The sequence below is a fragment of the Rutidosis leptorrhynchoides genome, chromosome 10 (assembly GCF_046630445.1).
Source record: "Rutidosis leptorrhynchoides isolate AG116_Rl617_1_P2 chromosome 10, CSIRO_AGI_Rlap_v1, whole genome shotgun sequence".
Taxonomy (NCBI): Eukaryota; Viridiplantae; Streptophyta; class Magnoliopsida; order Asterales; family Asteraceae; genus Rutidosis; species Rutidosis leptorrhynchoides.
The window spans coordinates 248696377-248768465 of NC_092342.1; the positions used below are offsets into that span (position 1 = coordinate 248696377).

General features: G+C 34.2%; 2 protein-coding genes across 2 annotated transcripts; both read right to left on the reverse strand.

The window, feature by feature from the left end:
- Positions 1-26815: 26815 nt before the first annotated feature.
- Positions 26816-28225, reverse strand: LOC139870943 (uncharacterized). Its single transcript, XM_071858702.1, has one exon. It carries the CDS (start codon positions 28223-28225, stop codon positions 26816-26818), a length of 1410 nt encoding a protein of 469 aa, XP_071714803.1.
- A 24-nt stretch (positions 28226-28249) lies between these two features.
- LOC139870944 (uncharacterized) lies at positions 28250-30287 on the reverse strand. The gene is made up of 5 exons (XM_071858704.1): positions 30200-30287; positions 30043-30101; positions 29848-29929; positions 28775-29294; positions 28250-28730 (listed from the first exon to the last, which is right to left on the reverse strand). Exons 1-5 carry the CDS (start codon positions 30285-30287, stop codon positions 28250-28252), a joined length of 1230 nt encoding a protein of 409 aa, XP_071714805.1.
- Positions 30288-72089: the final 41802 nt, after the last annotated feature.

Sequence of the window (72089 nt, forward strand, 5' to 3'; positions counted from 1 at the left end):
CTCCATGTGACCATTTTCCGCATTTGTGACATCTTTCTAGGTGTCGTGCTCTTCTTTTCGCTGCGGATTTTGATTTTCCTTTACCAAATTGTAACTTATTATCTTCGCATCTGGATTCTTTTCTAACTCCGTCCATTCTTTCTCTGATTACTGATACTATTTCACTCGGAAGTGTGTCATTATTACGTTTAGTGATCAAAGCGTGTAGCATTAGACCATGGTTTAGTTCACAGGCAGTCTTCATTTCCTAAAAAAAATAAAAATTCAGAATGGGGGGAGAAGACTAGTTCTTTAGGGTCTGCTAGGGAAAGACCATTCGGGTTCCATTTTCGAGAACTACACGAAAACAGACAATCTAACTCTAACAGAAATACATATTATCCTTTAAAGACTTGATTCTCCCCACACTTAGTTAGCTGTGGTGTCAAAATTGTGATTAACTTCGTTGTCGACTTCCATCGGACTATCTATGTAGTGTTTAACTCTGTGACCATTAACTTTAAATTCAATCCCATTTGAATTTATCAATTCTACTGTTCCGTATGGGAAAACTCTTTTGACTATGAATGGTCCAGACCATCTTGATTTCAATTTTCCAGGAAATAGTTTGAATCGTGAATTGAAAAGAAGAACTCTGTCTCCTTCCTTAAATTCTTTTGAACTTCTGATTCTTTTATCATGCCATTTCTTCGTTCTTTCTTTATAGATTAACGAATTTTCGTATGCTTCATGTCTTAATTCTTCTAATTCGTTTAGTTGACTTAATCGTAGACGTCCAGCTTCATATATATCAAGATTACATGTCTTCAAAGCCCAAAATGCTTTGTGTTTAATTTCTACTGGAAGATGACATGCTTTTCCATAAACAAGTCTAAAAGGTGTGGTTCCAATTGGAGTTTTGTAGGCTGTTCTAAAAGCCCAGAGTGCATCCTCCAATTTAATGGACCATTCCTTCGGATTTGATCCTACGATTTTCTCTAGAATACGTTTTAAAGCTCGGTTGGTATTTTCAACTTGTCCACTTGTTTGTGGATGATATGCGGTGGAGATTTTATGAGTTACTCCATATCTTTTAAGAACTTTCTCAAGTTGATTATTACAGAAATGAGTACCCCGATCACTTATTAAAACTTTCGATGTTCCAAACCTTGCAAAAAGATATTTTAAAAAGTTGACTACAACTCGTGCATCGTTAGTTGGGAGAGCTTGTGCTTCCGCCCATTTAGATACATAATCAATGGCTACGAGTATATATAGATTATTATGAGATTTTGGAAATGGACTCATAAAGTCAATACCCCAAATGTCAAATACTTCACATACTTGGATGACATTTTGTGGCATTTCATCACGTTGACTTATTTTTCCGGCCCTTTGACAAGCATCACAGGATTTGCAAAGAAGGTGCGCGTCTTTGTAAATTGTAGGCCAATAGAATCCAGCATCATAAACTTTTCTTGCTGTTAGTTGAGGCCCATAATGCCCTCCTGTTGGTCCTGTGTGACAATGGTTTAAAATTTTTCTAGCTTCATCTCCAAATACACATCGGCGTATTATTCCATCAGGACAACTTTTAAACAGATGTGGATCTTCCCAAAAATAGTGTTTTATGTCACTGAAGAATTTCTTTCGTCTTTGGTACGATAATCCTTTTTCAAGGAATCCACAAACTAAGTAGTTTGCATAGTCTGCAAACCATGGAATTTCTTTATAATCTATCTTCAATAGATATTCATCAGGAAAGTTGTCTTGTATGGCCGATTCATTTAGAACTTCTAATTCGGGATTTTCAAGACGATAAAGATGATCAGCGGCGAGATTTTCTGCTCCTCTTTTATCTCGGATTTCAATATCAAACTCTTGTAAGAGTAAGATCCAACGGATTAATCTTGGTTTAGCATCTTGTTTTGAAAATAGGTATCTAAGAGCAGAATGGTCGGTATAGACCACCGTTTTTGCTAGAACGATATATGATCGAAATTTTTCAAAAGCAAAGACAATAGCAAGGAGTTCTTTTTCAGTAGTTGTATAGTTCGTTTGTGCTCCTTGTAACGTCTTACTAGCATAATATATAGGTTGAAATCGTTTTTCAATCCTTTGTCCTAAAACGGCTCCCATTGCAAAATCACTTGCATCGCACATTAATTCAAATGGTAGATTCCAATTTGGTGTTATCATGATCGGCGCATTAGTGAGTTTTTCTTTAAGAATATTAAAAGATTTGATACACTCATCTGAAAAGATGAATGGAGCATCCTTTTCTAGGAGTTTATTCATAGGAGTGGCAATTTTAGAAAAATCTTTTATGAAACGTCGGTAAAAACCGGCATGCCCTAGAAAACTCCTAACTCCTCTAACATTGGTGGGATGTAGAAGTTTAGCAATTACATCTACTTTAGCTCTATCTACTTCAATTCCTTCTTTTGAAATTTTATGTCCAAGAACAATGCCTTCTTTAACCATGAAATGGCATTTCTCCCAATTAAGTACTAGATTTGATTGTTCGCATCTAATAAGCATTCGTTCCAGATTAACTAGACATGATTCAAATGTATCACCGAAGACTGAAAAGTCATCCATGAAAACTTCCATGCATTCTTCTATCATGTCATGAAAAATCGTCATCATACACCTTTGAAAGGTTGCAGGGGCATTACAAAGTCCAAATGGCATGCGTTTGTAAGCAAAAGTACCATAAGGGCACGTGAATGTGGTTTTCTCTTGATCTTCGGGTGCTATTGGAATTTGAAAATATCCGGAAAATCCATCTAGAAAACAATAGTAACTATTTTCGGCTAATCTTTCCAACATTTGATCAATGAAAGGTAAGGGAAAGTGATCTTTTCTGGTGGCGTCATTTAATTTTCTATAATCAATACATACACGCCATCCTGTTACAGTCCTAGTAGGAATAAGCTCATTTTTTTTTCATTTGTAATGACAGTCATGCCACCCTTCTTAGGCACGCATTGAACTGGGCTTACCCATGGACTATCAGAGATTGGATAAATTAAACCTGCATCTAGCAGTTTAATAATCTCTTTCTTAACTACATCTTGCATATTAGGATTTAGTCTTCGTTGGCGTTGCACATACGTTTTATGACCTTCTTCCATAAGGATTTTATGTGTGCAATACGAAGGACTTATTCCTTTAATATCATGAATCTTCCATGCAATGGCTGGTTTATGAGCTTTCAACACAGAAATGAGTTGTGATTTCTCATTTTCAGTAAGAGAAGACGATATTATTACAGGTAATTCAGATTCACCATGTAAATAAGCGTATTCCAAATGGTTTGGAAGTGGCTTTAACTCTAATTTCGGAGGTTCTTCTATCGATGATTTGTATCGATATCTGTCTTCTTCTTTTAACATTTGAATTTCTTCTGTTGTTGGTTCATATCCATTAGCTATAAGTGTAGCTAACATTTCAGCTTCATCAATTGGTTCATTACCTTCTCCTAAAGAACATTCTCCTGTTCCTTGTAATTCTGGAAATTCTTCTAATAATTCTGCATGTGCATCTATAGTTTGAATATAATAACATGTATCATCTGCAGATTGTGGTTGTTGCATTGCTCTATCAACTGAAAAGGTAACACTCTCATCCTCTATACTTAGGGTCAGTTTCTTACCGAACACGTCTATCATTGCTTTAGCCGTGTTTAAGAATGGTCTTCCTAATATGAGAGGAACTTGAGAATCTTCTTCCATGTCTAGAACAACAAAATCTACTGGAAATACTAAAGTACCAACTTTAACTAGCATGTTCTCCATTATCCCTCTAGGATATTTTATTGATCTATCGGCTAGTTGTATGCTTATTCTGGTTGGTTTCAATTCTCCAAGGTCTAGTTTAGCGTATAGTGAATATGGCATTAGATTTATACTAGCACCTAAGTCTGCCAATGCTTCTATTGAACTAAGACTACCCAGAAAACATGGAATTGTGAAACTTCCTGGATCAGATAATTTTTCTGGTATCTTATTCAACAGCACTGCTGAACAATTAGCATTCATGGTAACAGCCGAGAGTTCTTCCATTTTCTTTCTATTTGAGATTAGATCTTTCAAGAATTTAGCATATCTAGGCATTCCTGAAATCACATCAATGAAAGGAAGATTTACATTTATCAGTTTAAACATATCCAAAAATTTGGATTGCTCGGCTTCAAGTTTCTCTTTCTTCATTTTACTCGGGTAAGGAAGTGGTGGTTGGTATGGTTTAACATAAGGTTTAGCCTTAACTGTGTTATCTTCATTAACCTTTTCAACTACCGGTTCTTTTTTCTTATCTTGATCAGGTTGTGGTTCTTGTGGAGTAGGAATAGCTTCATCAGAAGTTACAGGTATTTCAGGTGGTTTAAGTGTTGTACCACTTCTTGTGGTAATGGCTTTAGCTGTTTCATTCCGGGGGTTAGCATTTGTATCACTAGGTAGACTTCCCGGTTTTCTTTCACCTATTAACCTTGCTAGGTTACTTACTTCTTGTTCCAGATTTTGAATAGAAGCTTGTTGATTTCTAAATGCTTGAGCATTTTGTTCATTGGTTTGTTTCTGAGATGTGAAAAACTGCGTTTGAGTTTCAACTAGCTTCGTCATCATATCTTCTAAATTCGGCTTTTTATCATCGGTTTGTTGTGGTGGTTTGTTTTGAAAATTAGGTCTTTGCTGATTGTAATTATTATTGGATACTTGTTGATTGCTAGGACCTTGTTGGTTGTTGTATGGAATATTTCGGTTATAATTCTGGTTTTGATTGTAAATCGGTCTTGGCGGTTGATAATTATTCTGATAATTATTTCCAGGCCTTTGGTTTATGTATGAAATATTCTCTCTTTGTTCCATTGTTAATTCAATACTGAGACAATCTTTTGTCAAATGTGGTCCTCCACACTGCTCACAACTAATTCGTATTGAGTGAATATCTTTAGTCATCTTTTCCATTCGTCTCTCTACAGCATCTATCTTTGCGGAAATGGAATCTAAGTTATGGCTAGAATCGGCTCTAGCTGCTTTAGATGATCTAACGATATCTTTTTCTTGGTGCCACTCATGTGAGTGGGAAGCAGTGTTATCAATAATTTTGTAAGCATCAGTTTCGGTTTTCTTCATAATAGAACCACCAGCTGCTATATCTATGTCTTTCCTTGTAGTGATGTCGCATCCTTGGTAGAATATTTGTACTATTTGACAGGTATCTAAACCATGTTGCGGACATCCTCTTAATAACTTTCCAAATCTTGTCCATGCCTCATATAGAGTTTCATTCGGTTTCTGTGTGAACGTAACAATTTCTGCTTGAAGTCTTACAGCTTTAGATGCCGGAAAGAATTGTTTAAGAAATTTTTCAACTAAAACGTCCCATGTATCGATCGCCCCTTCAGGTAACGATTCCAACCAATCTTTGGCTTCTCCCTTTAAAGTCCAGGGAAATAACATGAGATATATCTGTTCATCCTCCACTTCTCGGATTTTAAATAGTGTGCAGATCCTATTAAAGGTACGTACATGTTCATTTGGATCTTCCTTCGGCGCACCACTAAATTGGCATTGATTAGTCACCATGTGTAGAATTTGTCCTTTGATTTCATAATCTGGCGCATTAATGTCTGGTTGAGTAATTGCGTGACCTTGGCCAGTGCGTTTAGCTCTCATTCGGTCTTCCATACTTAAAGGTTCCAGATTCTCCATAATTGAATTTGTTGAATCGGAATCACTAGAGGATTCTGATTTAATGGTTCGTTCCTCAACAATCTCTGTTTGAATGATTGGTGGTTCCGGAGGAAAGTTTAGTGGTTCAGGATCTACGAATCGTTCCTGAATATTCTCCGGATTCTCAATTGTGAGGTCGGGTTCAAAAAATGGATTATCGGAAATTTGAACTGAAGTACTTGGTCGACTGGATGACGATTCTAAAGAGAAATCAACGGCAGTAATATTTGCTAAATGTCTTGATCTAGTTACAGGTGGTGAACGTCTTGCTCGGTGCATTCACTGAATATCCTATTAGTTTTAAAAAGGAAAGAAATATTATAATAAGTTATCCAATCAATAGACTTTTCTGATTTTGCCCACGTTTCGAATAGCCAAAAGATGCAGCAGAGGGGCAGGATTCGTTTGGTCTCAATATAATTGAGTACTGTTTGGCTCCAATAACCCGGTCCACGTACAAATCCAACTATTACTACGAACCAGAAAATTTTGATGTCTATCAATTTAACCACTTAAAATAAATTTTCGTAATTTTAAGAAATTTAGATAAAAAGTAGAATAAAAATCTATGTCCTAAAACTAGAATAGCGAGAAATAAGAAAGAAAAAGAGTTCGTCGAAAAAGGTCGAAAAAGGTCGAAAAAGAAAATTGGTTGAAAAATAAAAGGTGACGGAAAAATAAAAGAAACTTATAAAACTTAAAAATACTTGACTAACCTAACCTTATTACTACAACTAACTTAAAATTATAATCGCAAATTGAGATTACTAATTGGAATGATAATTGATACATAGGTAAAAGTCGTCTAAAAATATTAAAGCTTACAGGAAAAACTAAATCCCAAATGGAAATAACTTAAAAAGAAACTAAAACTTAAAAAGGCGTCGCAAAATTCTAAAGTACCTAAATCTTAGTCTAAAGAAAAAGCACTTAAGGGATTTTACGGCAAAGCCTACAAATCTAGAAGTAAAAATAACTATGGAAAAAACTAAGTTTAAAACTAAATATGAGCGAAAAATACAAATATTACGCTAAAACGATTAAAAAGGGACAAAATATAAAAATATACAAAAAGTTGTAAAAAGTACAATTTTTATAAAAATATTATTTTTATATTATTTATTTATTAAAACTATTAATTTTACAATTTAATTAAACTAATTAAACAAAATATTAATAAAAACTAAAATAAATATTTAATTAAAACCTAATTAGGGTTTTATAATAATAATTATAATAATTACTCGTAATTAATGTCTGATTAGGGTTCTGTCGGCGTGTCAGGTTAGCTCCGCGAGTTGCGGTATTCCAAGAAGAAAACTCCGCGAGTCGCGGGGATCCAGAATTCAACTCAGGTACAGTTTTTTATTTGACGCGTTTTTTTTTTTTTTTTGTTTTTATATTTTTTTGTTTTAAAATCTAAATATTTGTATATAAAAAAAAACTTATATTTAAAAACTAAAATAAAAATAGAATTACTTTATAATTTTATAAATAAAAATCTTAAAGCTAGATTTATATATATATATATATATATATATATATATATATATATATATATATATATATATATATATATATATATATATATATATATATATATATATATATATATTTTTTTTTCGGTTTTTTATATTTATAAAATATATTTATAAAATAAATTAAATAAAACTTATATTTTTACAAACTAAAGAAACTTTATAAAACTTAAATATTTATCAAACTCCTAAAAATATTTATATTTTTGTTTTTCTTTTTATATTTTCGAATATTTAAAACGTATTTTTATATAAACGAATTTTAATAAAAGTAAACTAAATTTTTTTTTTTTTATATTAGTGTTGCGCTTCCGGCTTTTAAGAGTTCCCCGGCAGCGGCGCCAAAAATATACTTGATGTCGTGCGAGGTGTATATAAAATAGCTATTAATTTTAGCAGGAAATACTATTAAATACGATACAATTTTACACAAGATATTTATTTATTTATAGAATGGATATACTTAAACCTTGCTACAACACTTATAGGCAGTGTACCTAATCGTACAGTAGTGTAGTTTTTAGTAAGTTCGGTTCGTTCCACAGGAAATCTTTTTAAACAAAGCTTAACGTTATATTAGTTTACTTTTATAAAAATACAAATATATATATAAGTAATATTATTATTATAAAAGGGGGGGTTTTTACCGTTTAATGACCGGTTTGTCGATTTTAAAACTTTAGTCACAGTTAAAACCAAATGTAAAATATTAAAAATAAATACAAGACTTAAATTAAAGCGTAAAGTAAATAACGATAATGAAATTGCGAATAATAAAAGTGCGATAAAATAAACTTGCGATAATTAAAAAGTACGATAATTAAAAGTGCAATTAAATAAAATAACAATAAAAATGCGATAATTAGAAGTGCAATTAAATATAAAATAAAGGAAATTAAATATGAAATAAAAGAATTATGCTTATTTAAACTTCCGTAATCATGATGTTTGACGTGTTGATTTTAGTTTTATGCCGATGGGTTAATTGTCCTTTGTCATGGATTATTTAATATGTCCGTCTGGTTTTTGTCCATAACAGTCCATCAGTAATAAATATAAAGTGCGAGTATCCTCGTCAAATTATCCTTATACCCGAAGTTAAATATTCCAACTAATTGGGGACTTAAACTGTAACAAGATTTTAATACTTTGTTTAATAATTACACCAGGATGTCGACTGAGTGTAATCCAAGGTTTTAATATTTTGTTATCAATTATACCAAGTGTCCTTGTACATAATTTCACCCCTGTTTTAATTATTCTAGTGGCTATTAATCCATTCCCGTGTCCGGTTAAATGATGATTATTCGTACATATAAATACCCCGCCCATCGTGTCCGATCGAGTGTATATGGTAATTTATAGGGACGCCCAATTGTAAATCTTTATATTAACATTAACAAACTATCATTTAGTTAAACAAATATAAAGCCCATTAATAGCCCATAGTCTAATTTCCACAAGTGTCGTTCTTTTGTCCAAACCTCAATTATGGTACAAAGCCCAATTACCCAATTTTAGTAATTAGCCCAACATCATGATTACTTCGGATTAAATAAGCATAATAATAACTTAGCTACGAGACATTAAATTAAAAAGGTTGAACATAACTTACAATGATTAAAAATAGCGTAGCGTTACACGGACAGAATTTCGACTTACACCCTTACAACATTCGCTAACATACCCTTATTATTATGATTAAAATTAAAATTAAAATTAAAATTAAAATATAAATATAAATATAAATATATACGATATAGATAGAGAGATGGATATATGAGTGAGTAAAAATGATCAGAATTCGGTTGGCTTTATAGGGAGTTTCAAACTTTGGGGCTCCGCGACTCGCGGCATTTTTTGCCTTCAAACTCCGCGAGTCGCGGAGTTTGAAATTACAGCTCACAAACTTTGGAGTCTTTCTTGCCGACGGTTTTTTTATTATTTATATAATATATAAATAATTATAAGAATTATTTAAATATTATATTATATTTATGTGCATAGTTGACTTGTAATTTTTAGTCCGTTGCGTCGAGCGTTGAGAGTTGACTCATGTCCCGGTTCCGGATTTTCGAACGTCCTTGCGTACAATTTAATATTTTGTACTTTGCGTTTTGAATCTTGTACTCTTGTAATTTCGAGACGTTTCTTATCAATAATTGGAACCTCTTTGATTGTCTTTTGTACTTTTGAGCTTTTTGGTCGTTTGCGTCTTCAATTCGTCGAATCTGTCTTTTGTCTTCACCTTTTATTATTTAAACGAATATCACTTGTAAATAGAACAATTGCAACTAAAAGCTTGTCTTTCTTGAGGAATAATGCTATGAAATATATGTTCATTTTTAGCATTATCAACCACATATATCGCATATAGGCACAAAACAATAATTCTCTAGAAGAGAATCCGACACGCACATCCCTTAATTGAGGAATCTCACCTTGCTCGTCAAACACGTCCATTATCTCTCAACGAGATTCACCACATTACCACCTCGGTGGTAATTTGAATCTTAAACCATAAGTTCACTTTCAAGTTTGTAACTTATTATTAGTTTTAAAGTTCATGTATGTATTAGATCTAAGACTTTGATGTAACTTTGGTTCATCAAAACACTTGCAACACTTAAGTGAGTTGTGCTTCATGTCTTAGACTTACACTTGGGTTATAATGGTCAAACCTTGGTGAAAATTATGCAAACATATCAACGAGTTGTACACTTGAAGCTATATGCATCAAGGATGAGAACCATGATAAGCATCGAGCACCAAGAACCACCGGAACCTACTGACCCTACTGTTCTACTGTTTCTGTGTCTGACCTGTACGACCTGGGCTACTTTAATTATGATTTTCAGATATATCTGTTCGAGTATATAACTTTTCATATAGGACTCGTCTTAATCCGAGTTACGGTTTAGGATTTATGGCCCTCCGATCGTCACTATGTCCATTTAACGTTGTGCTGAAAATTCTGACCTACTCGCACTTAGACCGTCGCCACGGTCAAACGAAGAAGAGTTTGATTCTGTAATTTTTACCACAACTAAAAGACTCATATACAGAGCCATGGCCACTGGTATCACCTTATTTCAGTAGGTGTAGAGGCCGTGGTGACTAACCGAACTCAGCCTTTGTTTTAAACTCCTTTCATGAACGAAACTTACTTTACACCTTTTGTTTAATGATGATTGATGATGACCTTTAAGACCTTTTTACATACTTTTAAACCTATTCGGACGATTTACTGACTTATTACTATTTGACTTAGGTTGAGGACCCGTTTGGACAACCTTCATTACTTGCTTACTTTCCGAGTCATACTTTACCGCTACTTTATCATTGTGAGTTATAGCATTCCCTTTTTACTTTAACTTATTTTGGGAACTGAGAATAATGCGGATTTTATGTTTTACATACTAGGCACGAGTACTTAAACTTATATATGTGTGGGTTATACAACGGCATAAACATTCCCTTTAGCTCGGTAACGTTTAGTCATTGGTTTTTGAACCGGTGAACGCGAATCTTAGATATGGATCCATAGGGTTTGACATCCCCACTCGGGCTAGTCGCACTAGCATTTAACGAGTGTTTAATACTTCGTAGACATACGCACTTGCCAAGTGTACTTTCAGGGGGTATAAACATTAAGTTAGTTACCAAGTGCCCACGGTTAACATATACTTTATCATACTGATTTGAAATGCTCTTTGTAGCACTGAAATCTCGTGGCCTACCTTACATACTGTTATACTTAAACTATAGGTCACCAACCTTTGTGTTGACGTTTTTAAGTATGTTTTTCTCTGGTGCTTAAGGTTATTTGCTTCCGCTGTCGTGCTAGTCTTGCCGTAGACACCCGCTGCTCTAGTGTATTCACCACATGAACTATTTATCTTGCATTCAAACTTTAATACATTTGAAACTATGTTTTGTAATGACCTAAGGGTTACATACATTTATTCATGCTTGCTATTCGTAGAAGCATATTGTTGGTGTAAAACATTTGATGTCAGTTATGACGTCACCTTTTTATCGTGAATGCAACTTCTTTTATTACAGCATGTAGTACTTAACCTTGTAATGATCCTGTTGTTGATGATTCGTATACGATGGTTTTGTACGGGGCATCACATTTGGTATCAGAGCATTGGTTGTAGGGAATTAGGTTGCATTAGTGAGTCTAAGACCGACCCGAGTAGGATTCACTAATAGGACTAATCTACAACTTGCTAGTTTACGTGTTTCTGCTGAACTTACTGCATGCTGCTGCTTACTTTTACTGCTATATGCCGTATGCTACTACATGATTTTACTACTGTATTATATCACTTGCTTTCGATTGCATGCTACTTCTGTACGATTCGTTATTATTGCCATGCTACTTATTGTTATACGTGATTTAAACTGTTGGCCTAATACATGCTTGCTTTATGACTTACTGACATGGAAAATTTATTTTTTCCTTGTTCAGATGTCGGATGTTCCACCTGCTATCGTTTTGGGTAGTTTAGACTCGTCAGCCACCCCACCTGCTGCTGATACCGACACACCGATCCCGCTACCCACGAGTGACCCCGGCGCTTCATCTTCCGGGACTAGTAGCCAGGCGCCTGCACCATTGGTTACATCTAGCAGAGCCCAGGACCCTTCGGAGATTCCAGCTCCATCTGCCCCCGGACCTTCAAGATCACAGCCCCGCTCCGGCGAGATTGTGATTCCCGCGGAGTTCGGGGAAGGTTTATTCCGTAACCGGTATCGCCATTGGTGCCGACGTGCCCCTGATGCACGCCTCATTCCAATCGGACCTGCTCGTTACCAACAGATGATGGCCGCTCAAGGACGGCCAGTTCAGCCACCCGTACAGCCACAACATGATTCGGACGATCCGTCATCCACTGATGCTTCATCTGACGACACCTCCTCAGACGACTCAAGTGATGATGAGGACCCTGCTGATGTACCTATTCAGCCACCCTCCACCCCGCCGAAGAAGCGGTATCACTTCGACGGTATCATCATTCCGGGGATCAACGGAGGACGAACCTTCACTGACGCATTTGGTCCACGTCGTAGGGTTACTGCTCGTAAGCGGCTTGTGCCGTACCCTGCCGACCCACAAGTGCGTAAGGCACCCCGTTACGTACTGACTATTTCTGGAGCTGGAACATCTGCACCCCGTTATGTAATGTCTGCACCACCGGCACCACCCGCACCACCCGCACCACCGGCACCCCCAGCACCACCTGCCCCACCATCTCCCACTGTCGAGGAATTGACAAGGGAGGTGGAGATCCTCCGAGCTCGAGTTGCTGAGCTAGAGGACCAGATGGCCCATGTTATGGACATCCTTCACCCACCTTCACCGTAGGACCTTTGTATTTAGATTTCGTTATGTAATCTAGTTGTAGTTTATTGTATTACTTATGTATTGTACGAACTTATTCATATGTATGCAACTTATTATTTTTAATGAATGGAACTTTGCATTATTTAATTCTTGCACGATGTTCTATTTACATTACTGTACGATGATTCTGTGGTATTTGTACCTAGATGCGTTATTTAATAACATGTGATGTGTTGATTCCATGTTGGTTGTCGTATACTGTATTATTACTATTTGAATACTGGATTTTGACTTGAGTCAAAATTTTTGTTTAGAACATCATGGCTAACGGTCGATCCACACCTACTGCTGCTCAAATTGAAGAGATGATCCAAGAACGTGTAGCCGCAGCCATTGCGGAAATGCAACCCCAAGCTCCACCGCCACCGCCACCGCCACCACCACCGGTTATTCAACCCATTCGAAATGGGTGTACTTACAAGGAATTCCAGAGCTGTAAACCACATAACTTCAATGGCACTGAGGGACCGGTTGGTCTCACCAGATAGTTCGAGAAACTTGAATCAGTATTTCGAGTTAGCAACTATTCGGAGGATAACAAAACCAAATTTGCTTCTTGCACGCTGTCTGACGGCGCGCTCACATGGTGGAACACAATGGCACAGGCACAAGGCATTGATGAGGCGTATGCTACGCCATGGGAAGAATTCAAGTATGCCATGATTGAGGAGTATTGTCCGAGAACCGAGATACAAAAGATGGAAATAGAGTTCATGCAGTTAAAGGCCGTTGGGAACGACCTTGATGGTTACAACAGGAGATTTTTGGAGTTAGCCCTGATGTGTCCGACAATGGTCACCCCAGAATTCAAGCGAATGGAAAGGTACTTCTGGGGACTCCCTAAGAGCATTAAGGGAAACGTCACCTCGTCCAAACCACCTAATGTCTCAGAAGCGATGCGCATGGCGCATACTTTAATGAATCAAATAACCATCGATGAACCGGAGAAAACTAAGACTGAAGCGGGTACTAGTGAGAAGCGCAAATGGGATAACCACAACAACAACAACAACAACAACAGGGGAAGAAACTATGAACAGAACCCGGCGAAACGACATGAGGGCTTCAGATGAAACAACAACGGTGGAAACCCCAATTCGAACACCAACACGAACCCGAACTACAAGGGAACCTTACCACAATGTAAGCGGTGCTATAAGCACCATACTGGATATTGTAATGTTATTTGTGAGAAGCGCCAACGGACTGGGCATGTTGGAAAAGACTGCAAGGTCACCACTTTGAATGGGAAGCCGAACCCCACAGGGCCAAGGAAGTGCTACGAATGCGGACAGACGGGCCATTTCAGAAATGCGTGTCCAAATAAGCGAAAAGATGGCGGACCACTGCGCGCTAGAGCTTTCAATGTTAATGCAAGGGATGCACGCGAAAACCCCCGACTTGGTGACAGGTATATTCAAAATCAACAATCTTTTAGCTTCTGTCTTGTTTGATACTGGTGCGGATAGAAGTTATGTATGTATACATTTTTGCGATAAGATTAATTGGTCTTTAGTCCCGTTAAAAGAGAGTATGCTTGTCGAGGTCGCCAATGGAAAACTTGAGAAAGTTGACCATATTAGTCGAGGAGCTATTATCAACATAGCTGGTGCAGATTTTGAAATTGATTTGATACCCATCAAATTGGGAAGTTTTGACGTGATCGTCGGTATGGATTGGTTGAGCAAGATAAAGGCTGATATTATTTGTGGAGATAAAGCTCTTCATATACCACAAGGAGACGGTGAGCCACTGATCATATACGGAGAGAGATGTACCTCGAAGTTGAACCTCATTAGTTGCGTGAAAGCGTAAAAGATTATGAAGAAGGGACGTCTTGCTGTCCTAGCGCATGTGAAAACTGTAGAAACTGAGGTGAAGAATGTGAACGACGTTCGAATTGTGAACGAATTTTCCGATGTCTTCCCTGAAGAATTGCCTGGATTACCGCCGCTGAGGGCAGTAGAGTTTCAGATCGACTTAGTACCAGGAGCTGCACCTGTAGCTCGCGCACCTTATAGACTCGCACCTTCCGAGATGCAAGAATTACAGAGTCAACTACAAGAGCTGTTAGACCGTGGATTTATCCAACCAAGTTTCTCGCCTTGGGGCGCACCTGTGTTGTTTGTGAAGAAGAAGGATGGATCCTTCCGTATGTGTATCGACTACCGTGAACTCAACAAATTGACTATCAAGAATCGGTATCCTCTTCCCAGAATTGACGATCTTTTTGACCAACTACAAGGATCGAGCATTTACTCAAAGATCGATTTACGATCCGGTTATCACCAGTTGAGGGTGAAGGAAAGTGACGTGATGAAAACTGCATTCAGAACCCATTATGGTCATTATGAGTTTCTCGTGATGCCATTTAGTTTGACAAACGTACCTGCCGTGTTCATGGATCTTATGAATCGTGTCTGCAAGCCGTACCTGGATAAGTTTGTTATCGTCTTCATAGATGATATCCTCATCTACTCTAAGAGCGAAGAAGAGCATGAGCAACACCTCCGGCTAGTACTTGAACTCTTGAGGCAAGAGCAACTTTACGCCAAATTCTCCAAGGGTGAATTTTGGTTGAAGGAAGTCCAATTTCTGGGTCATGTTGTGAGCGACCAGGGTATCAAAGTTGACCCCGCCAAGATTGAAGCTATCAGCAAGTGGGAAACCCCCACTACTCCAACTCACATTCACCAATTCCTAGGTCTCGCCGGTTACCACCGAAGGTTCATTGAAGGATTTTCTCTGATTACGCGTCCTTTGACTGCACTGACTCACAAGGGTAAGAAGTTCATTTGGGAACCCGCACACGAATCAGTATTTCAAACTTTGAAGAATAAGTTGACCACCGCACCTATCCTATCACTTCCTGAGGGCAGTGACGACTTTGTTGTTTATTGTGATGCATCGAAGAGCGGTTTTGGTTGTGTACTGATGCAACGATCAAAAGTTATTGCCTATGCCTCCCGCCAATTGAAGATTCACGAGCAGAACTACACTACTCACGATCTTGAACTTGGAGCCGTTGTCTTTGCGCTCAAATTGTAGAGACACTATTTGTATGGAACTAAGAGTACTATCTTCACCGATCACAAGAGTCTCCAGCACATCTTCGATCAGAAGCAACTGAATATGAGACAGCGTCGATGGATCGAGATGCTCAACGACTACGATTGTGAACTCCATTATCATCCTGGAAAGGCCAATGTTGTAGCTGACGCTTTGAGCCGAAAGGAGAGGACGGCACCCCTTCGTGTTAGGGCTCTGAATATCACCATCCATTTGAACCTCAACATCCAGATCAGAGTAGCCCAAGATGAGGCTCTCAAGGAAGAGAATATATCTCACGAACATTTGAACATACTTGTCTCTCGATTCGAGGTTAGGGAGTCTGGACTCCGATGTTATGCCGGAAGAATTTGGGTACCTTATTATGGAGATATACGGAACCTTATGCTTGATGAAGCCCACAAGTCGAGATATTCGATTCACCCTGGAGCGGGCAAAATGTACCACAACCTTAAAGAACAGTATTGGCGGTCGAATCTTAAGAAGGACGTTGCGACTTATGTTGGTAAGTGTTTGACTTGCTCGAAGGTTAAAGCTGAGCATCAGAGACCTTCTGGTTTACTTCAACAACCGGAAATCCCACAATGGAAGTGGGAAAGGGTAACGATGGATTTCATCACCAAGCTACCAAAGACGGTGGACGGATACGATACTATTTAGGTTATTGTTGACTGCCTTACCAAATCTGCACACTTCTTAGCGATGAAGGAAACGGATACAATAGAAAGACTTGCTCAACTATATATCAAGGAGGTTGTATCTCGTCATGGTGTACCTTTATCGATCATCTCAGATCGCGATCCCCGTTTTGCTTCTAGATTCTGGCATTCTTTGCAAGAAGCCATGGGAACTCGTCTTGACATGAGTACTGCTTATCACCCTCAGACTGACGGGCAAAGTGAACGAACGATTCAAACCTTGGAAGACATGTTGCGTGCATGTGTCATCGATTTCGGAAAGGCCTGGGAAAGGCATTTGCCACTCGCCGAATTTTCTTACAACAACAGTTATCACTCGAGCATTAATGCTGCACCTTTTAAAGCATTGTATGGCCGTAAGTGCTGATCTCCTATTTGTTGGGCCGAAGTAGGCGAAAAGCAAATCACCGGACCCGAGGTAGTCCATGAAACGACGGAGAAGATTGCTCAGATTCAAGCTAGACTTAAGACTGCCCGTGATCGCCAAAAGAGTTATGCCGATCTTAAACGTAAAGACTTTGAATTCAACGTTGGTGATCGTGTAATGTTGAAGGTTGCACCTTGGAAAGGTGTGATCCGTTTTGCAAAACGTGGAAAGTTAAACCCACGATACATTGGTCCTTTCGAAATCTTGGAACGTGTTAGACCCGTTGCATACCATTTGGACCTACCAGCACAGTTGAGCTCAGTTCATCCTACCTTCCACGTGTCAAACTTGAAGAAGTGTCTTGCTGCACCTGAACTTATCATACCGCTGGAAGAACTTACTATTGACGACAAACTCCACTTTGTGGAAGAGCCTGTTGAAATTATGGATCGAGAGATCAAAACTTTGAAACGCAACAAGATTCCGATTGTCCGAGTGCGATGGAATGCCAAACGAGGACCTGAGTTTACTTGGGAGCGAGAGGATCAAATGGTGCGGAAGTATCCTCACCTCTTCCCGACTCCTCCATCTACCTCAGCTTAAATTTCGGGACGAAATTTTCTTTAACAGGTGGGTAATGTAACGACCCTAGATTTTCCAACGTTTATTTATTAATAATTATTATTATTAATACTTGTGATTAAACGAATGTATGTTATTACATTTACATGTTGCCATGATTGCCCGTACTTGATTTTAATTGCCCGAAATGTCTTTGTGACACACGAAACTTACACAAATAATATTTTCAAGTATTATTTACGTTCATGATTAAGTTTTATTAATCATTTTATTTAACTAAGGATATTAGTTAATTTCATGGGCTTTTATTGGATTACTTGTTAATTACTTACAAACTTGGGCTTTATATTTGTACATGGACTTAAAGAGCCCACCCTACACCTTGTTGGATTAACTAGCCCATTTTATACACTTGTAAGTATCATTTATGGTCTAACTAGTTAGTTATTTACATAAGGAATCTAGTTACCATATAATCCCCATGCAAACACATCTTATATCCATCTTTTTAGACTTTTACATGCTAGTGACCAACAAACTTTCCCCTCCCCTCTTGTGAGCTGCAGTCCGTCGGCCTCTTGTAGCATTTAGAGGAGTTTTAATTTTTTTTTTGCTCATTACTTACTCACTTGTTTACTCTCTCATTTGCACACACAAAATACTTGAATTTTCTCTCAAACTTTCTCTCATTTTCTCTCAAGATTGCAAGTAACTTGAGCTTATTTCCTCTCTTCTTTTTCTTACTAGAACCGTGGCCCAACACTCACACTCATCATCATTTGTTGTTTGTTACTTGTTCTTGATTATTGTTTAGTTACTTGTCTTTGTTAATTGTTACTTACTAGTTACAAGAATCAAACTTCTTTAGTTTGATTCTTCATATTATCTTGTTCATAACAAGAACATACAAGACATAAACTTTCTAGTTTATGATCTCCACTTAATACTTGGTTAAAGATTGTAAGTTCATGTTGTAAATCATACTTGAAGTTCATGAAGTAAACTTTAAAGTTTACTTTCTAAAGATCAAGACTTAGGCTTGAATCTTTAAAAGTATGAGAACCATGAACTTGTTACTAGATTATTTAGTTTATTTCTTCATTTGTTCATACTTTAATTTCATGTGTTGTATAAACTCATACTTGTGATTCATGTTTGTAAACTTAAAAGTTTACTTTCTTAAAGATCAAACTTTGGTTTGAATCTTTAAAGTATGCAACCCATGAACTTATTAACTTGTTTACCTAGCTTATTTACTTCATTTACTTGCACTTTAATTTCATGATTTATGTTCTTGTTGATCAAGTGTTACTAGTTAACATTGATCTCATTAATCTTGAACTAAAAGTTAACTTTAAAAGTTCAAGAACATGTAAGTAAGTTTTCTTTAATTATAACTTTGTACACTTATGTTAGATCTAGACTTTTGAGTCTTGGATCTTCAAGATCAAACTAAGAACTATGTTCTACAACTTAAGATCTTGATTTCATAAGTTCACTTTCAAGTTTGTAACTTATTATTAGTTTTAAAGTTCATGTATGTGTTAGATCTAAGACTTTGATGTAACTTTGGTTCATCAAAACACTTGCAACACTTAAGTGAGTTGTGCTTCATTTTTTAGACTTACACTTGGGTTATGATGGTCAAAACTTGGTGAAAATGATGCAAATATATCAACGAGTTGTACACTTGAAGCTATATGCATCAAGGATGAGAACCATGATAAGCATCGAGCACCAAGAACCACCGGAACCTACTGACCCTACTGTTCTACTGTTTCTGTGTCTGACCCGTACGACCTGGGCTACTGTAATTATGATTTTCAGATATCTATGTTCGAGTAGATAACTTTTCATATAGGACTCATCTTAATCTAAGTTACGGTTTAGGATTTATGGCCCTCCGATCGTCACTATGTCCATTTAACGTTGTGCTGAAAATTCTGACCTACTCGCACTTAGACCATCGCCACGGTCAAACGAAGACGAGTTTGCTTCTGTAATTTTTACCACGACTAAAGGACTCATAGAAGGAGCCATGACCACTGGTTTCACCTTATTTCAGTAGGTTTAGAGGCTGTGGTGACGGACCGAACTCAGCCTTTGTTTTAAACTCCTTTCATGAACGAAACTTACTTTACACCTTTTGTTTAATGATGATTGATGATGACCTTTAAGACCTTATTTACATACTTTTAAACCTATTTAGACGATTTACTAACTTAGTACTATTTGACTTAGGTTGAGGACCCGTTTGGACAACCTTCATTACTTGCTTACTTTCCGAGTCATACTTTACCGCTACTTTATCATTGTGAGTTATAGCATTCCCTTTTTACTTTAACTTATTTTGGGAACTGAGAATAATGCGGATTTTATGTTTTACATACTAGGCACGAGTACTTAAACTTATATATGTGTGGGTTATACAACGGCATAAACATTCCCTTTAGCTCGGTAACGTTTAGTCATTGGTTTTTGAACCGGTGAACGCGAATCTTAGATATGGATCCATAGGGTTTGACATCCCCACTCGGGCTAGTCGCGCTAGCATTTAACGAGTGTTTAATACTTCGTAGACATACGCACTTACCAAGTGTACTTTCAGGGGGTATAAACGTTAAGTTAGTTACCAAGTGCCCACGGTTAACATATACTTTATCATACTGATTTGAAACGCTCTTTGTAGCACTGAAATCTCGTGGCCTACCTTACATACTGTTATACTTAAACTATAGCTCACCAACCTTTGTGTTGACGTTTTTAAGCATGTTTTTCTCAGGTGCTTAAGGTTATTTGCTTCCACTGTCGTGCTAGTCTTGCCGTAGACACCCGCTGCTCTAGTGTATTCACCACATGAACTGTTTATTTTGCATTCAAACTTTAATACATTTGAAACTATGTTTTGTAACGACCTAAGGGTCACATACATTTATTCATGCTTGCTATTCGTAGAAGCATATTGTTGGTGTAAAACATTTGATGTCAGTTATGACGTCACCTTTTTATCGTGAATGCAACTTCTTTTATTACAGCATGTAGTACTTAACCTTGTAATGATCCTGTTGTTGATGATTCGTACACGATGGTTTTGTACCGGGCATCACACACACGACCCATCACCACATCTTACTCCAACCTTGAGCATACGAAAGATTTTAACAAATCCTCAAACACTTCGAACGAAGAGTTTACCACAACTCACACAAAATTCATTCTTACAACCTTCCAATTGCTATAGTTTGTCAATCTCCACCTAGTCACTCATGTACCTAAGGGTTTCTCTCCGGTACCCTAAGTACAATGTAACCACAACACCATCGGAGTCAAATACCACACTAGTAGGTATGAAAGAGGTACCTAACATCGCGTCACGTAGACTCCATTACCAACATACATCGAGATCAAACACTCGACCTTTAGAGTTTTAAACCACCCGTCGAACCTCATGGTTCATCAACCTCAACACGAAAGCAAATACATGCTTCACAACTGAACACCCAAGCCCATACCCATTGCTTGGTAGAAACATTTCCCAACACTAAGGAATGCTTGGTTGCACCAAGTCTTACTCCCTTCGCCCATCAATCAAAACGTCACCGTAGGGTAATTCCATTAGGAACGTCACCCCTAACAATACTATGCACAACACAAGGCATTTAACAAACCCAAACTCATCGACACGAAATAAATAATCAAAGGACATATTTATTAAAACAAAACGTACCTTAACGTCTCCTTGCCGCACCCGTCCCCGCTAACTCGGGACACTCCGACTTACGATGTCCTTCCTCTTGGCAATTGAAACACACCGTGCCATTACACTTTGGCACCGAACATTCCTAAGACTTGTGACCCCTCACGCCACAATTGTAACACCTAGACGCACTAGAATCCGATATATCCGTCCGTATACTACCCGTGCTCACACTCGGACCCTTAGTCCTCTTACTTGGAGCACCATACGAAACAACCCTTCTCTCACTTAAAGGTTCACCCATCTTCGATCGCGAATACGACTCGAAACCCCTAGCCACCGCGAATAACTATGCAAACGACTTCGCGTAACCCCGGCTAATTTTATTCTTCAAGTCATCATTCATAGTCCGATATAAATCCTCCATCAACAAACGATCATTCCCCAAATACTCCTGGCAAAAACAAGCCTTCGCCATAAAGGCCGTCTTGAGAGTATTCAAATTCATAGAACCCTGTTGCAAATTTCGCAACTCATTACGCAATTTCGACAAGTCAACTGATGTCCGGAACTCTTCAAAGAATTCCTCCTTAAACTCGTCCCGCGATAACGCCATAAATGGCTCACCACCGATAAGATCAATCTTACCATCCAACCAATCCTTCGCCCTACCTCGCAACAAACTAGTAGCGAGTCTTGTCCTCTTCTCGGGAGGATATTCAATAGTACGAAAATACCCTTCGACATCCGAGATCCAAGTTGTGCTTACCAAAGGATCCGGTTTCCCGTCATACATCGGGGGTTTAGTCCTCATGAAGCTCTTGAGACAACGCTCCATTTCACCACTACTCTAAAATTCGGAATACTTCCTATCCATTTCTTCTCGAAACGCACCCATTTGCTCCGCAACGGCGGCCGCAACGGCGGCCGCAACTCTAGTGTTAAACTCGTCGTTATTCGTCTCGATCTCGTTTCGCGTCGTCATTCTAAAGAATGCAAAACGATTAGTCCACGAACGTATAAAACCACACGCACAACATCGCCCCATCTTGCTCAACACTCGTCGTATATCACTTGTTAGACATGATTTGCACCCGTAATAAGGTTTGCAAGTCCTTATTACGCACACACATCGTCTCAACTCGTTAGTACAATGACCGCCTCGCTCGATGATATAAACCAACACAACGAAAATTCTACGCGTTATAAACACACGCAAGAATTACATCACAACACAAGCTAAAATCCTAATTAGTTCACCTACGCACTAAGGCACTAACCAAGTTCCATTCTGACCCGTACACCTACAAGTCCCGCAACAAATAAGCACACACAAAAGTCTAAGTCTAGGCACCTATCTCAAGTTGCCTAAATCCCATAGACCATGCTCTGATACCACTTGAAACAACCCAACCCGTATTTAAACCGGCCCGTAAAAAATTTTCTTTAATACATTAATGTTTAGGTCCCAATTATGTTTCCGAAAACATCTTTAATACAATAATAAGTTCAATAAACTTTTAAAACATTTAATACATAGTTTAAATATCCGAACGGGCAAACACGACCCGACTATTTTAATGTCCAACAAAACCGAACATGGTGATTGGGGATACGCTACCCAATCCTAATCGATCCAAAAGCACATATTCTAAAGCAAACTACGCAAGTCAACTAGTCCCCATGCTTACCCGAGCCACCGCCTCCATGCAAATCTATAAAAATGTAAACAACGAGAGGGTAAGCTAACGCTTAGTGAGTGAGAATATACTACATACATATATATGCATAAAATGGACACGCCACACAAATAATCAATTAACGCATACCGGAGCATCCAAGCATAAATTCAAGCTAAGATAAGCTAAGCATACCGTGCGATCACTAAGCAACAAGCTAAAATAACAACAAATATAAGTTCACCGACGATGTGAACAATAATACGACAATATATGAAACACAACAATACGACAATATATGAAACAATATATAAACGTCTAAGGTTAACCCCTTAACCCAATACCAAAACCGATTACCAATTACCGAATGAAGATTGGCCGAACTACACGAGCCTTAGTAAATCCGTATCCACAAGAGACTACTATCTTCAATCACACAACAACATCGAGGTTGGTCGAACTACACGAGCCTTAGTGAATCCGAAACCACACGAGATCACTACCTCAATAAGATGACCGAACTACACGCGTCATCGTGAATCCGAATCCACACATGACTCACTTCTCAATATCAAAACCCTTCGCCATTTGGGTTAAATAATCCATATCACAAGCACATGTGATAACGTACACGCAAAGTGTGCACCTCGCCAAAGGTGGTCAACCAAAACGCACAACCGTGCCAATTGGACCCATACACAAGTCTATCAAATCCACCTACATTTGAAGTGAGCTCTATAGCCGAGAATCACTTCACTCGACCCGCACCCATCCTACACATATATATGCACATAGGATATTAACACTCACCTTATCGCCTTGATGAATGCTACTGAATAATCCGCAACTCGCCGATGGAATGTAACTATTCCATTAACACAATACAAACAACACAATTAGGGTAGATTTACAAACCAACCCAAATTGAAAACTAGTGCAATCTCGACCCAAATGCACCTCCAAGCACAAACCGCGCCCAAACTAACCAATAATCACTAACACTAGTGACAATGGTCCTAATGCACCAATTAAACCCAATCACAAGTGTTAAATACCAATCTTGCCCAATTTAACACCTAAACCCTAATTTTGACCCATTTTAAAATTAGTCAACCAAACACACCCAAGAGAGTTCCAACACTTCCATAATCACTAATCATAGTGATTAAACTCTATTTAAAGCCCTAAACAAGGCTAAATCATCAACCAACCCAAAACCCGCCTTCATCACTAATAAACCTGAATCATGGTTATTATCTTCCATTAACAACTAGTGGGGTTCCATGTATGAACATACAATCAAAAACCCTAAATTTAGATGAAGAACACGAAAATAAAATTCGGAGTTCGAGTTTACAGCTTGTATCACCTTGAAGCTAAGAACGAGGAGAACAAAGTTGCCTCCTATGACAAAGATCGAATCCCGTTCCTTCCTTTCCAATCTCACTTTGAATCAAATGGGGTTTTGAAGTTTTGAGAGAAAAATAGAAAGAAAAGGAAAAAGAAATAAAGAAAATGAATGAGTGGATGGGATTTAAGATCCCAATCTGGCACATACGCGAAATGACCAAAATGCCCTTATATTTCCTTTAATATTGCGAAAACAGGAACCAGTTCGTCAGTATTACCGTGCCGCGGCCTTCAACCGTCGCGCCGTGACATATAACGTGGTCTGGTGGTTGCCTTGACATGCCTCCTGATTCTGAAACTAGTTAATCGCCGCACCGCGGCCCATTCTGTCGCACTGCGACCTTGGCCGTGGTCTGGTGCCTATCTTAACATGCTTTCTGAAAACTGAAACCAGTTGTATGCCGCGCCGCGGCCCCTTCTGCCGCGCCGCGACCCAAAGCATGGTCTGATCATTTTCCACGTACATGAACTTTAACACACGAATACGCTTCAAATCTTTCATACACTAGTCGTACATACACGACATACCTCAATATCATATACGGGGAAAACGGGGTGTTACAATAATCTATATTTTATAGTAAATTTAATAAATTATGTTATATCCTTAACAAATATTACACATTTTTATTGATAGAATCTAAGTATTTCATGTTATATTTATTTTTGCTATACTAGGTTTTTATTTTAATAGCATATTCGAAAATATCATAACATTTTTTTAAAATCCATTGGATATCCATTAACCCGCTTAATCCACTGGATATGGATATGGATATGGATGGATAACTTGAAACTAAATGGATATGGATATGGATGGATGAACAAAAACTAAATGGATATGGATGTGGATACAGCATCACCCGATCCATATCCGATCCATTGCCATCCCTATGTACATGTGTTATATTTAGGATTTGAGTAGATAATTTACCTTTTCAAATCGAAGTATGTTTATTATAATTTGATATCATATTTAGATTATTAATTCATATATTTTCTAATTTCTTTCCATCTACATTCTTATATATGTAATCAATTCAAATCGACTTTCTCTTGGTTATTGAATTTATTTATTTTCTTGATATAATATGTATTATATTATGATATTTTATAAGCTTATTGTATTTTGTAAATTCGTATATATACGTTCAATCATATATATTAGTTTAGTATGATATTATTACAAAGTTAATACGATAATGTTTGTTCATCTCGTAGGGAAAAGGTAAAAAATTAATTTTGAAAGTTAAATTCGTTTTTAGCCGAAACCAAACCGAACTCAAATTCGATTTTTCGTTTGGTTTCGGTTTCGCTTTTGATATTTGAATTCGATTTCGGTTTGGTTTTCGGTTTTGATTTAAAAGTTTCAAAATCGAATAATCCACAAAACTGAAAACCGAACCGATAGACACCCTTAGCTGAAACAATGCTATCCATAAATGATACTCCCTCCGTCTCATTCCAATAGTCTCCATTTGACTTTTAAAGTCTTTTTTGATCAACTTTAACTCGAAATATTTTTATTTGTGTTATATATTATTTGATGAAAATTATATCAATCAAAACACATTTAAACATCAATCCACTCATATAAATTTAATTAAATAATATATAATACAAACAAAAATATTTTGAGTTAAAGTTAAACAAAAAAAAGACTTTGAAAAAATGAACACTAGAAATGAAACAGAGAGAGTACAAGTTTTCACATAAGTTTGCAAATTTAAAACACACACCTATACAATTAGCTAGGATGCCAAGACAGTATCAATATCCGCAAAACTTTAATTATTATTATTATTTTTAATTATTTTTTTAATTATTTTTAATTTAAATAGGATTCTATCATAAGAATAATATTTAAGCACAATATCAATAATCCCTAATTTACACTCACCTCGTTAATAGTAAATTAGTTGAGTCGAGTTCGAGTTCGAGTTAAAGTTCGATTAAACTCGATCTCGACTACGCTCAAGTAAAATTTAAAGAGTTCAGACTTTAACACAATCATTTTAAAATTAATATAATAACTAATAAGTAAGTGGGAGGTAATTCTCACACACCACTTTTTGATCTATACACACTTTTGTATCATAAACTTCCGCTTATATCCCTACATTTATTTAGGGAGTTGAACTTCTAATATTATTCTAAACATAAATAAGGGTATAATAGCCAATTAGGTGTGTATGGATTAAAAAGTAGTGTGTGATGATCACTCTCCTAACTATAAGTATGAACTCGACTCCTTTGACATTATAAGAGTTTAACAAACGTTAATTCCACTCATTTATTTATGGAAAGAAATCATGATTTGACGCATAAGCAGCGGCGGGAACTTGAATTAATTTTTTTTTAATTTTTTCATAGTCAGCAGGGACGAACACTAAAAAAAACCTTATTTTTTAGTAAATTTTTTTTAGTGTAAAAATTTTTGTTCCGTAAAATCCAGGGTGGGCGGACACCACATTTGGGATACCTTAAGTACCGCCACTGCGCACAGTGGCGAAGTTTGAACATAAACATTGGGGGGGGGGGGGGCGAAATAATTCAAACAAAACACATGGTCCTTTTATATAGATAAAGCATACGTAAAGTTCAAAATAAGACATACATAATGATTAATGTTGAGCACAAAAATACTATAGCTGAGCTCGACGACCCTTAAGGTCTTTAAACTCATCGATTACAGTCTTCGAATCAAACAATTCTGCAATTTCTTTTTCGATGTAAACCACCAAGTTCGATGCAAGAAAATCATCAGACATCTTATTGCGAAGTCGATTCTTACATAACTTCATGGCTGAAAATGCTCTCTCGGTTGTAGCAGTGGAAACCGGAAGTGTCAAAATGAGTCGCGTTAATCTTTCAATCAAACCATATGCCTCACACTTTTTACTTTCTACAAGGATTCTACATAGCTCAGAAATAGTAGAAATACCAGATAGTGTTTGATTATTTGACTTCTCAATATTGAACAACTCCAATTCATACCTCAACCGAATAATTTCTTGCTCAGTAAAATCGATGGGATAATACTTCTGAACAAGAGAGCAAATCTGATCAATGCTTAACATATCCGATTGTTTTCTAGGGACTAAAGCAGAGCTAAGAGTTAATAATTCAGTGGCATTATTATCAAATCTAAAAGCCAACTCATGTGATTGTTTGTCCAGTGCACAAATAAATATATCTACTCGATAAAAATGCTCAACGGTAACATGATTGTCTTTTTGATGAGGGCGATATCGACCAGACTTGTACATATCACCAAAATCAGGCATTTCAATATTGTGTTTTGCGCAGAAATATTTTACCTGTTCAAAGAAAAATTCCCATCCATTATTTCCGAAGTCGTTCAAGCTTACCTTTATTGTTGACACTAACGAAATGGCATTGCCAATATCTTGGGATTTCTTTTGTAATTCTTGAGATAAAATATTAGCCCTCCCCATTATTTCCTTCATCAAGTGTAAAATAAAAACAAACTCAAATGACGTCAGATAAATGAAGGCTTCATCAGCATCAGCACGCTGAGAATATACAGAGCTGTCTTTAATTATACCCTCCAAAACTACACGAGTAGCATTAAACATCCTAAGTAAGTTACAAACTGAATCAAAGTGAGAACCCCAACGCATATCACCTGCTCGTTTCAAGGTCCCAATTTGATTTCCACCCTTACCTGCTTGAATTTCACCAAGTTCCAATAAACGTTTAATCTCTAATGCCTTAGATTTTTGTAGCTCATCATGACGCTTACTAGAAGCACATATTACATTAATAATACTACCAAGCTTATTGAAAAACTGATGAACCGGTATAACTTCTCTTGAAGCAGCAACTAATGCGAGTTGTAATCTATGAGCGAAACAATGAACATAGTATGCATACGGGCACTCCTTAATAACAAGTGCTTGTAGGCCATTCCATTCTCCTCTCATGTTACTAGCACCATCGTAACCTTGACTGCGAATTTTACTAGTGTCAAACTCATATTGAAGAAGTGTCTTCCACAAATTTAATTTAAGAGACATTGCGGATGTGTCCATTACGTGTACCACATCTAAAAACCTCTATCTTATAATCCTATCTTTATCTACAAATCTTAAAGCTATGGCCATTTGCTCCCGTTTAGCCTCATCTAGTGCCTCATCAACCATAATACAAAAGTAAGAATTACCCACTTCATTTCGAATATGTTTCCGAACCTTATTTCCAATAAAACTCAATATTTCTTTTTGAATATCACTTGAAGTGTATCTTGAGTTATACGGAGCATTCTGTAATACGACCTTAGAAACTTCATCATCATATGAGGCTAAAAGTTTTAACAACTCAATAAAGTTACCACGATTTTTTGAGTCAACCGTTTCATCATGCCCTCTAAAAGCACAAGCTTGGAATGTCAACCAAGGAACTACATCCACTGAAGCTTTCAATCTTATACGATTCTTTAAGCGTTCCTCCTCATTTTTCTTTACTATCAAATTTTGAATGTGTGCTTTCGTGTTCAATAAATTCTCACAAAATAGAACGGCAACTCTATGTTGTGAACTACCAATATGCTTTAGAAATGCACAATTATTTCCATTATTAACTTTTTTTCAATTGTTGAATCTTTAATAGTGAAAGCATCCGTACCACTTCGAACATTTGGTTTGTCACTATATAAGTAACAAATGAAGCAATAAGCAGAATCTGTTGTGGGTGAATACTCTAACCAATTCAGAAATATATTGAACCACGAGTATTGAAATCTACGCTTATCTTTGCCTTTAAAGGGATACTTATTCAAACGAACTTGAAAAGGCCCTGCTTTTAAATAACTTCGCCTTACTAGTTCTTCTTGAATGATTGGATACTTCCAAATTGGTTGTCGTTTCCCAGGATCTCTTTCCAAAAAATCATAATCCACTTCCACATTATCGAGCCTTTCAGCAGGATGCTCGCTTGGTTGATTTTGATGTTGTGGCTCATCCGATTGATTTGGGTGCTCAACTTGTTCCTCATCAGTGGAAGCTTTGGAACGTTTAGCCTCCTGAGTTTCATCTTCTATAATGTTATTAGATTGTCTCTTAAAGAATGAAGTAATTTTTTTTAGTTGTGTCTTTTTACCTCCTTACAAAATAAAGGGTTAAAAATATCAGTTAAAGCAAATAGAGAATATTTTGAAAAAAACATACATAAAGCATGAAAAATCATAAGGACTGTATCAATCAATATCAATATGAAAATATAATTAATATTAATAATAATACTAATACATAACAACAATCGTCATCAACTCATTATCGTTGTTAATTGTTAATTCTTATAATTTAAATGGGCAAATGGCTAATTAGGTTACTGAAGAAAAGTAGACAACTAAATAATATTATATTAATATATACTATAAACAATTAAACAATAAACAATAATACTATAATACTAACAAAGATACTAGAAGATAAAAGGAGAATAGGAGATGAACTTGTAGACATTTTTTGGTGGTCTGCACATTAATAGATGAAGCAAGAGCAAAGGGGTAATCGATAAAGGAGATGGGGTTTTATTTTTTAACTGGATGCTTATGAATTAAATTAATTGGATACTTATTAATTAAATTATGATTTGAGAGGGCTAGAATTCAAACTTACTACATATAGTCCCAAAAAAAAAAAAAATTTGCTACTTAGTACAAAAGTTTTTGGGGTGGCTGGAGCCCACCCCTGCCCTATATAACCTTCGCCACTGACTGCGCATAAGTCGGGTTTCTAATAAAAACACCTTTCATATTAGTTAACTTGTGAAAGAACCCGTGGAACTACGAGGTTGTTTAAACGAATCAGTTGAATAATATGTTATATAGTTAAAATGAAGATTTCACCATCTCTTCACCATAATTTCTACTTTCTCCTCCACGCATCTCCTTACCTTCCAATTCCACTGCCATACACAAAATATTAAAATATAGTTAGAACCCACAATAAAAGAACTTATCAAATATATATTAATATATAGATCTTCTTCAATAACCCGATTACCTGAAACTGTTACATATCGACACTTGCGTCTTCCAATTGTTTTCCACTTCCATGGGTCAACATTAACTGTGAGCACAAACACATTCATCAATCATCAAAAGCGTACACAAAGACAACTACCATAAATGTAAATGGGTTATGATTTTCATAAAAACATATCACTAAACAAATTTAACTATGAATGGGTACATATTGAAAACTCTAACTTAAAAAAGACCTGTGAATTCACGGATTTGTTTAAAATCAAATATTCCCTCCGCCTAAGTTCAAAGACTCGTGAATTCACTGGTTCATTCGAAAAAAACATATAACACTCCAAGTAGTCAAATATGAAAATTAATATTTTTCATTAAGATCTAATAGTAACACATGTTACCATAGTATCCAAGCTTGTAATTTTCATAGAATTATGTTACAATAACACAATTACTATTTTACGGCCATCCACTAATTGTGTATTTTGCATAGCCTTCAAAGTTCTGCACGAGGTCATTTACCTTGTTCACCGTTAACAAAAGATTTCCCAATGCTTCCTTCAAAGTTAGAAGAAAAAAAAATCACTTTTACAGTAACTCGTTTAAATTTAAAAGTTAAAAACTTGAATGTCACTAATGCTCTTACCCTTGAAAAAAAACTCTTTGTAACTTTTATAATCCGGTGATGTGCGTAGAGGTGTATACGAAATAGTTATATTTTTATTACAAAATATTATTAAATACGATACAATTTTACACAAGTTATTTATTTATTTATAGAGTGGATATACCTAAACCTTGCTACAACACTTATAGGCAGTGTACCTAATCGTACAGTAGTGTATTTTTTAGTAAGTCCGGTTCGTTCCACAGGGAGCTAGCCAAGTTTAACGCTATATTTTTAAAACTATATTTGTATAAATATAAATATATATATATTAGTAGTATTATTATTATAAAAGGGGGTTTTTACCGTTTAATGACCGGTTTGTCGATTTCAAAACTTTAGTCGCAGTTAAAACCTAATGTAAAATATTAAAAATATAAAAGACTTAATTTAAAGCGTAAAGTAAATGACAATAATAAAATTGCAATAAATTAAAGTGCTATAAATAAAATGACAATAAATAAAATTGCGATAATTAAAAAGTACGATAATTAAAATGACAATAAATTAAAGTGCGATAATTAAAAGTGCAATTAAATATGAAATAAAGGAATTATGCTTATTTAAACTTCCGTAATCATGATGTTTGACGTGTTGATTTTAGTTTATTACAATGGGTTAATTGTCTTTTGTCCTGGATTATTCAATATGTCCGTCTGGTTTTTGTCCATAACAGTCCATCAGTCATAAATATAAAGTGCGAGTGTCCTCGTCAAATTATTCTTATATCCGAAGTCAAATATTCCAACTAATTGGGGACTTAAACTATAATTACACCAATTTTCCTTGTATATAATTCACCCCCGTTTTAATAAGTCCATTGACTATTAATCCATTCCTTTGTCCGGTTAAATGGACGATTATTAGTACTTATAAATATCCCGCCCATCGTGTCCGATCGAGTATATATGGTTATTTATAGGTACGTCCAATTGTAAATCTTTATATTAAATTAACAAACTATCATTCAATTAAACAAATTTAAAGCCCATTAATAGCCCATAGTCTAATTTTCACAAGTGTCGTTCTTTTGTCCAAACCCCAATTATGGTACAAAGCCCAATTACCCCGTTTTTAATATTTAGCCCAACATCACGATTACTTCAATTTAAATAAGCATAATAATAACTTAGCTACGAGACATTAGTTTAAAAAGGTTGAACATAACTTACAATGATTAATAATAGCGTAGCGTTATACGAACAGAATTTCGACTTACACACTTACACCATTCGCTAACATACCCTTATTATTAAACTTTAATATTAAAATTATAATAAATATAAATATATATCGTGTGAGGGAGAGGAAAGAAAAAGATGTGTAAACATTCGATCAAAAACTGCGAAATTTATAGATGTGGCCAGATATTTGCTGCCATGCGATCGCATGGAGATTGTTCTTGCTGGCCATGCGATCGCATGGCCTGGGATTCCAGCTCACATTCGATTGTTTGCTTCTTGCCGACGGTTTTATTAAATAATATAATATATAAATAATTTTAAGAATTAATTATATATTATATTATATTCATGTGCATAGTTGACTTGTAATTTTTAGTCCGTTGCGTCGAGCGTTGAGAGTTGACTCTGGTCCCGGTTCTAGATTTTCGAACGTCCTTGCGTACAATTTAATATCTTGTATTTTGCGTTTTGCGTCTTGTACTCTTGTAATTTTGAGACGTTTCTCATCAATAATTTGAACCACTTTGATTGTACTTTATACTTTTTAGCTTTTTGATCGTTTGCGTCTTCAATTCGTCGAATCTGTCTTTTGTCTTCACCTTTTATTATTTAAACGAATATCACTTGTAAATAGAACAATTGTAACTAAAAGCTTGTCTTTCTTGAGGGATAATGCTATGAAATATATGTTCGTTTTTAGCATTATCATCCGGCCTTCTCAAATAATATTGGCATCCCAGATTTTATGTAAAAGAACAAACAAAAAGTTACAATCAAATGTAATAACAAAAAAAACTAACCATAAGTCATTCATACAACTACTTTCAACGTGAGTAAAACCTCAACTTTTTTTAAATAACCTATTTCTTAAACCTAAATAGGTATATAGGTATATTAATCAATACATAATACTTAAATCTCAAAATAATGAAGAGAATTGGAAATCATATTGGTTCACTACGTTGACCAATTGACCTCATCAATATGTTGGATGTCCCATCATCGAGCAAGATACACACTTGTACAATGGCAGTTTAAGAAGCTGCTTGTGCGACAACAATAGCAAAGTAGCCTCCTTGGCTATTAAGTTTCCATTGTAACAATAAAACCACTATATACACACACATATCATGTATACTTCATGTATACTATATAACTAACAAATTAACCCCTAATTCTAAAACAATATAATTATGAATAGTACGCTAGTACCGTTCTATTTCATCCAAAGCTGAATAGTACTTGCAGCATAATTTTGTAAATTGAGTAACACTCATAAAAAAGTTTTTGTAAATTGAGTAAAACTCATAAAAAAGTTAAGTTTTATTTATAATCAAAAGAGGCAATAATATTCATGTATACATTGGTTGTCACAATGGCTCTAGTTTTTGAGTCGACAGCAAGCGTCACTTTATTTGCGATTTGACTGACTCTTAAAAAGTTTTTGTAAATTGAGTAAAACTCATAAAAAAGTTAAGTTTTATTTATAATCAAAAGAGGCAATAATATTCATGTATACATTGGTTGTCACAATGGCTCTAGTTTTTGAGTCGACAGCAAGCGTCGATTTATTTGCGATTTGACTGACTCTTAGAGCCTAAAGTATTTTCAGGCAGGATTTAAAACCCATAAAAATTTGATTTTACCATTTTCATGGCGTCTCAATTTTATTTTTAACTGATTTAATATTTTTAATATTTTTTCCTACTTATTGGCCGGAAGTCCACTCGGAAGCAATCTCTCTATCCGTCGAATAGAGAGACGGATGACTTTCTCTACTTTTGAGAGTGTTTTCACTCTAGGTGAAGAAATGACTTGTCTTTATTCTCGGATAGAGGAAAGATTGTCTACATCTCACCTCCCCTATACACCACTAATGTGGTATTGAGTTTTGTTGTTGTTGTTGTACACTGGTTGTCACACACTAAAGTTCAACACCCTTGAATCACAAATCAATAAAGTGCATTTGACTTTAACTTGAAAATGGGTGATAGTAAACTATAAACTGATAATGAACAAAATTGATGATCGTGTCATCTCATAAGGAGAAGACCACATTAGACCTATAATAAAGGACAAAAATACTATTTATGTATGTGTGTAGCCTATCATGTTTTCTCATTGGACTTGCACTTGGGCTTGAGCTAGGAAAAGCCAACAAGTTTCCTAAAACCCTACTTCCCCTCTATAAATAGAGGGGTCCTCCTCACTTTCCATCCATCTCATCTTTCTCTCTCTATATTGCTCTTCACTCATTCTCTCTCATCATTTTCTTCTCACGCACAAATCCAAGGGTTTTTGCCTCTTAGTCTTTTTTTCCCTCGCAGCCCTACTACCCGGTCGAACCGGACGGCCCTCAACCATCGACCACCCTCTCGAGATCATCATCTCGATTCGGGTTATCACGGTATCCGGACCGGAGTGTTGATGTCGTTGAACCCCAAAAACCCCTCATTCATTTATCCAAGTGTAGTTCTGTCAACGGCGAAAATCTATGCTTGATCAATTGGCACCATCCGTGGGACTCGAAACAATTAGCTCGTGATCTACTGTCACAAATTCTTCTCGGTCTTACACCAACAGCTCCTCGCAACAGCTCCTCCCAACAGCTTCTCGCAATAGCTCCGAGCGCATGCTCTTCAGTGCGCATCAGACAGCGCATGCTCATTAGCGCGCATCAGTTAGCGCATACTCCTCAGCGCACATCAGTTAGCGCATGCTCTTCAGCGCGCATCAGACAGCGCCTGCTCATTAATCAGTCAGCGCATGCTCATGAGCGCGCATGTAATGACCCGAAAAATTTCGACTTATTTTGAACCAAATCTATATATGTAAGTATGTAACACCCCAACTCGGCATAGAATTGAAACGTTATAAAAATTTGGAATTTCTAATAAGTTTTGAAATACATATCATTAAAGGAGTCTCAAAATAACTATAATCTTTAAAGCATAATCTTCAAGGTCTTCTAAGTCTCTCACTCCCCATATCAACCCTGAGTACCTGCCGTAGAAGAAAGGAAAAACTAAGGCTGAGCCAATTGCCCAGTGAACGGATATAAAATAACGAACATAATATATGAGTTTTTCAAACATTTGTATTTTCAACACACGTCTTTGTGACCCAAACATATATTTTCGAATAAAATCTTAAAATTCGTATTATCTTATCAATCAAAATCAATTCGTATAAAGCCGACAAATCCATAATTTCAAAAGTATCATATCGAGCTCCTACAAAACGCATACGTGTGCATGTAAAGTCGCAATGTCCCACATACAACCGCCAGACAATTTTGTACATAGGACCTGCAGACCCAGATGTACCCTACAAATGTGCACCCTACAATGTGAAATGGTGTGCAGGCACGATACAACCACTCACCCTACCGAATCCAACAAATCATACAAATTGTATAACGAATTAAATCGTCACACACAATGTCACATCCCCGGTGCCCCCAAAAGATGTGAGTAATAGTCTACAATGCGAGATGGTGTGCAGGCACAACACGACCTCTCACCCTACCGAATCCGTCAATTCCAACAAATCAATCAATTCCACAATGTCACATCGCCGGTGCCCTCAAAAGATGTGAGTAATAGCTCGAAACTGAAATGTCCCGTTCATATTGATTATAAACGTTCTATATTAATTGATTTCGTCGCGAGGTTTTGACCTCTATATGAGACGTTTTTCAAAGACTGCATTCGATTTTAAAACAAACCATAACCTTTAAAATATTACGACGATTATCAAATAATGATAATCTAAAATATAGCGTTTTTCATACGACCATTACATAATGGTTTACAATAATATTACACATCAACATAAGTCTTCGAATGCAGTTTTTAAACAATATTATACAAGCATGGACTCCAAATCTTGTCCTTAATTTAGTATGCAACAACGGAAGCTTTTAATAATCACCTGAGAATAAACATGCTTAAAACGTCAACAAAATTGTTGGTGAGTTATAGGTTTAACCTACATATTATTAAATCATAATAATAGACCACAAGATTTCATTTATATAACACATCTCTTATCAGGCATTTCGCAAACTGCATAGAGATAAAAATCATTCATATGTTGAACACCTGGTAACTGACGTTAACTTAATGCATAGAATATCCCCAAAACAGAACCTCTCGTCTGTATAATAATCTCGAAGTACTAAACCATCCATAACCTGAATGGGGGTTGTTAAGCCCAATAGATCTATCTTTAGGATTCGCGTCAATTAGGGGCCATTTCTCTAATTCTTAGGCTAGCAGACTTGAAGGGCGATATTCGGTTTAATAATCCAACCATAGAATGTAGTTTTGCGTACTTGTGTCTATTTTGTGAAACATTTATAAAGCTGCATGTATTCTCATCCCAAAATATTAGACTTTAAAAGCGGGACTATAACTCACTTTCACAGATTTTTACTTCGTCGGGAAGTAAGACTTGGCCACTGGTCGATTCACGAACCTATAACAAATATGTACATATATATCAAAGTACATATATATCCACTTTGAGTTTAATCATTATTTTTGGATATAGTTTCATGTTCATAAGAAAAATCATTTTTCCAGAAGAACAACTTTTAAATCAAAGTTTATCATAGTTTTTAATTAACTAACCCAAAACAGCCCGCGGTGTTACTACGACGGCGTATATCCAGTTTTACGGTGTTTTTCGTGTTTTCAGGTTTTAAATCATTAAGTTAGCATATCATATAGATATAGAACATGTGTTTAGTTGATTTTAAAAGTTAAGTTAGAAGGATTAACTTTTGTTTGCGAACAAGTTTAGAATTAACTAAACTATGTTCTAGTGATTACAAGTTTAAACCTTCGAATAAGGTAGTTTTATATATATGAATCGAATAATGTTATGAACATCATTACTACCTCAGGTTTTGTGGATAAACCTACTGGAAATAAGAAAAATATATCTAGCTTCAAAGGATCCTTGGATGGCTTGAAAGTTCTTGAAGCAGAATCATGACACGAAAACAAGTTCAAGTAAGATTTCCACTCGAAATAAGATTGTTATAGTTATAGAAATTGAATCAAAGTTTGAATATGAGTATTACCTTGTAGTAGAAAGATATCTTACTGTAAATAAGAAAGATTTCTTGAGGTTGAATGATCACTTTGTCAAGAATGGAAGTAAGCTAGCAAACTTGGAAGTATTCTTGATTTTATGAAACTAGAACTTATAGAATTTATGAAGAACACTTAGAACTTGAAGATAGAATTTGAGAGAGATCAATTTGATGAAGAAAATTGATGAATGAAAGTGTTTTTAGGTGTTTTTGGTCGTTGGTATATGGATTAGATATAAAGGATGTGTAATTTTGTTTACATGTAAATAAGTCATGAATGATTACTAATATTTTTGTAATTTTATGAGATATTTCATGCTAGTTGCCAAATGATGGTTCCCACATATGTTAGATGACTCACATGGGCTGCTAAGAGCTGATTATTGGAGTGTATATACCAATAGTACATACATCTAAAAGCTGTGTATTGTACGAGTACGAATACGGGTGCATACGAGTAGAATTGTTGATGAAACTGAACGAGGATGTAATTGTAAGCATTTTTGTTAAGTAGAAGTATTTTGATAAGTGTTTTGAAGTCTTTCAAAAGTGTATAAATACATATTAAAATACTACATGTATATACATTTTAACTAAGTCGTTAAGTCATCGTTAGTCGTTACATGTAAATGTTGTTTTGAAGCCTTTAGGTTAACGATCCTGTTAAGTGTTGTTAACCCATTGTTTATTATATCAAATGAGATGTTAAATTATTACATTATCTTGATATCATGATATATTAATATATCTTAATATGATATATATACAATTAAATGTCGTTACAACGATAATCGTTACATATATGTCTCGTTTCGAAATCATTAAGTTAGTAGTCTTATTTTTACATATGTAGTTCATTGTTAATATACTTAATGATATGTTTACTTATCATAATACCATGTTAACTATATATATATCCATATATATGACATCATATAATTTTTACAAGTTTTAACATTCGTGAATCACCGGTCAATTTGAGTGGTCAATTGTATATATAAAACCTATTTCAATTAATCAAGTCTTAACAAGTTTGATTGCTTAACATGTTGGAAATACTTAATCATATAAATATCAATTTCATTTAATATATATAAACATGAAAAAGTTCGGGTCACTACAGAAACAACACAAATCAAAACCATATCATAACCGATCCAAAATTTAGTTTCATAAACATAGTTTTGTTGCCACAATAGAAACATATATAATCATAATAAAAGCATAAAATAGATTTTTGAAGCATATAAATCACAACTTAAAAATCTATAATCGAATAACGCTGAAAGAATCATAGGAATTAAAAACGATATTAATTTAGTTTTAAAAACAAGAATCCGTACCTGAAACTCTTGAAGACTACTATACGTATTGCACCTTTCAATTAATCTCCTAATAACACTTCCTGATACTAACGGACATACAGAATATAGATATATATATATATGGAAAAATAAGAGACGGAATCACCGGTCTGTGACCATGACTTGATTTATGGGTTGGTCTAAATTGGTTCTTTGCTAATAGAATAATAATAAAAAGATTCCCATTGTTTTCTCTTTTAGTATTATATATACTCTGTTACAATTTTAATAATTCAAAGAAATATTGATGGAGTGGGTTTAATTGTTATTGGTTATAGTTTATTTATATATTCATATATACTCTGTAAAAGCTACGAAATTTATGAAAGGACCCGTCCTAATCCATCTGGACGAAGTCTTCAACAGTTGGTCCCATTGCGAGGTTCTGACCTCTATATGCCTTGAACGACTCCATGTAATATGAGCAAATGCACAGCGGAAGATTTCTTTCATACCTGAGAATAAACATGCTTTCAAGTGTTAACCAAAAGGTTGGTGAGTTCATTAGTTTAACATAAATAATCATTTCATAATTTTAATAGACCACAAGATTTCATATTTCCATTTCTCATAAACATACGTCCCATACATAGAGACAAAAATATCATTCATATGGATTGAACACCTGGTAACCGACATTAATAATATGCATATAAGAATATCCCCATCATTCCGGGATCCTCCTTCGGACATGAGATAAATTTCGAAGTACTAAAGCATCCGGTACTTTGGATGGGGCTTGTTGGGCCTGATAGATCTATCTTTAGAGTTCGCGTCAATTAGGGTGTCTGTTCCCTAATTCTTAGATTACCAGACTTAATAAAAAGGGGCATATTCGATTTCGATAATTCAACCATAGAATGTAGTTTCACGTACTTGTGTCTATTTCGTAAAACAGTTATAAAAACAGCGCATGTATTCTCAGTCCCAAAAATATATATTGCAAAAGCATTTAAAAAAAAGATTAATGAAACTCACAGTACTGTATTTTGTAGTAAAAATACATATGACGACTTTGAACAATACAGGGTTGACCTCGGATTCACGAACCTATATCATTTGTATATATATTAACACATATACTTGGAATCGAATAAATCTATATATGATTATTTTTGATATAGTCTTTATATTATTAATTTGTGTATTTCATTATTATTATGTAAAAATATAACTTTTGTTAGATTATACATATCAACTATTTTATATGTATATATTTTCATTTGTTTGTTAAAATTGTAATTACATTAATACTAAAATAATATTAATAGTGATTAAAATAATGAATATAATAATACTAGTATTCATAATAAGGATAATAATATTAATAATTTTATTATTAATAAAAGTAATGACAGTTTTAATGATAAATCTTATAATAATGATAATAATAGTAGTTTTTAATAAATTAACTAATTTAAAAATAATGATAATATTAATAATAATAACCCTAGAATTCATCATACTTAATAATAATAATAATATTCAATTTTGTAACCATAATCATACTGATAATACTATTTTTAAAATTACTACGGATAATAATACTTCTAATACCTATAATTCTAAACTTGATAATAATAATAATTATTATACCATTAATATCAATAATAATAATAATAATAATGATAATAATATATTTTTTATTTCTTTCCTAATAATATTAATGATAAACATAATCATAATCATAATTACTACTAGCATTAATTAATAATAATAATAATAATAATAATAATAATAATAATAATAATAATAATAATAATAATAATAATAATAAAAATGAAAGATAAATGATTATACCCTTTGAAAGCTTTACTAAAAAGAAATGCCTTAGACGGGATTCGAACCCGTGACCTCCCGCTATCTTGAAACACCCTTAACCATCTCTCTGACTTGTCATTTCTGTGTAGAACTCTGACCCATATTTATTTAACTTGGTATTTCTGCTTTATTTCTTTCTTCTCCAATTCAGAAACTGGATCGACTAGGAATTCACTTCATTGTGAAAATTATACATAAACATTTTAAGTTCTTTAATTCAAAACAGAAACCATTTAAATGAAGTGATTAAGTTATTAAAGAAAAAAAAAATATAGCTGTATCAGCTTAAAAGAAAAAACACGATGAACACCAAATCCCTTTTCGAATTTTTAAACGGTTTTAGACAAATCTTATAACACGAAATAGTTGCCAAATGGTTCGTATAATATTTCTGTACACTCAATTGAAACAATAACATCAAATGGCAATCGAATTTGGCGATGAACAAATAGTTTGACTTTTTCAATTAATATTTTGACTCCAAAATTCGAAACTGTTATGAGGAATTGGAAGTTAATACCTTGCAGATAGTTTGAGAAAAGGGTTACTAACAAGACTGCAATTACACAATTTGAAATTGTTTTCGAAATCTAACCTATCCATATTTTGACCACGAACAGAGGACAGAAAGTTTTCTTCAGACTTTTCTGATAAATTTCCAGTTAATTACGATTAAATTGTGTTGTGTTTTTGGTAATGATGGAAGAAAATCAATTGGAACGTTTAATTAACTAGTTTGGTTGTTTTATACTCAATCAATGTCGACATAAGAATTATTCAGGAACAGAAAATATAAAAACAAAAATAATAAAGGTAGCGTATGATTGAATTTGTTGTATCTGTAATTAAGTCTTTGATTAGTACTAACTCTTAGACATGGAATCAATTTGCCACAGCTAGACAACGATGTGCAACCAAATACAAAGTTTTATCTGCTTTTTATATGGTATTTATATGATTATATATATGTATAATAAGTATATATATATATATATATATATATATATATATATACATATAACTTGTATTTGTATAATTATACCTCAAATATATATACTTTTATATTAAACATATAAAGAAACATAATATTATTAAATATACAATTGTTATTATTTAATATTAATAAAACAAATAATAATAATATTAATAGAAATAATAATGATAATAATATTAATAATGTTAATAATAAATTGTATTATTTTATAGTAATTATAATAATATTAATGATATTAATAATAATATAACAACTTATACATTTCAAATTATATATATACATATTTATAAATTAATAATATTAATGATACAAATATTAATATCAATATTAATAATAATTCAGTTTTTGAAAGTATTTTCATATATTTGAAAATAGATTAGTCGATCATTATGAAAACCAGTTTTTCCCACTAACTTTTGTCTAACCCACAATAATTGACACAATTGTTTTTACCTATACATGACTTTATCATTTATTCCGAATATCATTAAAAATGAAAGGATTTTCTGAATCAAAGTGGACCTTACAACAGAGATTTGTAATCATACAATGTATCTGATAAATAAATCATTTAGTATTATCTTTCAATTCCAAAGATAGTCATGTTGAAACAAATACGTTCGTTTAATACTTTGTTAACGTTTTTAAATTATAATATGTACACACATATATACACTTATACATATTCATATTCAATTTAATAATAGTTCGTGAATCGTCAGAACTTGGTCGAGGTTTGAATGAATGTATGAACATAGTTTAAAATTCTTGAGGTTTACTTAACAACTTTTGCTTATCGTGTCGGAAACATATAAAGATTAAAGTTTAAATTTGATCAGAAATTTCCGGGTCATCACAATTTAGGCCTACATTAAAGTGGTTATGAGCTGTCATGCATATCCTCAAATCAAATATTTCATACAATTATGGAGTAGTTGTAAAAGTGGTTAATTTATAAGTCTAATATGACTAATGAAAATTAAGGCCAATATAAAAATGGTGAGCTGTAACTTTTAATATCAATCAATATTCAATATCTACACCTTAAAATAATTCATATATCCCTTAAAACTACCAATTTACTTTTCAACATATTACCATGACCATTTCTTATTCTTATATCTCATAACTAATTATTAATTATTGTTACTCTTTCTATTCTTAAGTTTATATACTATATATACACAATATTTAGCTATAAATAAATGTCGTAAACATTAAGTGTTCTTAAAGAGATTGAGATCGTGCTGTCATTTTTTTTAAGTTATTCATAATACTACCTTTCCTTATCTTGTGATTTTTTTAATAGAAAAATACGGGTATTACAATATTTGATTTAATAATTATGTGACGGTAAGCTAAGTCTGTTAAACTGAGCCTCAAAATTATTGAACTGTTTTCAAAAATTCCATTAACCTTCGAACGTTTTCGACGACTCACGAATAATTTATTGTAAATAATTAGGCATTAATTTATATTACTATTATTATTAATATCCTTTTTAAACAATATATCAATAATTAATATCATTATTATTATTAAGAGTATTATCATTACTAATATTATTATTATTATTATTATTATTATTATTATTATTATTATTATTATTATTATTATTATTATTATTATTATTATTATTATTATTATTATTATTATTATTATTATTATTATTATTATTATTGATTACATTAATACAACTTATTTATAATAAAAATATTATTATTATTATTATTATTAATGATATTAAAAGTATTATTATTATTAATATTATCAATATTTTTTTTTAATCTTATTTTTTTTACTCTTATCATTATACTTAATAATATTAAGAATTATTTTGATATTATTATTATTATCAATAATATTATTATTATTATTAATATTATTTTTAATTCTATTATTATTATTATTAGTATTTTTATTAATAATAATATTATTATTATTATTAATATATTTATTAATATATTAAGTAATAATATCAATTAAAAATAAAATTTAAAATTCAAAAACAATGTACAGAATCAGATTAAATAAAAATCAAATCTGCTTTTAAATTTTTAAAAAGGATATCGTGAATCAGCATTATTTTTTTTTTATATTTTTTTCTGATTTTTTTTCTTCTGGTGTGTGCTACCTGTCGACTTCCAAATTCTATAAAACAATCGAGCATTACAAGCTGTTAATACGACTTACAATATCAATTATCAATCATTAATTGTAAGTGCATTTTTTTCGATCGAATTAAACAGAAAAGATGAACCAGTCGTACCTCTGTTCTTAAACTTTTTAGCCAAAAATCAAATTCGAACCAATTATCAAAATGTAAAAATGCAGAGATGTTAGGAACCTCCTATGTAAACTATCTGCAAAGTTTCAACTCCCAATTCCTATTATCAAATCCGAATTTTTGAGTCAAACTTTAAATTTCGAAAAGTCAACTAAGTGTTCATCTCGGAATTCGTAATCGTGTTGAAGTTTACAGTTAAATTGATGATTGAGAAAGCTTATAGGTATGATTTAGAAACTTTTTCATGTAGGGATCATGAGCTAAAACGTTCTAAAAAACAAAAATCAAATTTATTTTTTTTTAAAAAGAAACCGCGAACAGCAGAGGCTGTTTTTTTTATTTTTTTTTGTTTTTATTTTTTTTGATTATCAAGAACGCCTCTTTCTAGTATTATGGTTGTTTACAAGTATTAAGGGAAGCCACAAATTCGTTTTTTTTAGTATTGGATTAGTTCCCGGCGACTTGAATTTGGGAGGAAGAAGAAGATAATTTAATATGGGTTATATACATATGATTTCGGTATTAATTCAGAAGATGGGCAACAGCCCAACGGTTTAGAGTATTTGAGGGTATTCAGGAGGTCTCAGGTTCGAACCTGGTTTAGGCATATTTTTTAGAAAAAGCTTTAAAGGTAGTTTTCTTTATCAAAATAATAATAATAATAATAATAATTATTATAATTATTTTTATTATAATTATCATTAGTATTATTATTATTATTATTATTATTATTATTATTATTATGATTAAGATTATTGTTATTATCAATATTACTATCAATATTACTATCATTATTATAATTATTAAATAGAAATTATGATTTTAAGTATTATTATGATTATAATTATTATTATTATTATTATGATTATAATTATAATTATTATTATTATTATTATTATTATTATTATTATTATTATTATTATTATTATTATTATTATTATTATTATTATTATTATTATTATTATTATTATTATTATTATTACTGATATTATTATTATCATTATTTTTATCATTATTATTTAGATATCATTAGTATTTCTAACATTAATATTATAATTTTTAACATTATTATGATTATTATCATTCTTACTACTAGTATTATTATTATTATCATTACAAAAGAATACAACTCTTTATTCATTATCATTATTAATATTATTTTATCAAATAAATACTTATATATAGAATATATATAAAAGTACATATATAGAAATATATAACAATTGAAATAATATATATAAACTTGTTCGATTACGAGTATATGTGTTAATATATATACTTGATATAGGTTCGTGAATCCGAGGTCAACTCTGCACTTGTTCAGTGCCGCTCATATGCATAATTACTACGAAATACGAAATACAGTATCATGAGTTTTCATAGTTCCCTTTTTATATATATTTTTGGGCTGAGAATATCTGCACTATTTTATATCTGTTATACAAAATAAATATAAGTATTAAACTTAATTCTACGTGGGTTAGAATCACAAATATTCCCTTAGCTTGATAACTTAATCTATTGGTCTCTGTACCGTTGGCGCGAATCCTATTGATAGATCTATCGGGTTTGACAACTCCATCCGGGCTAGTCGCGCTAATAGTCAACGGATGTTTAGTACTTCGAGGGTTGAATCCTATTGATAGATCTATCGGGTTTGACAACCCTATCTGGGCTAGTCGCGCTAGCAGTTAACGGATGTTTAGTACTTCGAGGGTATTTATCGCACTTGATTCAGTGCTCTATAGACATCAGGGGTATTCATTATTATATTATTATCGTTAAGGCTTGTTACCAGGTGCCCATGGTTGTAGAATCTTTTTATTACATTGCGGTGTAAGGATATTTATGGAAACTGATATCTTGTGATCTCTTACTGTTATCAAAATCATTGTTTATGATAAATATATGAACTCACCAACCTTTTGATTGACACTTTTTAGCATATTTATTCTCAGGTACTTTTTGCTTCCGCTGTAGAACTTTGCTGTTACCTAGAAGTCAAACCAAGCACTGGGACCAGAGTTAACATCAACATTAATGGATTTTGACTGGGTGTTAAAGCGCATCAGTCAGCGCATGCTCTTCAGCGCGCATCAGTCAGCGCATGCTCTTCAACGCACATCAGTCAGCGCATGCTCTTCAGCGCGCATCAGACAACTCATACTCATTAGCGCGCATCAGTCAGCGCATGCTCTTCAGCGCGGATCAGTCAGCGCATGCTCTTCAGCGTGCATCAGTCAGCGCATACTCTTCAGCGTGTATCAGTCAGCGCATACTCTTCAGCGCGCATCAGTTGGCGCATGCTCATTAGCGCACATCAGTCAGTGCATGCCCGTTAGCGGGCATCAGTCAGTACAGCTCCGCGCTACAGCTCCGCGCGCATTAGTCGACTCATCGGGTCAGCGTACCACTGTTCATCACCATCCATGTATACCTGTAAGTCTTTATTAATGTTATTAATAATCACCTTGCTTATGCCTTTGTATCTATAAGGAGGGATTGTGGCTCAATATACAAGCAAATTAATTTTATATAAAAAATAATTAAGAAGCGACCATAAGCGCTGGTTGAATAAGTTGGAATTTAACCCTCTGGTTAATAAAATTCACTACGTACACATAATACTTGGGTAGGTCCATCAGCCAAAATATGAGTATTTTATTTTTTAAATTAAATTTCATGGTACCAATTTATTATGTGCATGCGTTCGGTCAGTAAATTAAGCGTAACTAATTATGCGCATGGTGCAAACCTATAAAGCGTGTGTAATACTTGTATCCCATACGTGGAGTAATAAGCCCTGTGATTAACATAGCTCGTGATACATGCGCATCATATCCAAGTAATGTAGCGTTCTTGTTGTTATTAAGTTAATCATATTGTGGCAACATATCAATTCGGTCTACAACTGATAATGCTAAAAACGAACATATATTTCATAGCATTATCCTTCCAGAAAGACAAGCTTTTAGTTGTAATTGTTCTATTTCCAAGTAATATTCGTTTAAATAAATAAGTGCGAAGACGAAAGACGAAAATGAAGATTTGAAGACGTAAATGACCAAAAAGCTTAAATGTACAAGATACAATCTAAGTGGTTCAAATTATTAATGAAGAACGTCTAAATATTGATAAGAGTGCAAGTCGCGAAGCGTAAAGTACAAGATATTAAATCATACGAAAAGGCGTTCGAAAATTCGGAACCGAGACATGAACCAACTATCAACGTACGACTCAACGGAGCTAAAATTACAAGTCAACTATGCACAATAATATAATATAATATATATATAATTATATAAAATTATATATATTATATTATATATTAAAAAATACCAGCAACCCACGTTTTGTATTTATTGGATGAGCTGGATTTCGAACCTCCGCAGTTGCGGAGCACTAAGGCACAAAAGTACCACGATCGTGGAACTGCCTGGGACAAAAATGCCTATAAAAGCCAGCCTCTGATTGACGAATTCGGCACCTCTTTTTCTTTTCCTTTCTCTGATCATATACGATATATATATAATTATAATTATAATTTTAAGTTTAAGTTTAATAATAATTGAGTTATTGTAAGAAATGTTTTACGGGTTTTAAGTCAGAACTCTGTCTGTGTAACGCTACGCTATTAATAACAACTGTAAGCTATGTTCTTCATTTTTAAATTAATGTCTCGTAACTAAGTTGTTATTATGCTTATTTGAGCCGAAGTAACCGTGATGTTGGGCTAAATATTAAGATGGGGTTATTGGATTTTGTACCATAATTAGGGTTTGGACAAAAGATCGACAGTTGTGGACATTGGACTATGACTATTAATAGATGGGGGGGGGGTATTGTCTAATTGAGCGACAACTCATTGGAATCTGTCGAACCTATCTTCAAATTAATTAACTTAATAATTATTAAATGATTATGAATGTCCTCTTTAGTGACGTTTATACGACATCTTTTACAATCATTTAATTAATCAATTGGGTTGGGTAATTGATTATTCATTCTGGCCAAGTGGATAAATTAATATATCATGGACTAATTAAAACAGGGGTGGATTACATACAAGAGTAATTGGTGTAATTGTTAACAAAGTATTAAAACCTTGAATTACACGCAGTCGATAACCTGATGTAATTATTAACAAAGTATTAAAACCTTGTTACAGTCTAAATCCCTAATTAGTTGGAATATTTGACTTCGGGAATAAGGTTAATTTGACTAGCATTTTATAATTATGACCGATGGACTATTATGGACAAAAACCAGATAGGTATCAAATAAACCAGGATAAAGGACAATTAACCCGGGTAACAATTAATTAAAATCAAAACGTCAAACATCATGATTACGGAAGTTTAAATAAACATAATTCTTTTATTGTATTTCTCATCGTACTTTTATTTACTGTCATTTTATTTATTGTCATTTTAATTTTGTCATTTATTTTACTCACTTTAATTATTGTCATTTATCTTTACGCTTAAAATATAAAATCGACAAACCGGTCATTAAACGGTAAACTCCCTTTTATAATAATAATATTACTATATATAATTATATATATTTTATATATATATAGTTGTTAAAAATATAGTACGTAATCACTAGCTACCTGTGGAACGAACCGGACTTACTAAAAACTACACTATTCTACGATTAGGTACACTGCCTATAAGTGTTGTAGCAAGGTTTAGGTATATCCCATCTGTAAATTAAATATATAAAACTTGTGTAATTAGTATCGTATTCCGTATTAAAAATAATAGTATTTCGTACCCCACCTCACACACATCAAGTTTTTTGCGCCGCTGCCGGGGACTTGGAGAAAAACGCTATATTTTATTAAAACTATATTTTTGTAAAAATATATTATTTCTTAAAAAAAATTTGTATTTATAATAAGTGTTAAAAAAATTTAAAAATAATATATATATATATATATATATATATATATATATATATATATATATATGAGAATTTATCTATAAAAAGTATTTTTATTAAGTTTTTAAAATATAAATTTATTTTTATTTTCTATCTATTATTTTATAAAACTAAAAAAATCAAATAAATATATAAAAATAAAAATACGAACTGGGCCAGTTAAATTTCGAAGCCCAATTCAGTTTTTAATTAAATTAAACTGGGCCGAGTCTGTTTTGGCCCAACAGCCAAACCCAACACTATTAAACTCCGCAGTCGCGGTGTCCCTCAGGTACAAAGTACCACAGTCGCGGAGCTGCTCTGACAGCTGAAACCTAGTACGCATTATTACGGGATTAGGGTTTTGTGACAACTCAAAAATTTTTGACCAAATTTAAACTTCATCTTTAAATGATTTAACGTTTCCGACACGATAAACAAAGTCTGTAAAACGGAATCTCAAAATTTTTGAACTATTCAAGTACCCTTCGGTTGTTCTCAACGATTCGCGAACCATTATATGTAAATAGATACATATATATACTATAACTTGAAAACATAACAAAGTTTTAATTGCATGATACCGTACATTAAACTTATTGGTTTATATAATTATTTGAATATATATGATTTCAAGTTATTTAGTAAATGATAGTAACATTCGTTTGTTAATTCGAGTGATATTTAGATAAGTGAACTAAAACGTTTAAGATGAACAAATAAAACACTAATTTGTTATAGTATTTTCGAATTGCTACAGTACCCAAAAATGCTACAGTGTTTTCGAAAATCACTATTTGCTACAGTAAAAAAAATGAAAATGTATATATTGTAACACCGGCCACTTTTATTTTTTTTAAACACACAGCGGAAGACTTTATTTACAAACACAATATATGCCATGTCATTACATTAATCCGTGTAATTACGTTTAAGTTTACACAACGGTGTTACGTTATTACAAAACATTATTTATACAAAAGTCAACATCAGAGTTGGGTTGTCAAACATGTCTTCTGCATCAATACCCATCCCGACTAGCAGTACCTAAACCTGCAAAGGGAGAAACATGTGGGGGATTAGCGCACCGCTAAGTGAATGGAATCTATCTAATAGAAATAGCTTAAGCCACACACAAGCTATATACTAACAACAACACTTTCTAACTACCAACTAGCATACAATAAGACAATACGAGGATCAGCGGCTTGTACGAACACACGACTCTCAGCTGATCGGGCCTGAGTCTACCGATAGTCCCTGCTACTCAATTCACAGTATAGTTATCCAGATGCAGGGGATGCATCATTCACACTATACTCCACAATCAGTAGCCTATGGACCCAACCTCCCCTAGGCACGGTTGACCTCATACGGACTCTAACCTCTCCTAGGCACGGTCTCGAGTCCCAGTCTCCCTAGGCCCGACTGGTGCCATTCACACAGTGTACACAGAATTCACATACAACATCAGGCAAACTATATTATTCTATCATGGCAATTCCTACACTATGCATGGTAAAAGAGTCAACCACAGTAGCATGATATGCTACTTAAACTCTATCCGTAGATAGACCCCCTCACCAATTACCAGCAACTGCTCAGTTATTATTTATGAGCTTCCTCCTTGTCCTTATCTCCTGAGAACAGCAAAAACCAAGTTAGAATAGTGTTCCCATCAAGATTAGGCACACTGACAGCGAATTATAGCAAATTAGTAAAAAAATGCGTCCGCTAAAATTTTCATGCTTAACACTTGTGCGCTTTCAAAATTTACATCCTGAACACCAAAATACAAACGGGCAGCATAACGGCTAGAAAAAGGCACTTTGGTAAAACATTCTGCCCTGGACACACAGTCGGTCGACTGACACTTACAGTCGGTCGACTGTCGACACAATCGGTCGACTGACCTTTCCAGTCGGTCGATTCATTGGGTAATACATCAATCGGCCGAAGGTAAATCTCAGTCGGTCGGTTCACTAAACAGTCGGTCGGTTGAACCCTCAGTCGGTCGACTGTCGACCGACAGTCGGCCGACTGTGTTCATCTTCCTCAGAAACTGAACAAAGGTTACGGACTTCACGATGAAATCCTCAAATCTCGATCTAGAGCTCGTTTTAAACACCAAAATCGACCACAACTTGTTCACTAATTGTTATAGACTCAAAACCCACAACAATTTGACCATAACAACACTTAAATCACTTGTTTTGACATAAATTCAAGCTTTTTACCAAACTTACACAAAACTATGAATTTAACAACGAATTGAACACAAAAACACATGTTACTTACCTTGATAGACTCAGTAAACGATAACAAACACGATTCTAACACCAATTTGAGCTCAAGACCAATGTTTAAGGATTAGGGTTTGAAGAGGTGGGAGGGATGAAGGTACGGTGAATTTTCTAGAAATGGAAAGAAAATGAGAAAGTGGCAGCTGGTATAACACTTAATTGTGTTATATCACAATACCTCTCAACACACGGGTATTTACCAGTTATCTGATATCTTTCGTACAGGATTAGGTAACCCAAAAGAAGTCCAAATAAAATAAACAAACATGTTCTGGGACCCTTGTCACAAACTGGACACAACATAAATAAAATAAAACATTAATAAAATAATTAAAATAAAAGCACTTAAGACTAAGCACAAACCCTAAGGGTAAAATAGTCCACTTACAACTAGCCCGGGTTTCAGTCTGTTACAAATCCACCCCCTTAAGGAGATTCCATCCTCGGAATCTGGTCTCGGTTAAACAAACGAGGGTAGCGGTTTCTCATCAACTCTTCCGTTTCCCACGTAAGATTAGAACCCAAACTGTGTTTCCACTCGATCAACACCATCGGTATCTATTTATTTCTCAACTTAGTCACCTTTCGGTCTACTACACGGACCGGCTCTTCTACCAATTTCTTATTCAAATCGACCCTTAAATCTTCTAAAGGAAGGAGTTGCGTTTCATCATCGACTTTACACTTATGAAGATAACACACGTTGAATGTATTATGAATACCGGCTAACTCTAGTGGAAGATCTAATACCACAGTCTGATCGTTCAACACTTCCCTGATCGAAAACGGACCAATAAATCTTGGTGCTAACTTACCACGTTTATCAAATCTGATAACCCCTTTCCACTGCGAAACTTTTAGATACACTCGTTCACCCACATTAAAGGTTACCGGACGTCTACGCGGGTCAGCATACATTTTCTGCATGTCTCTAGCGGCTTTCAACTTTTCTCGCGCAATTGCAACTTTTTCAGCTGTCATTTGAACAATTTTGGGACCTGCAAATTGTTTCTCCGCGGCTTCTAACCAACAAGTCGGAGTTCTGCAACGACGACCGTACAACATTTCATAGGGCGGCATCCCTATACTCGAATGATATGAATTATTATACGCGAATTCGACCAACGGTAAATGTGTATCCCACGAACCACCGTATTCTAACACGCAAGCGCTTAACATATCCTCCAAAGTCTGTATCGTTCTTTCACTCTGACCTTCTGTCTGAGGATGATAAGCTGTACTTAAATTCACACATGTACCCAGATTCTGTTGAAGACTATTCCAAAAATTTGACACAAATTTGGAATCTCTGTCTGAAACGATCGATAACGGCACACCATGACGACTAGTTATTCCTTTCACATACAATTCGGCTAACTCACTTAATGAAGCTGTCTCACGAGTAGCAAGAAAATGAGCACTTTTAGTTAGACGATCCACTATTACCCAAATCATATCATGTCTTTTCTGAGTTCTTGGTAGTTTGGTCATAAAATCCATCGTTATATGTTCCCATTTCCACTCTGGAATCTGTAACTGACGTAACGAACCATAAGGTTTCTGATGTTCTGCCTTCACTTGAGCACATATATGACACTTTTCGATATGACGGGCAATATCTGATTTCATTGTTGGCCACCAATACACTGTTTTCATGTCATGATACATCTTATTACTACCCGGATGTACTGTTTATCTGGATTTGTGAGCTTATGTCAGGAATAAATCCCTCAAATCTCCAAGCTTAGGCACCCAAACAAGATTGTTTAAGGTCTTTAGTCCACGTGAGTCATCAATTAAGTCCACTTTTCGTTTGGTCATTTGTTCAAATTTAATATGTTCGTCCTCCAAAGCACAGGCCTGAACGGTTCTTAAGCTGTTAATCAAATCTGAAGTTATATTCAATCTAAGGAATTTCACATTTTCACCTGACTTTTTACGACTTAGCGCATCTGCAACCACATTTGCCTTACCCGGATAGTATTTAATTTCACAATCATAATCTTTGATCAACTCTTGCCACCGTCTCTGTCTCATATTCATTTCTTTCTGTGAGAAGATATACTGCAAACTCTTGTGATCTGTACAAATAACATAATGGGTTCCATACAAATAGTGTCTCCACAGCTTCAAAGCAAACACTACTGTAGCCATTTCAAGATCGTGCACTGGGTAATTCTTCTCATGAACTTTCAACTGTCGCGAGGTGTAAGCAATTACTTTATCTCTTTGCATTAATACACAACCCAGCCCAGCATATGATGCATCACAGTATACCACGAAGTCGTCTGAACCTTCTGGTAAAGCTAACACTGGTGCCTGACACAGTAGCTATTTCAAAATCTGAAAAGCCTTTTCCTGTTCATCAGTCCATCGAAAGGCTACATCTTTACGAGTCAACTTAGTCAACGGACCCGCTATTTTAGAAAAATCTTTGATAAACCTGCGATAATAACCAGCCAACCCCAGAAAACTCTTAATCTCAGTCGGAGTCTTCGGAGAATTCCAATTCATTACCGCTTCTATCTTTATCGGATCAACCTTTATACCTTCAGCACAAATTACATGACCCAAAAACTGCACTTCACGTAACCAAAATTCACATTTTGAAAATTTTGCAAATAGTTGCTCACGTTTCAACAAGTTCAAAACCTGTCTCAAATGTTCAACATGTTCACTCTCTGTCTTTGAATACACTAGTATATCGTCTATAAACACAATCACAAACTTATCTAAGAATGGACGACACACTCTATTCATTAAATCCAAGAAGACTGCTGGCGCATTCGTCAACCCAAACGGCATGACAAGAAATTCATAATGACTATACCTAGTTCTGAACGCTTTTTCGGTATATCTGATTCAGCAACACGAACCTGATGATACCCGGATCGTAAATCTATCTTAGAAAAGAATGAAGCACCCTGTAACTGATCGAACAAATCGTCTATTCGAGGTAACGGATACTTATTTTTTCACTGTTCTTTTGTTTAATTCACGATAATCAATACACATACGCATTGACCCATCTTTCTTTTTAACAAACAACATCGGAGCACCCCACGGTGAAGAACTCGGTCGGATAAACCCACGATCTAATAACTCTTGAATATGTGACATCATTTCATGGATTTCAGACTGCGCTAATCTGTATGGAGCTTTTGCAACTGAAGTTGTTCCAGGAACCAACTCAATCTTATATTCGACTTCCCTGACCGGCGGCAGACCTGGTAACTCATCTGGGAACACTTCAGGAAATTCTGATACTACCGGAATATCAGCCACTGTTTTCTTTTCTTTCTTCGCATCAATCACATATGCAAGAAATGATTCACAACCCTTTGCCATTGACTTTTTTGCTTTCATCATGTTTATCAACGGAAAATTATACCCGCCCCTCTCCCCTCGGGCCACAACACGGGTTCCATAGGTCGAACGAAAGGTAATCATTTTCCTATCACACTTAATATTAGCTCTAAGCGAGCTCAGCCAATCCATTCCTAATACTACATCAAAGCTAGGAATAGGTAACACTAAACAAGTCACTGGGAAAGACTTCCCTTCGATCTCTATACAAACCCCAGACATATATGTTGTGACAGTTGTGGTCTTACCATCGGCTACTTCTACACTAACCGGCTTGGGTAACACAGTAGCTGGTAAATTCAACTTAGTACAGAAATCTAGGGACATAAAACACCTATTGGCACCACAATCAAACAATACACGAGCAGGTATTGAGTTGATTAGAAACATACCGGTGATCACTTCGTCGGTTGCCACAACATTCTCAACTGACAACAGAAAAGCTCTAGCCTCTGCTGTTGGAGGGTTCTTCCTCTTATGCCCACTCGAGGCAGTTGACCCTCCGGCTGATGTCGAGCGCGCCCCTGACCCTGCCCCGGAACTACCACTCTTCGACGAACAACTAACCGCTCGATGCCCTGGTTTGTGACAACTCCAACACATACTATTTGGATACGGACATGCTGAAGACTCATGCCCAACAACACCACACTTTAAGCATCTTCTTGTAGCCTCAGAACACTGACCATTATGAGAAGATCGACACGTGTGACACCAATTCCCTTTACCTGATCCAGACCCAAAACTACTCTGACCACTTTTACCCTTCGGTTTAAACCCACTAGACTTCTTGGATTTAGATCCTGATTGGCCAGATACTTGCCCACTTTGTTGTAGCACATTACCAAATATTCTATTTCTAGTGGCCTGAACATCACTTTCCACCATCTTAGCCATCACAACAGCTTGAGACAACGATGTAGCTGTTCTAACAAAAGTTCGGTACTCTGGCAAAATGATATTAACAAAATGCTGGATACGAGACGCTTCGTCTGGCACCCATTGTTGTACAAACCTCAGTTTATCCATATACTTCTCTACTATCTCGTCGATCATCATTTAAGGTGTCATTTTCATTTCAAGAAACTCAGTCTTGATTCGGTTCTATCAAACGGATTACAATACTGTTCACACACCTTCCCATGAAACTGCTCCCATGTGATCATACTCACTTGCTCTTTTGGTATACTGGAAATCAAAGAATCCCACCAAATCATAGCCCTACATTTCAACATTCGACTAGCATATGTCACTTTCAGCTCGAGTTCACACTGGCACGCTTCAAATACCCTTTCAATTTCTCGCAACCAATTGAGAGTTACAGTCGGATCAGTACTTCCAGAGAACTCAGAGGGTTTGCAATCATGGAAGTTCTTATAAGTACACTTTTTGGGTGGTTGCATGTAAGGTTGTTGAAACATTTGCATTTGGTACGGGTTCATCATCATGGGATTTTGGTAAGTAAAAGTGTTTTGTGGTGGCATATAGTATTGGTTAGGTACTTGATTCTGAAACTGGTTCTGGTGCACATTGGGTATCGTTTGGGATTGCGCGGTTGGGAATCCAGGTGGTGTATCGTCATTTCCAGAATGCCTCGCTAATTCAAGCTCATTAATTTTATCTTCAGCCTCTTTTAGCTTGCTTTCTAACTGGAGGATGTAACTACTCTGATCATCATCAGACTCAACACCCTCTTCTGGTGCTCTGAATATTCCGGGGTTGGATGGGCCAGTTGGGTTTCTATCAGCCATACCTGTGCTACAAAACAGCTTACATAAAAGCTTAGTGGATAACAGTTAGTTCAATCACAAATAACACACGTATATCCTATTTTCACTTAGCCCCTCACTCCCACAGACATGTTTGACTTGCCTCAGGGTTTGGGAACAAAGTACGTGCACGCACTTGCTGCCAAACCTTGCTCTGATACCAACTTGTAACACCGGCCATTTTTTTTAAAACACACAGCGGAAGACTTTATTTACAAACACAATATATGCCACGTCATTACATTAATCCGTGTAATTACGTTTAAGTTTACACAACGGTGTTACGTTATTACAAAACATTATTTATACAAAAGTCAACATCAGAGTTGGGTTGTCAAACATGTCTTCTGCATCAATACCCATCCCGACTAGCAGTACCTAAACCTGCAAAGGGAGAAACATGTGGGGGATTAGCGCACCGCTAAGTGAATGGAATCTATCTAACAGAAATAGCTTAAGCCACACACAAGCTATATACTAACAACAACACTTGCTAACTACCAACTAGCATACAATAAGACAATACGAGGATCGGCGGCTTGTACGAGCACACGACTCTCAGCTGATCGGGCCTGAGTCTACCGATAGTCCCTGCTACTCAATTCACAGTATAGTGTAATGACCAGTCCTAATCCTCCTGGACGAAGTCATCAACATTTGGTCCCATTGCGATGATCGACTCCAAATAATGTCCTTAAATTGAGCAAATGCACAGTGGAAGACTTAATTCGTACCCGAGAATAAACATGCTTTAAAGTGTCAACCAAAAGGTTGGTAAGTTCATAGGTTTATTGTAATAATCATTTCAACATGTTAATAGACCACAAGATTTCATAATCATAAACATAATATAATCGCAAGTGTATGTAAAGCATTCTAAGTGGTTGAGCACTTGGTAACCATACTTAACATTTAATCAACGTCGCATATTCCCTTTATTATGAAATCTCACTACACCGTACCAAGTGTAGTCACGAAACGAAGTACTGTGCAACTGTTGAATACTGGTCATCCAGTCCGGTTGGGGTTGTCAGGCCCGATAGATCTATCAACAGGATTCGCGTTTACAATACCACATGTAAATAGTAGTTACCAAGCTACAGGGAAGTATGCTAGTGGTACAACTCAACGTAGAATATATTTTTAAGTACTTGTGTCTATTTTGTAAACATTTATAAAAGCAGCGCATGTATTCTCAGCCCAAAAATATATATTGCAAAAGCAATTAAAAAGAGAGCAAATGAAACTCACCTAATGTATTTTGTAGTAAAAATACATATGACTATATTGAACAATGCAGGGTTGACCTTGGATTCACGAACCTATATCATTTATTATATATATATTAACACATATAGTCGGAATCGAACAGGTTTATATATTATATCTTTAGTTATAGATTATATATAATTATTTTGTAAACTAATTAATTTTTATACATATAGTTATATTAAATTTTATATATTTGTAATTGGTATTATATCAAAAATCAATAATTTGTTATATGTAATATTAATATAGTTATGTAATATGTATTAAGTATAGTCTTATATAACTAGTAGTTATTTGGTAAAATAATATTAATAGTAGTAAATATAAGCTGTTTTATTTTATAATAATAATAGTAATAATAACAAAAATGATAATTTTATAACATTGATACTTTTAATAAAAATGATAACTTTAATAAAAATGTTAATTTTAATAAAAATGTTAATAATAATAAAAAGTGATAATAATAATAATAATAACTAATGTTCGTAATATTTAATGATAATAATACTAATCATCATAGTATTCATAACAATTAATAATTAATAATAATAATAACCATAAAAATAATGATTTTGATAAATAAGCTACCTTCCAAGCTTTTCCCTAAAAAAAATGGCAGACACCGGGCTCGAACCCACGACCTCTCGCTTAACCTACGACACCCTTAACCTTCCCTCTACTTCTGTTTTTCTGAGTTAATATCTAAACCATATCAATATATCTAATATGTCTATCTATTCTCCTCTTCATCACCACATCATTCGATAATCTCACCACCCTACTGATCCATCAATATAGTGTCAGCCTAACAATAAAAATAACCATACTTTTCGGCCCATCATGAGAACAATACTCGACGGCCCAAACACAATACAAAATGAATTCGGTTCCTGGTACTTAGTTACTATCGCAAGAAGAGAAAAAAATAATATAAAGATTAATATGTCGGCCATTACTAGAATTATTGCCCCACCATTACAAGAGCTTGTCTCTTATTTATATAATGTGTTTTAAATTCCAACCACTACATCAAGTTAAAGAAACAAGTAATTGCGGTAGTAACATGAACGGTTGAAGAAATCAAGTGAAGGTTTGGTAGTTTCTCCAGCGACGGCAGTAGAAGAAAGGATTAAATATAGCTGTAGTACGTATGATCGATTGTGGTGATATATGGGGGGTGTTCTTGGGTAGTTAAATGGCGATTTGAACAGGAAACTAACAGTGGAAGATGGTTGTGGTGGTAGTGTGAAGATGGTTTGTTGTTGGCGATTGTAACAAGAAATATAAGTGAGAAAGAGAGAGAGAGTCGTGAAGGTTGTCTAGTGAGGCGATAGTTATCGGTGGAGATTGATGGTGATGGAGGTGATGATGTTTCGATGGTGGTTTGTGGTTGTGATGGTGGAGGTGGCCGGAGGTGTTTGGGTGGTTGTTAGTTGGGTGACTATTTCGGTTATTATAAACAGAATAATAAGATGGCGAGATGGTGGCTATTTGGCTGGGTTTGTTCCTTAACAGAAAAACATGAATCATAAATTTGATGATGGTGTTCGATTGGTAACAGAATAAGCTGTAGCAGATTACTTGAGTTAATAGATAGGTGTTAAGTTTGATTGGTAATAGAAACGTGAGCAAGGTTGTAGCTACTGGGACATCGAATAACAAAATGGGTTTCGATTTATAAGTTTGCGAAATTAAATGGTGGTTTTGGATGGTTCTTGTGATGGTTGTTTGCAAAACAGAAACGAAGTAGGAGAAATGAGTAGTGATAGTAGCAAAAGAATATTCATATGGTGATAATCTTGGTGATGGTATTGGTTGTCATTGGTGATGGAAGATTGAGGTTGTGTAGTTCGAAGGTGGTTCTTGGTGGTTGTTTCTCGACTAGCTAACAAGATGGTTAGTGTATGGTTCACATGGTAACTTGGTTCAAGCAAACAAATGAAATATTAAGTAGTAGATTAGTAACCCATGTTGCTCGATCAAAATTTTAAGAGTCATGAGAGTAGTTCAAGTGGGTTTAGTGGAGTGATGATGATGGTAATGTATCTATCTAATTCTCTCTGCATATGTAATATATGTATATTAATATAGAGAAAGAGTTGGTTGCTTGAAAACAAAACACAGTACATTATAATCATAATATAATAATAATATTAGTACATCAATTTAAAAACATGATAAAACTGTAACACATTATATGTGCCGACACTTTTATATTTTTATTTTAAGGGTACTCGTATCCATTGCTAAACAGTTAGCGTATAGAAGTGTTCCTAAAAATTCCAAATTTTTAGATTAAATATAATTAATTATTTCACTCATTAACTGTTTGAAACCTGATAAAAAAGGTTCGATAATTATTTATTTTCTGTTCCAATTAATATGTACGGAGTACTAAAATTTAAATTAAAAAGGTAAAAACATTTTTATCAAACCTAAAATCTTCGTGATCGATTTATAGTACAACCTTTATTTTAAATCTTCATAAACTCGTTTTAGATCTATATGAACACTATCGAAATGTCAACCGAGTTTTACTGACGTTTACTAAATAAATTCGAAATCACAAAATATATATTTAATATACTTTATTTATATATATAGATATGTTTTAAATAATAATATTCGTAATATCATATTTTTATTTTATTTTACATAATTAATTAAAGCTTGTACTATTTTAAATTATATTTCTAGTATATACATCTTCATATATATGTATCTATTTACAAATAGTTGTTCGTGAATCGTCGGGATAGTCGAAGGTCAATTGAATATATGAAACAGTTCAAAATTTTTGAGACTCAACCTAACAGATTTCTCTTATCGTGTCAAGAATACAATATCGTATCGAGAGTTTGATTTGAAATTAGTCAAAATTTTCCGGGTCGTGACAGTACCTACCCGTTAAAGAAATTTCGTCCCCGAAATTTGATCGAGGTCGTCATAGCTAACAAAAAAAATGTTTTCATGAAGAATATGAATTGATAAATAGAGTTTTATCATTATTGAGTAATATGGATAAAACAATTCAATTACTTGAAGCGTATGGGTGAAGCTATCGCAAAAGAGAGAAATGATAAAATTAAGGTTCGTCTTAACTTTTCACATGGTCATGGTTGATTTTCGGAATTCATGGAATTTAATGAAAATCTTCTAATCAGAAAGAAAATGAAATAGCACGATTTATCAGCAAACTGTTGGAATTATGGAAGAACAGAAATATGAAGGAAATATTTCTGTGATATGCTTAGAAATTAAGTAGAATGAAAGAGTCGTGTAACATGACACATGATGAGGATAAGGTCGGTGAATCATCATCACGTTCCATTAGAAATTTAGCATGACTTAGTGTAATATAACCACGTTGGCCTGACGTCATTATATTATACTAACTCATGCTTCAATTCCCAACACTTCTCTAGAAAATCATTCATAATTTAAACTTGATTGTTACAGAATATAGAAACTAAAACAGTTTCTTTTATGTTGTACTATAAATAGCACGAAAAGATAAATAATTTCGAACAAAAATAACTGTGAAGGTATGCTCAGGAATATCGAATATATTTTTAACGAAAGATACGATGATATCTTAAAATTTCTAAAGTGCCTGAAATTAAAGGATGATGCAGAAACTTTTTCTGCAAAGAATTGAAACAAGTAGGAAGCAAGATATTCGCTGGAGATTTCGTCAGGTACTGAATCGTCTGAATTTGTTAAATACATGTTTACTCTTTTTGATTTTTCCACAGTCTCCTTCATGGTTTGCTCAATTCGTTTTCCAGTATCAATTTTCTATTGAGTGTTTCCAACACTCCATTCTTTATCATCAAACTTTTGGCCATTAAGACCATCTACAACTTTTGCTGCTTCATCAGCATTTTCAGAACACAGAGATCTGATTCGTAAGCTAGAGGGATTTTCAGGAAATTTAGAGATTCCATATTGAAATTCATCGATCCAGAAGATATACGTTATATACAGATATTCAGCTGTTGACGTAGGAACACTGCGAAATTCGAGAATTAATGGTTATTGCATTCCGGCACTTGGTATGGCTACTATCGCTACAAGATGTCGATGAGTGCATGATAAGACTTTAATAGATAAATATTGTGATTTATCGGAGAGATTTAATCCAAGGAGCAACGAGGTTGCTGGTTCGTCTATTGGTGATATTGTAGAATATAACAAGTTTCCTGGTAGCAATAACAATGGCAAACGTATATATCAAAGATATAATAAAGTTGATTCGAACGAAAAGTCGAAGTTGACTTGCTGGAGCTGTGACAAAATTGGCTACATTGGAAAGGGATTGCAAAGTGATTTTCGGTAGTAACATCGCCAAAGGAGCTAGCGCAGATACGTGTTAAACCTTTACTCAGGTTCCAAGAGTTTTTCAGGTGCATAACTATATGCATCAATCTTTTCTTCCGTAGATGAAGTGCGACTGGTTCATCCTCTCAATTGAGGTGTTTTCAAGAATCATGAAAGATTTGAACATGGATTGGAATCGTCAAGATTCAAATGAGGTTTAAGATGAAATCAAGTGGCAACCTTGAAGAATTATTTAGTTTCATATATTATACTCAATATTTTAATTCATTTTAATTATCCAATGTTGGTAGTCCACAGTCGATAGTCCACAGTTAACAGTCCAATAATTCATATACAGTTTAATATATAATATTTGAATTAATTAATTCGTATCGTGACCCGTGTACCGGTCCCAGTATTGATCACAACTCAAACTATATATATATTTTGGAATTAACCTCAACCCTGTATAGCTAACTCCATCATTTGCATATAGAGTGTCTATGGGTTTTCCAAGATAGATATATAGATGGGTTAATATGATATGTCGAAACCTTGTATACGTGTCCCGTTATTTAAAGTGCGTAAAATAAATACAGAAATTAAATAACGATAAATTAAATTGCGATAAATAAAATGTAATACAGAATTAACAGTTAGTTGGGAACAGTTAGCTAGGATTTTATCAGCGTGGATTCTTAACAAATTCATCGTAGTTAATTTGTTTGTTTCTAACAAATTTTATTTTGTCCAATGTTTTCTTCATTATGCTACTTGTTGAATTCTGATATGTCAAAATCCAAATATGAAATTTGAATGAAAATGGTTATTCTGTGGTGAACGGATACGTATATCGGTGAATGTAAATAGGATAGTAAATGACCGTTGAATCAGATTCGAAGAATGTACAGTGTAACTTATTAATGTGAAATCTAAATATTCCTCGGGTGTTACCTACCCGTTAAAATATTTTCACCATTAACAGTTTGTACAAAAGAATTTTTAATTACAATCTTTATGAAAATATACATACATATATATTTTCTTCAGATGTAATCATGGATTTAATGAGTCAATAAAATATTAAACTCATTTGATTTATCGTTAGTACTAGATTACATAATCTCTAAAACATTAAAGATTCCATAATCGCCATGTAGAACAAAGATAAATGGTGTAGAACGATATGTAGAACGATGATTATGCTCGAGGTACAGAATGAGATGTTGAGGCATGTGATGTTGAAACTTGGGTTGTTGGTGGTACTGGTGTTAATGTTGGTGGTACTGTTGGTGCCGGTGATGCTGTTGAAGCTGGTAAGTTTTGCACCATATTCTCCAAAGCTACTACTCGAGCACGAAGTTCTTTGACTTCTTCTACTAACCCTGGCTGGTTATCAGTGTGAGGTGAAGGTTGGATTTCTTCTCTAGTTCCATTAATGGTAGCCTCAAGATGAAAAATTCTCGCAAAGAGGGTATAAACAGTGTTGCGAACAGGTTCGCCGGTGAGCGGGTCGAGTACTCCGACATTAGGCGGTAGATTCGGCTCATGATATGGAGTACCTTTTTCCCTCCTCCATAGGGTGAGTATGTCACGAACCCACCCCCATTTTCTTCAATAATCACGGTAGTTGATTGGGTGGTGCGTTCCAGTCACGCTGTCTTCGGAGCTGGTGGAACTTGGTCTATTCGGAGAGGCCATCTTACGCGATCGCAGAAAGTTATGAAATGATTCTTGATATGAATTGAGGGCTGGATTTTTGGATGATATCCTAATTACATAGACTATCTGTTTATAGTACATAAAATCTCGTAGATTACGGAGAGAATTAAGGAAACGTGTCAGACAAGACTTAATGTTATGGGATATGAATTTGTCTGTACATCATCTATGCAATAATTTCAATAAGGCGTGTCGAGACTGACAATGATAAGTAGATGTTTTTCGACAAATGGTGGTAAGCAAAAACTTTTAACATACAGACCAGGTTCAAGTCCAGACTTACTAATATAACCTAACAACTACTAGGTCGAAGTCCAGACTCATTAATATATCCTAACAACTCCTAGTTAGACACACTAATGCAAGACCTGGTTCGCTACGACCACCGCTATGATACCATCTGTAATGACCCGTCCTAATCCTCCTGGACGAAGTCATCAACATTTGGTCCCATTGCGATGATCGACTCCAAATAATGTCCTTAAATTGAGCAAATGCACAGTGGAAGACTTAATTCGTACCTGAGAATAAACGTGCTTTAAAGTGTCAACCAAAAGGTTGGTAAGTTCATAGGTTTATTGTAATAATCATTTCAACATGTTAATAGACCACAAGATTTCATAATCATAAACATAATACACTCGCAAGTGTATGTAAAGCATTCTAAGTGGTTGAGCACTTGGTAACCATACTTAACATTTAATCAACGTCGCATATTCCCTTTATTATGAAATCTCACTACACCGTACCAAGTGTAGTCATGAAAAGAAGTACTGTGCAACCGTTGAATACTGGTCGTCCAGTCCGGTTGGGGTTGTCAGGCCCGATAGATCTATCAACAGGATTCGCGTTTACAATACCACATGTAAATAGTAGTTACCAAGCTACAGGGAAGTATGCTAGTGGTACAACTCAACGTAGAATATATTTTTAAGTACTTGTGTATATTTCGTAAACATTTATAAAAGCAGCGCATGTATTCTCAGCCTAAAAATATATATTGCAAAAGCAATTAAAAAGAGAGCAAATGAAACTCACCTAATGTATTTTGTAGTAAAAATACATATGACTATATTGAACAATGCAGGGTTGACCTTGGATTCACGAACCTATATCATTTATTATATATATATTAACACATATAGTCGGAATCGAACAGATTTATATATTATATCTTTAGTTATAGATTATATATAATTATTTTGTAAACTAATTAATTTTTATACATATAGTTATATTAAATTTTATATATTTGTAATTGGTATTATATCAAAAATCAATAATTTGTTATATGTAATATTAATATAGTTATGTAATATGTATTAAGTATAGTCTTATATAACTAGTAGTTATTTGGTAAAATAATATTAATAGTAGTAAATATAAGCTGTTTTATTTTATAATAATAATAGTAATAATAACAAAAATGATAATTTTATAACATTGATACTTTTAATAAAAATGATAACTTTAATAAAAATGTTAATTTTAATAAAAATGTTAATAATAATAAAAAGTGATAATAATAATAATAATAACTAATGTTCGTAATATTTAATGATAATAATACTAATCATCATAGTATTCATAACAATTAATAATTAATAATAATAATAACCATAAAAATAATGATTTTGATAAATAAGCTACCTTCCAAGCTTTTCCCTAAAAAAAATGGCAGACACCGGGCTCGAACCCACGACCTCTCGCTTAACCTACAACACCCTTAACCTTCCCTCTACTTCTGTTTTTCTGAGTTAATATCTAAACCATATCAATATATCTAATATGTCTATCTGTTCTCCTCTTCATCACCACATCATTCGATAATCTCACCACCCTACTGATCCATCAATATAGTGTCAGCCCAACAATAAAAATAACCATACTTTTCGGCCCATCATGAGAACAATACTCGACGGCCCAAACACAATACAAAATGAATTCGGTTCCTGGTACTCAATTACTATCGCAAGAAGAGAAAAAAATAATATAAAGATTAATATGTCGGCCATTACTAGAATTATTGCCCCACCATTACAAGAGCTTATCTCTTATTTATATAATGTGTTTTAAATTCCAACCACTACATCAAGTTAAAGAAACAAGTAATTGCGGTAGTAACATGAACGGTTGAAGAAATCAAGTGAAGGTTTGGTAGTTTCTCCAGCGACGGCAGTAGAAGAAAGGATTAAATATAGCTGTAGTACGTATGATCGATTGTGGTGATATATGGGGTTAAATATAGCTGTAGTACGTATGATCGATTGTGGTGATATATGGGGGGTGTTCGTGGGTAGTTAAATGGTGATTTGAACAGGAAACTAACAGTGGAAGATGGTTGTGGTGGTAGTGTGAAGATGGTTTGTTGTTGGCGATTGTAACAAGAAATATAAGTGAGAAAGAGAGAGAGAGTCGTGAAGGTTGTCTAGTGAGGCGATAGTTATCGGTGGAGATTGATGGTGATGGAGGTGATGATGTTTCGATGGTGGTTTGTGGTTGTGATGGTGGAGGTGGCCGGAGGTGTTTGGGTGGTTGTTAGTTGGGTGACTATTTCGGTTATTATAAACAGAATAATAAGATGGCGAGATGGTGGCTATTTGGCTGGGTTTGTTCCTTAACAGAAAAACATGAATCATAAATTTGATGATGGTGTTCGATTGATAACAGAATAAGCTGTAGCAGATTACTTGAGTTAATAGATAGGTGTTAAGTTTGATTGGTAATAGAAACGTGAGCAAGGTTGCAGCTACTGGGACATCGAATAACAAAATGGGTTTCGATTTATAAGTTTGCGAAATTAAATGGTGGTTTTGGATGGTTCTTGTGATGGTTGTTTGCAAAACAGAAACGAAGTAGGAGAAATGAGTAGTGATAGTAGCAAAAGAATATTCATATGGTGATAATCTTGGTGATGGTATTGGTTGTCATTGGTGATGGAAGATTGAGGTTGTGTAGTTCGAAGGTGGTTCTTGGTGGTTGTTTCTCGACTAGCTAACAAGATGGTTAGTGTATGGTTCACATGGTAACTTGGTTCAAGCAAACAAATGAAATATTAAGTAGTAGATTAGTAACCCATGTTGCTCGATCAAAATTTTAAGAGTCATGAGAGTAGTTCAAGTGGGTTTAGTGGAGTGATGATGATGGTAATGTATCTATCTAATTCTCTCTGCATATGTAATATATGTATATTAATATAGAGAAAGAGTTGGTTGCTTGAAAACAAAACACAGTACATTATAATAATAATATAATAATAATATTAGTACATCAATTTAAAAACATGATAAAACTGTAACACATTATATGTGCCGACACTTTTATATTTTTATTTTAAGGGTACTCGTATCCATTGCTAAACAGTTAGCGTATAGAAGTGTTCCTAAAAATTCCAAATTTTTAGATTAAATATAATTAATTATTTCACTCATTAACTGTTTGAAACCTGATCAAAAAGGTTCGATAATTATTTATTTTCTGTTCCAATTAATATGTACGGAGTACTAAAATTTAAATTAAAAAGGTAAAAACATTTTTATCAAACCTAAAATCTTCGTGATCGATTTATAGTACAACCTTTATTTTAAATCTTCATAAACTCGTTTTAGATCTATATGAACACTATCGAAATGTCAACCGAGTTTTACTGACGTTTACTAAATAAATTCGAAATCACAAAATATATATTTAATATACTTTATTTATATATATAGATATGTTTTAAATAATAATATTCGTAATATCATATTTTTATTTTATTTTACATAATTAATTAAAGCTTGTACTATTTTAAATTATATTTCTAGTATATACATCTTCATATATATGTATCTATTTACAAATAGTTGTTCGTGAATCGTCGGGATAGTCGAAGGTCAATTGAATATATGAAACAGTTCAAAATTTTTGAGACTCAACCTAACAGATTTCTCTTATCGTGTCAAGAATACAATATCGTATCGAGAGTTTGATTTGAAATTAGTCAAAATTTTTCGGGTCGTGACATATAGTTATCCAGATGCAGGGGATGCATCATTCACACTATACTCCACAATGAGTAGCCTATGGACCCAACCTCCCCTAGGCACGGTTGACCTGATATGGACTCTAACCTCTCCTAGGCACGGTCTCGAGTCCCCAGTCTCCCTAGGCCCGACTGGTGCCATTCACACAGTGTACACATAATTCACATACAACATCAGACAAACGATATTATTCTATCATGACAATTCCTACACTAAGCATGGTAAAAGAGTCAATCACAGTAGCATGATATGCTACTTAAACTCTATCCGTAGATAGACCCACACACCAATTACCAGCAACTGCTCAGTTATTATTTCTAAGCTTCCTCCTTGTCCTTATCTCCTGAGAACAGCAAAAACCAAGTTAGAATAGTGTTCCCATCAAGATTAGGCACACTGACAGCGAATTATAGCAAATTAGTAAAAAAATGCGTCCGCTAAAATTTTCATGCTTAACACTTGTGCACTTTCAAAATTTACATCCTGAACACCAAAATACAAACGGGCAGCATAACGGCTAGAAAAAGGCACTTTGATAAAACATTCTGCCCTGGACACACAGTCGGTCGACTGACACTTACAGTCGGTCGACTGTCGACACAATCGATCGACTGACCTTTCCAGTCAGTCGATTCATTGGGTAATACATCAATCTGTCAAAGGTATATCTCAGTCGGTCGGTTCACTAAACAGTCGGTCGGTTGAACCCTCAGTCGGTCGACTGTCGACCGACAGTCAGCCGACTGTGTTCATCTTCCTCAGAAACTGAACAAAGGCTACGGACTTCTTGATGAAATCCTCAAATCTCGATCTAGAGCTCGTTTTAAACACCAAAATCGACCACAACTTGTTCACTAATTGTTATAGACTCAAAACCCACAACAATTTGACCATAACAACACTTAAATCACTTGTTTTGACACAAATTCAAGCTTTTTACCAAACTTACACAAAACCATGAATTTAACAACGAATTGAACACAAAAACACATGTTACTTACCTTGATAGACTCAGTAAACGATAACAAACACGATTCTAACACTAATTTGAGCTCAAGATCAATGTTTAAGGATTTTGAAGAGGTGGGAGGGATGAAGGTACGGTGAATTTTCTAGAAATGGAAAGAAAATGAGAAAGTGGCAGCTGGTATAACACTTAATTGTGTTATATCACAATACCTCTCAACACACGGGTATTTACCAGTTATCTGATATCTTTCGTACAGGATTAGGTAACCCAAATGAAGTCCAAATAAAATAAACAAACCTGTTCTGGGACCCTTGTCACAAACTGGACACAACATAAATAAAATAAAACACTAATAAAATAATTAAAATAAAAGCACTTAAGACTAAGCACAAACCCTAAGGGCAAAATAGTCCACTTACAACTAGCCCGAGTTTCAGTTTGTTACATATATATATTTTACAAGGTGATAAAATAAAATATTAACTTAATCTTAAAAACGATTTGATATTAAATATATATTAACAAATAGTGAGACGATGATTTAAAGAAGTAAATGACCAAAATACTCAAATGTATAAATTATATTTCGAGTGATATAATTTAGGGATAATTTAAGGCTATATTTTGACAAAGGTACGTGTCCCAAAATGTAAATTACAAGTTTTCACACCATACGAAGGGACACTCGAAAAATCGAAACCGGGACATAAGTCGCGTGATCACGTACGACTTATCGGAACAAAAATTACAACTCAACTATGCACGTGAATTTAATATAATAAATAATTAATTATATAAAATATATTATAAATATAATTAATAAATATGTCGTCAAGCGTAGGACAAAACAGATGTGAGCTGGATTTTTCAGCCATGCGATCGCATGGGCTACTTTTTCAGGCCAGGTCCTATAAATTCATTCGTTTTCTGTTTTGATCGAACATATATCTTTCCATCTACTCTCTCTGTATTATTATTATTTATATTATTATTATTATTATTATTATTATTATTATTATTATTATTATTATTATTATTATTATTATTATTATTATTATTATTATTATTATTATTATTATTAAGATTTATAATATTAATCTTATTATTATTATTAGTATTAGTATTATTAGATATCGTTACCGTTATTATTAGTATTTTACATAAAATATTACAACGAGGTTATGGCCAAACAATTTCAAAATTGTTTTCAAGCGGGATAGAGCTAAGGAAATTATGGGTTATTGCCAAGGAGGTTATGGGTAATGTTCGGGGGTATATTTGTAAATCAAACCTAGTGTTTATCATCTCCGTTGTGTCTACGTACTTTCCTACAATATTGAATCTCAATATTGATACGTAAGCACTCATATTTTATCTTTTATATATTAATTGTGTATCCATGTCTAGTGCTCGAGTATATATATTTATACATGCTTGTATGCTAAATTTTGTCATTAAATAATTTATGATGAATCACGAATTAAATACATATGTTACTGGTAAAAGGTATATGATATGCATGTTTTTGGAAAGCTAGCGAAAAATCAATGACTTTTCATTTAGATATCGAATAGTTTCGATGAACGGATTAAGAGATATGATCAACTGAATTATGATTGATGTTAATTGAAACTGCATTTGAATATGCAATTAAGATTTAAACAACTTGTTTACGAGATTGATAAAATGGATTTTTGAATATTACCAACCGAGTAAATGACTTCTTATATAAGGTATGTCTCGTTTTGTTGAACTATTGTCAAAATTGACTTTTTGAAACGACTTTGGATAACTTTTGTATGTTGATCTCGAGCATTAGGATTGTGATACACTATGACCTGACCTAGCTTGATAGACATTTATTGACCAACATATGTTCTCTAGGTTGAGATCTACGGTTATTTGGTAATCCGAGTTTCGGTCACATTTTGGTGAATGACTTTATATGCTGCTAAGGTGAGTTTCATATGATCCCTTTTACTCTCTACATTTTTGGGCTGAGAATACATGAAAATGCTTTATTAACTGATTTACAATATTTATATCCGTGAGTTTCATTTGCTCCCTTTTTAAATGATTTTGCAATATATATTTTTGGGCTGAGAATACATGCACTTTATTTTAAAAACAATGGACACAAGTACATACTAAATTCTATACTGAGTTTGAACCAAAAACCCCTTAGCTTTGGTAACTAGTAACTGCCGGTTATAAGAACTGGTGGGCGCGAGTAGTAGTATATGGATCCATAGGGCTTGATATCCTCGTCCGAGCTAGAGCACTAGCCTTTTAACGGATGTATGCTATTTGAGAAGCGTACATGTTGGTTTGCGTGTATTATTAAGATGATTATACAAAGGGTACAAATTATATATACGTTAAGTTTAGTTACCAGGGTGCTCAATCTTGTAGAATATTTTGATAAACGTTTCTGGATGAAACAACTGAAATCTTGTGATCCACCTTTATGTACAGATTATGCAAAACATTAAAACTATGAACTCACCAACCTTTGTGTTGACACTTGTTAGCATGTTTATTCTCAGGTTCCCTAGAAGTCGTCCACTGTTTGCTTATATGTTAGACAAGCTATGTGCATGGAGTCTTACATGGCATATTTTTCAAGGAAACGTTGCATTCACCAAATCATCACCATGTATCTTATTTTGACTGCATTGTCAACGGAAGTACTGTTGTAAACTATTATTTATGGTGATTGTCTATATGTAGAAATCATCAGATGTCGAAAACCTTTGATTTAAATATTCATTTATGGTGTGCCTTTTCAAAAGAATGTAATGTTTACAAAAGGTATCATATAGAGGTCAAATACCTCGCAATGAAATCGATGAATGATGTGTTCGTCCATATGGATTTGGAGCGATCGTCACAGGTTTAATAATTTATAATAATTAATTTAATTAGGGTTTAATTAACTAATTAGTTTTTAATTTTAGTTTTAATATATAATTAGTAATTTTAAGTTTAATTATTAATTATATAGATTAATATTTTTATATAATAATACTATAAAAATAATATTTTTTATATAAAATATTATTTTTATCATTTTTGTTTTATATCTTTTTATATTTATATCGTTTTTATCGTTTAAATCCTAATTTGTATATTTATTGTTCGTAATTAGTTTTAAACTTAGTATTTTGCCGTAGTTTTTCTAGATTTATAGGTTTTGGCGTAAAATCACTTGAGTGCTTTCTCTTTAGATTTAGAATTTAGGCGCTTTAGAATTTTGCAACGCCATTTTAAGAATAGAATTTAGTGCCAAATTAAGTTATTGCCATTTTCCTTTTAGAATCTCATTTTAAGTTTTAATACCTTTACGCGCAACTTTATAGATTTAGTTTTTAGATTTTTAAGTTTCGACGTTTTCCTTTCTTATTTTTATTTTGCGACATTTTTCGACGCTCTTTTTCTTTCTCATTTCTACGCTCTTTTTCTTTCTCATCTCTACGCTCTAGTTTTTAGGACATAGATTTTATCTTCTTTAAATTTTGACGAAAAATTATTTTAAGCAATTAAATTGATAGACATCCAAAATTTTCTGGTTCATAGTAATAGTTGGATTTGTTAGTGGCGAGTTGTGGACTTCTGATTTAAAGGGTCCTGGCTACCTGCTGCATCTATTGGCTATTCGAAACGTGGACAAAATCATAAAAGTCTATTAATTTGATAACTTTAATAATTTTTATATTTATAACTAATAGGATATTCAGTGAATGCACCGAGCAAAACGTTCACCACCTTTCATACGTTCACCACCTGTAACCAGATCAAGACATCTAGCCAATATTGTCGCC

Excerpts from the sequence above, each read along its gene's own strand:
- LOC139870943 (XM_071858702.1), bottom strand. The coding sequence starts at position 28,225 with ATGGACACATCCGCAATGTCTCTTAAATTAAATTTGTGGAAGACACTT.
- LOC139870944 (XM_071858704.1), bottom strand. The coding sequence starts at position 30,287 with ATGAATGTGTTTGTGCTCACAGTTAATGTTGACCCATGGAAGTGGAAA. Across the intron at positions 29,930-30,042 it reads GAAATTATGGTGAAGAGATG|AAACCCGACTTATGCGCAGT; the intron begins GTGAAATCTTCA and ends TGTTTTTATTAG. Across the intron at positions 29,295-29,847 it reads CCCAAAAACTTTTGTACTAA|GAGGTAAAAAGACACAACTA; the intron begins GTAGCAAATTTT and ends TTATTTTGTAAG.